We start from the raw sequence: 72089 nt of genomic DNA on the forward strand, positions 1-72089 counted from the left end.
GAACCATAAAGGGTGTAAATACGCAGAGGGACCTGGGTGTGCAAGTGCACAGATCCTTGAAGGTGACGTCACAGGTGGAGAAAGTAGTGAAGAAGGCATATGGCATGCTTGCCTTTATAGGACGGGGCATAGAGTATAAAAGTTGGGGTCTGATGTTGCAGTTATATAGAATGTTGGTTCGGCCGCATTTGGAATACTGCGCCGAGTTCTGGTCGCCACACTGCCAGAAGGACGTGGAGGCTTTAGAGAAAGTGCAGAGGAGGTTTTTACCAGGATGCTGCCTGGTATGGAAGGGCTTAGTTATGAGGAGAGATTGGGTAAACTGGGGTTGTTCTCACTGGAAAGACGGAGGATGAGGGGTGACCTAATAGAGGTGTATACAATTATGAAAGGCATAGATAGGGTGAACGGTGGGAAGCTTTTTCCCAGGTCGGTGGTGACGTTCATGAGGGGTCATGGGTTCAAGGTGAGCGGGGGGAGGTTTAACACGGATATCAGAAAGACGTATTTTACACAGAGGGTGGTGGGGGCCTGGAATGCGCTGCCGGGCAAGGTGGTGGAGGCGGACACACTGGAACGTTTAAGACTTATCTAGATAGCCACATGAACGGAGTGGGAATGGAGGGATACAAAAGAATGGTCTCGTTTGGACCAGGGAGCGGCGCGGGCTTGTAGGGCTGAAGGGCCTGTTTCTGTGCTGTATTGTTCTTTGTTCTTTGTTCTTAAATGCTGCCCAGCCAGTGACGCCCAAGCCCCAAAATGAATAAAAACATAATGTTGGCTCTGTCAGCGACGCTGAAAAAAATGCATCGGAAATTCAAAATGAAGAGATCCATCAACTCGTTTACAATCCTCGAGATTGCAAATACGGAATGAATTCAAAACTAATTTTTACAGTTCCCGGAGCTGAGTGTCAGAACAAATCGCTTGTACACGCACAGTTCCATGACAGAATGAGAAAGATCCCAACCCTCACACAGCAGCAGATAATGGAAAACACAGTCTGAATATGACACAGATATAAAGGTAAAGTCAGCATAGTCCCAAATGACCATCCACTGATCCCCACCTCAACAGGGAGGGTCTACTGGTGATGACTTAGTCTCAGGATTACCATACCTCAGCCGAGAGGCAAGGCTGAGAATATCTAAAGTGCTATCTAATAGCTAATCAGCATTTTCTTTGCAGTAAATTGTTATCAGATCCTTGCTTTTGGTTATAAAGCCACGGATACTGTCCGCTTTATTAACGGCACTTCCAACCTGTCCTGCCACCTTCAATGATTTATACAAATGCCCACCCATTTCCCGCGGTTCCTGCGCCTTGTTTTGTAATTATACCCTTTCTTTTATATTGTCTCTTTGTGTTTTTCCCACCAAAAGGAATCACTTCATTCTTCATCTGCCACATGTCCTCCCATTTGACCAACCTGTCTGTGCCCTATGGGAGTTCTACTGAAATTTCTGTAGCTCTTTTCAAAACCACAGGACGTCCCAAAATATTTTAATGACAATGAAGTATTTTTGAAACTATACAATTGCTCAATTTTTGAACTGTTTGTTCAACGACGTCAGAAATTCCCACATGAGAATGGGGAATAAATGCTGCAGCTGCGGCTCTGTGGCGCAAAGAATGACATGTTGGACTTCTCATCATTGTCTGGTGAGATATTCAAAGGTTGTGGGTCAGAATCTCATCGGAGTCGGCTTTTTAGATAAAGTTTGTAGAAATAAGGAACTGGTGTATCAATGTTCTCAGAGAAGTGAAACTGCCGCCTCGAACTTCATAGAATCCCCACAGTGCAGAAGAAGGACATTCGGCCCATCGAGCTGCACCGACAACAATCCGACGCAGGCCGCATCCCCGGAACCCCACATATTTACCGTGCTACAGTCGCACCTCACAATTTAGGGCAATTTAGCATGGCCAATCCAGCTAATCCAGCACGAATTTTAAAGACTGACCTGCCGATTCCGGAAAGACAAAATCTGCCACTCGGGCCGCAAATGAAGCTGGAGTCTACTTTGAGGCTTCAGAAACCACATGTTCTCGTGGTGCCAATCTCCCGCCCAAAGCTAGGGTCCTGATTTGAATCGATTGCCAGATCGAGTTTCTCATTGGATTCGGAATCTGGAATATGGATTTGAGTTGGAATATCCACCCATCAAGATTGTCCAGCTCTGTGTCCAAACTTCATCTTGGTTCCGTGAATCTCAAAACACCAAAGAATCATCAGTTCACACTCAATAAAGAGAAAATGCACCACCGACGAGGATGGGATTCGAACCCACGCGTGCAAAGCACAATGGATTAGCAGTCCATCGCCTTAACCACTCGGCCACCTCGTCATGCAATGGCTACTTTTCTAATCACCTCCTGTGATTTTAACACATGGAACAAAGAACACATTTCTCCTGTAGGATAATTTTGTGTTTCTACCTTCTTGTTAATTTTGGTTCGCTGTTACTCTTTCATTCGATGTAAATCCCGAGCAAGAAAAGAGGGAGTCAATTCCCTGTTTGAGTTTTGAATTCACCGAACATAACCCAGATGTAAAAGAGCAGTAAAAGCTGTGAGCTTGTGGCGCAACGGTAGCGCGTCTGACTCCAGGTCAGAAGGCTGCGTGTTCAAATCACGTCAGGCTCATGGGGAGTGACAGATCTCGAAACTATGGAAGGAGTTACATTTTATGAATGCTTCCGGTTCGCATGCTCAGTACTTTTATATTTGAACAATGTGTCAGGGATGTGATTCGTGCATTGCTTGTAAAGTTAAAGCAAGGTTCACAGTCCCAAGTGTTTCTCGGGGTCATCAAAGGGGATAGATAACTGGTGGTGATTTAACCGAAGGAGTCGCACATCAGGCGAGGAGCAAGGCTGAGAAGCCGGGGCCTCCATGAACAATCTCAATCGATACAAGAATTGATCCCGAGCTTGTAGCTGAAAAAGCTGTCCAGCCAACTGAGGCAAAGAGTAAGGATAACGAGACTGGTAACTTCAGTTATCACAATCTGTTTTCGACCAGGTGGTTGAGAAAATTGGGCAGCAGCCGAATGTTTCATTTGACGTGAGTGAGTGAGAATATGACAGCAAGAGAATGGTTTCAATCCAGCGACCTCTGGGTTATAGGCCCAGCAGGCTTCCGCTATGCTACTCTGCTCCGGAATGTTTTCCGGTTCCTGCCAATTCCTGGTGCGCGGGAGAGAGGAAGCTGTTCATTGCATTTTTATTTCAAACAAGACCCCCGTGTTGGGAAGCTCACCCTGGCTGGACAATGACATGTAACTCTTCTCTCTTTTGTGGAACGGGATCTGCCGTTGACAGATCTTCACTGTGGTTGTGTCAAATTCTTCCCTGTTGTGTAAATATGTGTTCCCGGTTGTGTATATATGATCCGTCTTGAGCAGAAGTTTTCTCTGTTCTGTAAAGGTGTTTCCTGTTGTGTGACATGTTTTCAGTTGTTCTATATGTTGTCTGTGGAAAACAATCGACGGAAATTACAAGGCCACCATTGCAGAGACTTGCTTTCAATTCCAGACTTCGATTGGCTGAATGGCCTCTCCTGTTGCTGTTTTCTATCCATGTTTCTATGTATTAAATCAATGAATTTAAATTTCACCAGCTGCCGCGTTGGGATTTACTCCGTGTCCCCAAAGATTAGTGCGGGTTTCTGGATTACCAGCCCAGCGACATAACCTTTCATCCCTGTAAACAAAAACAGTTCATTTAGATAATGATTAAACCTCTTCCGAGGAGATGAGAATTCCCTCCACAGAATTTAATGAAACCGATCGAAACAAAGCATTTTATTCTCGTTGAGAACATCAATAATTTATCCAGAACAAACAGATATTGTGGAATTGTTCGGAGGTAAAATTATTAGCATGAGTGGGAATTTTATTGACAAAATAACAAGGAAATGTATTGTGAGAAACAGACCTGCAATGTTTGAATAAAAAAGTGGACTTCATATGACGCGAAAAAACTCGGTTCCCAGGAAGTTCCACCAGATTTCGCTTTAAAGCGGCCGCGGCAAGACTCGAACATGGAAACTTCTGATATCATCGTAAGAAATACCAAAGTCAGGCCATGCGGTCAGCTCACGTACGCCTCAGCTGACGTGATCATCATGTGAATAAATAATAGAAATCCTCCAGTGCAGAAGGAGACCATTCGGCCCATCGAGTCTGCACCGACCACAATCCCACCCACGCCCTACCCCCACATATTTACCCGCTAATTCCTCGAACCTACGCATCCCAGGACTCTAAGGGACAATTTTTAACCTGGCCAATCAACCTAACCCGCACATCTTTGGACTGTGGGAGGAAACCGGAGCACACCCACGCAGACACGAGAAGAATGTGCAAATTCCACGCAAACAGTGACTTGAGCCGGGAATCGAACCCGGGACCCTGGCGCTGTGAAGCAGCAGTGCTAACCACTGTGCTACCGTGCCGCCAATATCATGGCAATATTATTTTTCATTCCATTGTAAGGTGATCCACAGATTCCCAGATCCCCGAAAATACAAGGGAAAGCTCCAGCAACGTACGTAATACTTTTCGACGTCGAAAAAGCCTTTTACCCTGTGAGTCGTGAAGAATCGTGGAGCGTCAGGAATGGAGCATGAGTGTATGATTATAAGAGCAGCAAGGCAATGTTGGAGCGGCACAAAACATTGGTGAGGCCACAGTTTAAGTACTGATTGCAGTTCTGGTCTAATCACGATAGGAAGGATAGGATTGTACTGGAGAGGGGACTAATGCAATTCACCCGGATGTTAACTGGAAGGGAGATTTCATAGGCTCGGGTTGTTTTCTTGAGAGCAGAGAAGGCTGAGGGGAGACTTGATTGAGGTGTATAAGATTATGAAGGTTCTGGAGATTTTGGATAGGAAGCAGATGTTCTTCTCAGTTTCAGGATTGATAACAAGGGGCAGCATTTTAAGGTGAGGGGCAGGAAGTTTAGAAGGGATTTGAGGGAAACATTTTTTTTCATCCAATGCTTGGTGAGAGTCTTGGATTGCAATCCCTGGGAAGGTAGTAGAGGCGGGAAAATGTCACTAAGTTTACAAAGCATGTGGATGAACACTTGAAATGTCATAACGTTCAGGACCATGGGCCCAGTGCTGGAGGGTAGGATTGGTGCAGGTTTCATGTAGGATTGTCGGTGCAGATTTGATGAGCTGAGGCGCCTCTTCTGTACTGCATGACTCTCTCGCCATTATCCTCAGACTTGTCTGCTCACTGACATGTGTTACCATCCTCTGCCTACTCCACAATCACATGCAGTCAGTGACGCTCACCAAGTGAAACAACACAAACCCCGTTCAGTGAAGTCTGCAACCAAACAAGATTGTGACATTGCCCCAATTCTCTTTTCCATTTTCCTCACTGCAATACTGCACCTGTCACCCAGCAACTTACTCTGGAGATTACCAAAGGAAGGACAGGACATTGTTCAACCTGCACCCTCTTCATTTGAAAGACACAGTTTCTCTTCAGTCATTGAGTTCTAGGCTGCAGGGAAAGCTTGAGTGGTTGTTAACTCAGAAACATAGCCTCAGCTCACTGAGCGTTCCTTCTGAGAAGCAGATAGGACTTGGTCGGTAACATTCAGAAAACTAAAGATCATTTCCAACATCCCTGATTCAGAAACACACACAGAAACAGCTCCACAAAGAACTAACTGAAGGATTGCAGATTAATAGGAAAAATCAAACCCCTCCCAGCTTCACACAGAACACTGACTGACCATCGGAACACACAGGTCCTTTCAAACATTGTCTGAGCATTGAGTTACAGGTATCTCCTCCTGCCTGTCTGCATTCGCTGATGGAACTTGTTTTTTCAAATAATTGCTGAAATTGCCAACTCGTCTTTCTCATAGGATTAGAAAGATGGGTATATTGAATGGTGCTCTACTATTCACTCCTCAAGCATATCAAACGCTGTGTCCAAACTTCACCTCCTGTGACTGTGTGGCCAAATTCCTCTCCAGCTCGATTTTCAAGTCTCTGTCTCTGTTAGTCATTAGTACTGTGTGAGAGTGTCAGAGACATTCTGATCTTGAGTGAGTGAGCGAGTCTTGAGTGAGGATACATTTTCAGTGGAGCTATAGGTGAATGTTAGATTTATTCCCTTTCTGCCATTTTCTGGTACATTGTGTCTGAGATATATTTCATCAAAATGTTTCATTTCCTCCAGTCTGGTCAATGAAGAATCTCGCTCTGAACCACTCGTCTTCGCACAGCCGCCCATTCCATGTGTCCAGTTGGAAAGCTTTCTGAAGGAACATGCTGTCTGACAGAGCGCCGACGATAATCCTCCACTGTCTGATCTAAAGCTACAACAGGAGCTGCTCCTTTCATCTGTGATAAACGTGTTGGTCTTTACGTTCAGTGGTGTAGATTCACATCATCCTTCTTTCGAGCTGTCTGTCACAAAGATTCTGGAAAATCTATTGAGCAGGTACCCGCTGATGTAAATGTCCAGTTTGCAATCTGCCCGAGGAGTGAGCAGACAACATTTTGGAACGATTTGAATTTTCTGCTGAATGGTTGTTCTGAGATTGTCATGAATTTATTTCTGTGAAGTTGCTCTGATGGGAAAGTGGGGAGTGATTGGAGTTGCCTTTAACAGAATGAAGCTCGGGCCGGCAGTTCACTTTTCAGAGAACATTGAAAAACCTGTTCCTACTTTTTCAAACTTTGTGTAAAGGAAGACCTGCTGGGATTCGAACACACAGCCTTTGAATCTCTTATCAGACAACAATTCGAAGTTCAACATGCCAGCCGTTGCACCTTAGAGCCACACCTCCAGCATTTATTTCACATCCCATTTCCCATATGGGAATTTCTGACATTGTTGAACAAACAGTTCAAAAGTTCAGCAATTGGACAGTGACGACATTTCAAAATACCTTACTGTCAGTAAAATGGTTTGTGAGGTCCTCTGGTTGTGAAAAGAGCTACAGAAATTCCAGTAGAACTCGTGGAAGATTGTATGTCAGAGTGTGTGGGGAAGTTGGTGGAATGGGAGAACATGTGGCATTTGAAGAATGAAGTGATTCATTTTGGTGGGAACAACAGGAAAACAAAGATGAAAATGGAATTCAAAACAGGTTGTGTGGAGAGTGTATATGCATTACCAAGTGTGTCACGGTGGTCGACTGGTCTAAGGCGCTGTAATCAGGTCGCAGTTTTCTCTGGAGGCGTGCGTTCAAATCCCTTTCCTGAGATTATCTGTTTTTACCCTTGACGAGACACCATCCAACCTACGAACTCTTTCACTTGGATGCCCAAGGGCAGCAGATGGAGTAAAACAACGGCCATCTGCAAGTTCTACTTCAAGCCCACCCTGACCAGGAAATATCTCCCGTTTCTGTGGCTGGCTCGCAGTCCTGGAATTCCTTCCCGAACAGCAAACTGTATGTCCATACATTACATGGATTGCACTGGCTCAAGAGTAAGCCGACCACCAAATTATTGGTTATATTCCAAATTAATTGCCTTTACATCAAACGATTGTATCTTTCAGTCTTTCCGCGGTGTTTTATTTGCAATGTGTGGAAACAAGTTGGATGTGATGTTGAAGTGTTTCACATCAGTTCATTCATAACAACCCCAGAGCTGCTGTGATGGAAATGGAATTTACTGACAGAAACTACATTTCCAACATTTCACATCTGGCTGCGGAGTCAGGACCTGTGTGAAAGCCAACCTTCTTTCAGATTTTTGAAGGGTGTTAACAGCTGTTTTGGTAAAGCATTTCCTGATAAGGTGGCTGAGTGGTTAAGACAATGGACTACTGGTCCATTGTGCTCTGCACGAGTCTCCTTGAATCTCATCCTTGTCAGTAAGACGTTCCCTATTGAGGGCGAACCAATGATTTGCTTTGGAATTCACGAATGAAATTTCGAGTCGGATTTGGATGGTGAGGAGTTCAGCACTATTCCATGTTTTCGTATTCCTAACCGCAGGAGAAATTCGAGCTGATGATCGATTCAAATCAGGACACCAGCTTTGGGCAGGAGTTTGCCACCATGAAAACATATGGTTTCAGAAGCTTCAAAGCAGACGCCAGCTTCATTTGCGGCCCTCGTGACAGATTCTATTTTTCCAGAATCGGCAGATCAGCCAATAAATGAAGAAAAAATGATTTCATAAAACCAGAAGACTTGGGAACAGATGACTGTTCAGCCCGCCGAATCTGCTCCACCTTCGTGAGATCATGATAGATCCGATATGATCAAAATATCTGTCTACCTCAGCTTTAAGCATGCTTACTGACCCAGCCTCTACAGCTTCCTGTGGTAAAAATTCAACAGGTTCGCAAATGTCTGAGAGAAGAAATTGCTAAATGCCTATTTTTTAACTGGGCAGCGCCTTTATGTGAGATTATGCCATCTGGTCCTCGACTCTTCCATATGGAGAAACAAACTCTCTGCATCGACCCTGTCAAACACCCTCGGAATCCTATGGCCTATCCCTCTCTTGTCCCTCCTACAGCCCCAATACACAGTCTGACAGTTTGCCTCCCCTATATCCTCACTCTGTTGGAATGCATAGCAATCTTTCCTTGTTCTCTCTCTGCAACTAATAACTACTGAACTCTATCCTCCCCACCTGAAGTCTACAGGCTCACACTGAAGCTTGGTGTCACTCAGTTCCTAATTTATAATTTATATCCCGTTCTCTGCTCTTTATTCCCTGTCTGTTTCCGTTGAACTCGGTGAGTTTTGACCATTTGATTTGATTTGATTTATTATTGTCTCATGTATTGAGATACAGTGAAAAGTATTGTTTCTTGCACGCTACACAGATAAAGTATACAATTCATAGAGTACATAGGGGAGAAGGAAAGGGGAGGGTGCAGAATATACTGTTACAGTCATAGCTAGGGTACAGGGAAAGATCAAGCTAATAAACGGTCTGTCCACTCAAAAGCCCGATGACAGCAGGGAAAACGCTATTCTTGAGCCCAGGGAGAGGTCTGTCATGATCTGCCGCAATGGAACAGCAGGCTCGAAGGATCAGAAGTAGGCAAATTCAACTCTAAATCCCATGTTGCTGTGAAGTCAGCTGGTAAGTTTAGTTAGTACCTTTTTCCGAAATGAAAAACGTGGAAGATTGTATGTCGGTGTGTGTGGTGATGCTGTCCGCTTTGCTGAGGAACTGTGGATGGAATTAATGGATGGGAGGCTATTTTACGTGATGCACTGGCCTACGTTCGCAACCCTTCGTTGTTTTTTGTGATCTTCGTCAGAGCAGAAGCCATAGCAAGCTGAGATGCATCGAGAAAGGGTGTTTTCTATGGTGCATAGGTAAAAACTGGTGAGAGTCGCAGCGGACATGCGAAATTTCCGAAGAATTCTGATAAAGTAGAGGTGTTGGTGGGCTTTCTGAGCAATAGCATCAGCATGTAGTGAGCAGGACAGGTTGTTGCTGACCTGAACACCTAGAAATTTGAAGCACTCGACCATTTCCACTTCATCACAGTTGATGTAGACGGAGGCATGTCCTCCACTCTGCTTGCTGAAGTGGATGACTATCTCCTCCGTTTGACTATCCATTTCACAGATTAGATTTCACTCTAAATACCGTTAACCCATTCACTCTGTGCTCACTGACAAACGCTGACTCGTGGTTAAGCAATGCCTGCATTTTAAAATTCTTACCCGTGTTTCCAAGTCCCTCAATTGCCTCAGTTCTTTCAACCTTTTTCTCATTTCCAGCCCAACACCCCACTGAGATATCTGAACTCCTCCAGTTTTGGCCTTCTGAGCATCCCTGATTCGATTCACTCCATCAGTGATGGCCGTGCTTCCAGTTTTTTGGGACTCAGCTCCAGAATTCCTTCTCTAAACCTCACTGCCTCGATCATGCTTTCCTCCTCTTCCATTTCTATCGCGTTTCCTCCATTTATTTCCTCTCTTCTTTCCCCCAAGTTCGACTTCGCTCACGCTCTGACTTTCACCAATCCTGTTGTTGCTTTTACAGCCAAAAGAGAATTATGGTTGTCCAATGGTAATTCTCATAACGGTTCCGCTTTAAGAATTATTTACCCGTCTCCAGCTATCTGATTTCTCAGAGGCTTCGGCCACAGATCGCAACATGCAGATCCCGGTATGACGCATGACGCTGGTTTGGGAGAGACGCTGCTGGAGTCGAACAACAGCGCCGCAATCCGATTGGTTTGTGTGTTACAGCGGCGTTCTTCAATTGGCTCAAATCGATGTCAATCGTACTGTGGGCGGGTGTTGAGCGGAGCAGGTCGCTCTGCTCCCGGCCGTTATGAAGCGTCATTTCCATTGTTCGCGCACATTTCAGACAGACTGAGCTCACCGATTGGATGATCAGGATCAATCAGCGCAAAAGCGTTTACAAGAATGTCTCAATTTCTGATTGGTTTCGTTCGCTGTCGGTGACAGGTCGGCTTCTGTGATTGGACAGAGGACGGGATTACTCTGGGCCCATCAGGCACCTGGCGACAATGTCTGGATCCTGAGTCAGCAGTGGAACTCCAGATGCGCGAAGGGTTTTGGCAGCGGAGATCCCGTTCCGCCTGGCTGCAAAACCGCAGCTGAGTGTTTCCAATGGCAGCTTCCTGTGTAAACATGTCACGCTGCAGTTGCCCAGTCTAAGCAGTGGCGGCGCTGCAAACCTCGTAGAGTCAGACCAATCAGCACAGAGACTGGGATCTTCCTGTGCTATGTGTGTGGGTCTCAGTGCCACACCGGGTTAGAGCATTTCACATTGCAGAGGCCAAGGAGACAAACTGGGATATTCCTGTCCTGTGCTTTGGGGGTGAAACTTGGTTTCTCTGAATGGATCTCTCTCACTGTTTGGTTCTAATTACAGCCTCTCTCTCTCTTACAGTCAGTCTGGGTGTTTCAGACTGGGCAGAATGGCCTGATCTCACCCGAGATGATGATGATTCTGAACTCCACCCTTCTCTACACTCGCTCACTGAGGCACAGCCGTTCCTTCTTCATTCGTTTCCTCAGGTTGTCAGGTACATTAACATCTTCATCTGCTGTGAACAGTGACCTGACAGTGGAAATATATTGGAGCATGATGGTGCAGCCAACCATGTCAAAGGTGTGGACAGGTGGAGAGGGATGACGAGGGTTGCCCAGCTGGGTAAGACTGCACTCGCCTCGTCCTATTCTTATCTTTCTCGTCAGAAGCACAATATCACCAGCAATGGTTTATCTTTTCCCTCCTGTGTTGTTACCTTCCGAATCCCCCAAGGATCTATCCTTGGCTCCCTCTTTTTTCTACACCTTACCCCTCAGTGACACTTTCTGAAGAACAGTGCTCGTTTTCACATGTATGCCGACAACACCCAGTTCATGCTCACCATTACCACTCAGAACCAATCCCTCTTAATAAATTATTAGACTGTTTATCCGACATCCTGTACTAGATAAGCGGAGAATTCCCCATTAAATATCTGGAAGACCAAAGCTCCCACCACAAATTCCATTCCCAGTCAATGATTCCATCTCTCTCCCTGGTCCCTGGCACATCATCACACTCGGAATTTAGATTCTGACCACATATCTGTTTCAGCACAAACATCACCTATTTCCAGCTGTGTAACTTCACACGTTGTTGATAATGCCTGAACTCACCTGTACATGAAACCCTCATCCATGCTTTTGTTACCTCTGGACTTGCTGATTCAAATACACTCCTCCTGCCCAGCAGATTTCCTTCCCTAAAGGGCATTAGTAAACCACATGGGGTTTTATGACAAATCGAGAATTAATTCCAGATTTGTCTTGAATTAAAATTTCACCAACTGCCCTTTTGAACCCAAGTCCCCATTACCCAGGATCTCTGGATTACTTGTCCACGATGCCACTGCCTCTCCCAAACAATGTCAGGAATGGGATTTGAACCCTCGCCTTTTCCATTGCCCTCATGAAAATATCGAGCAATTTCATTAAATATGATTCACCTTTCGTAATTACGTAGGGCTTTTCCTGATGTTGAACTGATTGGATTGATTCTTACAACCTTTTCTGAAGTGGTGTGTTTTCCATTTGCAGTTCTTCAGTCCTCCGGCACCATTCATATAACGAGCTGGGTGAGAAAAAAATTACCCATTCCCTCTGCAATTTCCACCCTTATTTCCCTCAGTATCCATGGATCCTTCTCTTCCAGTAACAAGAACACAGCAATTAAGAACAGACACTGACCTCATGGCACATTGACTCTGTTCCACCATTCAATTCGAGCAAGAGTTATTTTGTTTATTTTTTACCAGACAGTGAAAAACACAGTGACAGTATTAAAAACAAGAACAGCAACAACAACATCAGACAATACATAGATAGAAAACACTCTATGTTTCTGACAAGTGTTCTAAAAGTCACGACACTTTTCAGCATTCACAAAAAATCAGGAAAAGCATATCAACAATTCTATGCGGGGAAAAAAACTGTGACTATTAACTGTGAATCAATTTTCTGTAGTTTAGACTGACGCCCACACAAAATACTTTATCTATGGATAATTAACTTTTCAAGCTTGTGTAGTAAGGCCATGTATCATAGAATCACAGAATACGACAGTGTAGAAGAGGCCCTGGCCTGCACACCTAATACCGCTTGCCAGGACTCGGCCCATAGCATTGAATGTTATGGTGTGCCAAATACTCATCCAAGTATCTTCTAAAGGATATGAGGCACCCGTCCTCTACCACTTTCCCAGGCAGCACATTCCTGACCGTCACCTCCTCTGAGTAAAATCGTTTTTCCTCAAATCCCCCCTAAACGTCGCACCACCCACTTTTAACTTTTGTCCCCTCGTAGCTGACCCTTCAACTAAGGGGGCTAGCTGCTTCTTATTCACCCTGTCCATGCCCCTCATAATCTTGATCACATCAATCAAGTCGCTCTCAGTCTTCTAGGCTCCAACGAAAACAAGCCAAGTCTATCCAAGATGTCTTCATGAATTAAATGTTCCGCCCCAGGCAGCATCCTGGTAAATCTCCTGTGCACATCCTGCAGTGCGTTCACGTCCTTCCTATAATGTGGCGACCAGAACTGCACACAGTATTCTAGCTGTGGCCTCACCAAAGCTCTATACAACTCCATCCTGACCCCTCTGTATTTCAATCTATACCCCGATTGATAAAGGCGAGTGTGCCATATGCCTTTTCCACCATCCTCTTAACCTGCCTTTCCGCCTGCAGAGATCTATGGACAAACACGCGAAGGTCCCTTTGTTCTTCAGAACTTCCCAGTGTCAGACCTTTCATGTCAAATTAAAATATATCAATTTATAAACTTGAACTGAACCATGAATCAGCCTTCTCTAAAGATTGCAATCCAATAACTCTTAAATCCCTCATAAAGTAGTCCTGCATGCCTTCCATTTTTCTGGTAACACATCTTCGCACTCTCTCCATTAGCTGTATTTTTCTTTGAAAGTGTGGATTCCAAACTGTGGGTGCAGACTCCGGATGTGGGCGTACCAACTGCTTGTAGAGTTTCAGATCTTCGCTTTCACCTCCATTTTATTCCTTGATTCTCTGAGAAACCAAAGTTTGTCTATTTCAGCCTTAACTGTCAGACAATCCTTACCATGCAGATGGAGGCCATTTGGCCCATCGAGTCTGCACCGATTCTCTGACACAGCATCTCACCCAGAACCTATCCTGGTAACCCCACATATTTATCCTGCTAATACCGCTAACCAATATAGTTGGGACACCAAGGGGCAATTTAGCATGGTCAATCCACCGAAATGCAAACAAGGGGAGGACGTGGAAACACCACACAATCACCGAAGGTGGAATTGAACCTGGGTCCCTGACACTTTGGTACAGTGTGTGTGTGGGATTTACTACTCGCTGATATCGTGAGAGTGTGGGATTTACTCACTCTCTGTTAGTGTGTGAAGGTGACGATCATTCTGTATCTAACAGTCTCGGGCACTATGTGGCTGATGGAGTCATTCTGCCTCTGGTTGTGTTGGAGACTCATTGTGTGTTTGCAAGTTAGTGGGGGCTGAGAGTGAGTGCGGGATTCATTCTCTCCCTGGAATGGTATGCCAGTTTGGGATTAATGTTTTAACTGTCATTCTCGGCCACTCCATGAGGGGGCTGGGTTTATTCTTTACCTTTCAATCTCTGCAACTCTCTGTGGGAACCATCCTCTAATTGTCAGTCTCTGGCAGTGCAAATCAGTGTGTATTCTTTGGCTATCAGAGAACAAATAAAATTACAGCATCGGAACAGGCCCTTCGGCCCTCCAAGCCTGCACCGACCATGCTGCCTATCTGAACTAAAACCCCCTTTCAGTCTGGGGCACCGAGTGTGCTCTCTGCTCAATTTGATATTGGAATTCAACATGTATCCGTCAGCTAATCGCAATGAATGGGAATGTGGGAATCATTCTCAAAATCTGAGCATCTTTGACACCAATTCTCTATCTGTTTATCTTCAGCGCTGTTTGTGAGAGTAGGATTAATTCTGTCAGTCGGTGGTGCTGTGTGTGGGATTGGGATGAATTGTTCGGACCTTGTATATAAATATACGTAGCCTCAAGCATGTGTAAGTGAATCACATTGAAAAGGATGTGAAACTTTAGTTATTGAGATAAACTGGGGAAGTTTGGACCACTTTCCTTGGAGCAGACGAGATTGAGAGGAGATTTGATAACAGTATTCAGAATCACGAGGAGTCTGGACAGGGTAGACAGAGAAAAACTGTTCCCATTGCTGGAAGGATTGAGAAGCAGAGAGAACAGATTTAAGGGAATTGGGAAAAGAAGGAATGGATACATGATGGGAAACGTTTTGATTCAGCGAGTGATTATGATCTGAGATGTGGGTCCAAACAGTTTGCGAGAGGTTGCTTCAAATCGAGGCATTCAAGAAAGAATCGGATCATTGCCTGAAATGGAAGAATGTGCAGAGATGTGGGGAGAGTGGCACTAGGTGTGTTACTCGCTTGGACAGCCAGGACTTGACAGGCCAAAAATCCTCTTTCAGTGGTGTAAGAAGTGTGTCTCTGTGTGCTTGACTATGTTGAATACACATACCAGATTCTGGTGCTCTATGTGAATGTGGAATTCATTCTGTGTCTGCCAGGATCTGATGCTGGGTATGAGTATGGCATTATTTTATTATAGTTCAGTGATCCTCCCTGGGAATGTGGAAAACCTGTATGAAAATGTGGGTCTGTAACTCTCATTCTTTAATATGGAGTGTGTAGTGTGTGGGCACATTCATCAGTATATGTGGATTTGTGATGATTTCTGACTTTGTGAGTGGTTCCATATCTGTGTTTCAGATTGATTAGTGTCATTGAGGATGAGTTCAGTTGCTGTCAATGAGTTCAGTAACAGTCTGTATCTGTCAGTGTCTGGTAATGGACATGTGCTCGAGAATGGTTCTTGATCTGTCAGTTCTGCTACTCGAACAGTGTGGTATACATTACAGAACCTCAGGCTCTGGGACTGTTTAACAATCTGAGTTCATTCCATATTGAAATTTCAGGACAGAAACAAACCACTAATGTGGGTTTTAATGAAATGATTGAGAATTTGGCCTAGTATTAAATCACTTTCTATTTGAACACAATTGGGAAGGACCATGTATCTTTTCATCTCACAATCGTTGCAAAGTGAAAGAAAGTGTTATTCAATTTTTATTAATCAAATTGATGCTTTCATGATTCACTCTGGTTGCAAGAACTTTATACTTGAATGTTGAGCTTAGTTTTCACTGTTAGAATATAATATCTGCCATACACTGTATGAGGCATTAGGTTGGGTATGTAATCTGTATCTCTGGCTGTACTCATCAAATTTATATGTATTCTTATTTTAATAATCACATTTGTGTCTCGGGTTATACTATTATTCAGTCTTATTTGGTATTTAATTTAATTGCAGCTAATGCTGCAACATTGCAGGACTGACACACTGACAACCTGATCGTGGGTGAAGATTTGGACGGAGATTTATGTATCTACCTGTCAGTGGTCCTGAGTTGGAGTGACATGGAAACAATGTCTGTCTCTCCACCTCTGACTGATTGTGGTATCTCAGGAAACACATTCAGTCCATGGTGGCTATCCGTGCAACAATCCAGTCAGTCCCATTCCCCTGCACTATCCCCATAGCCCTGTACGCTTACTTCCCTCAAATGTCAATCGCAATTCCTCTTTGAAAATTTTCAACGTCTCTGCTTCTACACTCAGAGGCACCAACTTCCAGGTTGTTACTCACTGCATGAAAAGTATTTCCACACGTGCCTTCTCTGTGTCTTCCCAAAACCGTCAACTTGTGCCCCCTCGTCCTTGTACTATCAGAGAATGGGAACAGCTTTTCTTTGTCGACCTGATCCACACATGCCACAATCCTGTCCACCTCTATCAGATCTCCCCGTCAATCTGCTGTGCTCCAAAAAGGTCAACCCCAGCTTCTCCAACCCAACCTTGTGGTTAAAAGCCCTCATTGCTGAAACCATTCTGGCAAATCTCCTCTGCACCCGCTGAATGATCCTCACACGTTTCCTCAAGGATGCTGAGCAGAACTGGACTCAATACTCCAGCTGTGGTCCAATCAGAGCTTTCTAAAGGCTCAGCGAAACGTGCATGATTCTGTACTCAATGCCTCTGTCCTCATGGGGAGGGTCACTTGTGTGGATGAGGAGGGTTTGAATTAAACTGGCAGGGGGATGGGCAACAGTATTTCGAATTAGAAAGGAGGAATATCCAGAGAAGGAAATAGGACCATATAAGATCGGAGTGGATGAAGATGGAATCTAAGAGGAATACAAGGACAGGTTTAGAAAGCATGCGTGTAATCACACAGAGGGTGGTGAATACGGTTGGTGAGTTAGAAGCACAAAACTCCACACAGGAATACATGAGAATGGCAATGATGAAAATGCGGTTCAGAAATGGAGAACACCGGGCAATTACTATTCAATACAATGTGAACAGGAGTGATAGAGAAGGAAAAAAGAGAGGTGTGGTGAGAAAGAGATAGAGGAGCAAATCTGTATGCAGATCATGGATGACAGATACAGAATTAATTACATTCTCTCACAGACTGACGTGGAGTTGCCGGCGTTGGACTGGGTAGGCACATTAAGTAGTCTCACAACACCAGGTTAAAGTCCGACAGGTTTATTTGGTAGCACGGGCTATCTGATGAAGGCGCTCCGAATGCTCATGCTACCGAATAAACCTGTTGGACTTTAACCTGGTTTTGTGAGACTACTTACTGTGCTCACAGACTGACAGGAAGGTTGACCACATGAACCAAGTGTCAGTGGGTGGTCACTTGGGTAACAGTGATCATTGTATCACAAGCTTGTCATTAGCACGAAACAATCTGAAGAAACAATCTGAATTGGAAGAGAACTAACTTCAATGGGAGGAGCTGGGATGAGCCAGAGTCAAATGGAGCCAAAATCTGGCAGGAAAAACTATAACAGAACAATGGGTGATCTTTCAGGAGGACATGTTTCAGGCAAAGATTCGGTACATTTGAATTTGGGTGAAAGGGAGGGGAACCAAAGTCAGGGCTCCTTGTATGATGAGGGATGTAGAAAATATCATTAACAATGGGCTAAAAGTGGTCACGAAAAAGCGTTGGCCAGCAGGATTAAGGAAAATCCCAAAGTTGTTTATACATACGTAAAGAGCAAGAGGGTAGTCAGGGAGAGGGTTGGCCCACTCAAGGACAAGGGAGGGAATCTCTGCGTGGAAGTAGAGGAAATGGGTGAGGTATTAAATGAATACTTTGCGTCAGTTTTCACCAAAGAGAAGGACTAGGTTGATGATGAGTCTGGGAAAGGACGTGCAGACAGTATCAGTCATGTTGAGATCAAAAAGGAGGAAGTATTGGTATTGTTGAGAAAAATTAAGGTAGACAAAGTGGGCCTGATGGGATATACTCCAGAATATTGAGAGAGGCAAGGAAGGGAATTATTGGAGCCTTGAGAGAAATCTTTGTATCCGCACTGGCGACAGGGGAGGTCCCAGATCATTGGAGAATCGCCAATGTTGTTCCTTTGTTTAAGAAGGGTAGCCAGTATAATCCAGGTAATTACAGGCCGGTGAGCCTTACATCAGTGCTAGTGAAATTATTGGAGAGGATTCTTCGAGATTGGACATATTCCCACATGGAAATGAATGGACGTATTCGTGAGAGGCAACATGGTTTTGTAAAAGGGAGGCCGTGTCTCACGAACTTCATCGAGTTTCTGAATGGAGAGCTGTGACAAGTGGGCGATCCCCGGGGATCAGTGCTGGGACCTTTGCTGCTGCAATATTATATAAATGAGTTGGAGGAAAATGTAACTGGTATGATTAGTAAGTTTGTGGACGACACAGAGGTTGGTGGATTTGTGGATATTGATGAGGACCATCAGAGGATACAGCAGGACATAGATCAGTTGGAGACTTGGACAGAGAGATGGCAGATGGAGTTTCATCCGGACAAATGTGAGGTGATGCATTTTGGAATGTCTAATACAGATAGGAAATACACAGTAAATGGTAGAACCCTTAAGAGTATTGATAGGCAAAGGTATCTGGGTGCACAGGTACACAGGTCACTGAAAGTGGCAGTGCAGGTGGAGAAGGTAGTCAAGAAGGCATACGGCATGCTCACCTTCATCGGCCAGGGCATTGAGTTTAAAAATTGGCAAGTCATGTTGCAGCTTTATAGAACCTTAGTTAGGCCTCACTTGGAATACAGTGTTCAATTCTGGTGTCCACACTACCAGAAGGATGTAGAGGCTTTGGAGAGGGTACAGAAAAGATTTAGCAGGATGTCGCCTGGTATGGAGGGTATTAGCTATGAGGAGAGATTGGAGAAACTTGATTTGTTCTCACTGGAACGACGGAGTTTGAGGAGCGACCTGCTACAAGTCGACAAGATTATGAGAGGCATCGACAGAGTGAATAGTCAGAAGCTTTTTCCAAGGGTGGAAGAATCAATTACAAGGGGGCACATGTTTAAGGTGTGACGGGCAAGGTTTAAAGGCGATGTATGAGGCAGATTTTGTACACACAGGGTGGTGGGTGCCAGGAACTTGTTGCCACGGGAGGTAGTGCAAGTGGATTTTTCAGTGACTTCAGTGACTTCAGTGACTTCAGTGACTTTTCAGGGGCGTCTTGACAAATACATGAATAGGATGGGAATAGAGGGATATGGTCCCCGGGATGGTAGGGGGGATGAGTTAAGTCGGGCAGCATGGTCGGTGCAGGCTTGGAGGGCCGAAGGGCCGGTTCCTGTGCAGTAATTTTCTTTGTTCTTTGTTCACCAAGAGAAAATCCACGCAAATACGGGAGAACGTGGAGACTCCACACAGACAGTGACACAAACCCGGGTCCCCAGTGCTATGGGGCAGCAGCAACTTCCTATTCACTCTGTCCATAGTCTAAAAATCGCATACACCTCAATCAGGTCTCCACTCAGCCTTCACAGATTGAAATAAAACAACCTGGCACAATCCAGTATCTCTTCATCGCTCAAATTCTCCATCCCAGGAAACGATCTGGTAAATAGCCACTGCACCCACTCCAGAGCAATCAAATCCTTACTGTCGTGATTTGTGGTGATGTGGCGTCACCAAAATTTGGTCCAGCTCGATCTGAACCTTCCTGCTCTTACAGTCATTCAGTAATACTCCATCCCTCACGCTGCATGAATCTTCACAACTCACAGACTCAAAGGTTTTTCCAAGATTGAAAAACACAATGTGCGGCAGCTGGAGGTTTCTTTTGTATTTTCGAGGATCTGGGAATCAGTGGATCAACCAAAAATAGAACTGAAAAAATATAAAATCACAGTATTTATTGACAGTATGCTAATATCAGGGCAGTTGTCAGGTGTTGACTACGTGGTATGATGGATAAAGTATCTGGCTTCCATTTTGCCAATGATTTAGTGGTAACGAAAAATTGCAGGTTCGTGTCCTGCCGCAGTCACTTTATGTAGCATCTGTGTTGTTTGCTGGGAACTGAGTTCTCGCTCATCATCTGAAATCCACTTTTTCTTCCAAACGTTGCAAGGCTCTTTCTCAGAATTTATTTCCTTTTAATTTTACCCATTAAATTTTCAGTAATGTCGGTATTTTTAGCTCCCAACAATTCCACAATGTCTGTTTGATCTGGATACATTATTGATGTTCAAAAGTCGAACAAAATTTGAATCAATCGGTTGATTGAAATTATGTAGAGGAAATCCTAATCTCCTCAGGAAGAGGATTAATAATGAGCTGAATTGACTGTTTTTGTTTACACGGATGAAAGGTTATGTCACTGGGCTGGTAATCCAGAGGCCGTATTGACCTTTGGGGATACGGAGTAAATCTCACCACTGCAGTTGGCGAAATTTAAATTCGCTGATTTAATACATAGAAACATGGATAGCAAACAGAAACAGAAGTAGTCTATTCGGCCTAAATAAGTCTGTAATTGAAAGCTAGCTTCAACAGCAGCGGCCTTGAAATTCCCGTCCATTGCTTTCCCACAGAAAACATCTTCGCAGAACAACTGAAAACATTTCACGCAACAGGTAACACATTTATAGAACAGAGAAAACTTCTGCACAAGGCGGATGATGTTTACACAACCGGGAACACATTTACACAGCAGGTAAGAATTTGAAACAACCACAGTTAGGATTTGTCAGCGGCAGAGTCCCAGTTCCACAACAGAGAGAGCCGTTTCGCAGCAGAGAGCACAGTTACACAACAGGAAATACATTTCAAAACAGGGCCTACCTTTGTGTAACAGGAAACAGCTTTTCATAAATAATCAGCTGACCAGCTCAGTATCTTGCTTGTTTGCTCCGCATCTTTTCTGTCTGCATTGTGTGTGTGTCCTGATGGTCTCTGACTGCTTTTCTGTGTGTCTTTCTCTGTCTGCTACATTCGGGTTGATGTTACGTATTATTGTCCAACGAGGGTGAGCTTCCCAACACGTGGGTCTTTTTTTTAAATAAAAAGAGACAGTGAATCGTTTTTTTGGCTCCCGCGCAACGGTAATAGGCAGGAGAGCTTCGACGTATGGAGCAGAGTGGCGCGGCGAAAGCGTGCTGGGCCCACAACCCAAAGGTCGATGGATCGGCCGCTGCCCACTGGCATATCCTGAATTTCTCAGCATTAAATTTGCCTCATTAACTTGATCTCCATTACAGTGGGTGGAGCAGTGCATTTGTCCAAGCTGGCTAGACAGTTCATTGAGCCAACAACTCGGGATCATTTCCTGTATTGGTTGAGATTATTCACGAAGGCCCCGCCTTCTTAGCCTTGCTACTCGCCTGAGGTGTTTATCCTCCGGATAAATCACCAGCAGTCAGCTCTCGTCTTAGACGATCCAAAGAAATATCTGGGAATGTGGATCTTGCTGTAATTTTACAAGCCATGGACACATCACGTCCCTGACACCTTGTCTGGATGTAAAACTGTGCAAACAAAAATATAAACTGAGCATGTGAACAGGAAGCATCCCTAAAATATCATTTCTATCAAAATTTAGAAATTCATAATTTTGGGAACATTTGCAAACGATCAACTTTACCAAGACACGAAATCTAAAGACCAACTGCAGAAACGTTCCGTGAACCTGACGCGATTGGAACACGCAACTTTCCAACCTGGAGTCAGAACGCTACCGTTGCGCCACGAGAACTGTCTCCCTTTTTAGCCTTCTGTGGATTTACATCGAATGGAAGAGTAACAGTGAAGCAAGATTAACGAGAGAGCAGAAACACAACATAATCCTGCTGAGAAATATGTTTTTGTTCCGGGCGTGAATAACACAAGAGTTGCTTTGGTGCTACCTTTAGCATGACGCGGTGGCCGAGTGGTGAAGACGATATAACTGCTCCTCTACTATGCTCTATACAACTGGGTTTGAATCCCATCTTCGTTGGTGATGATTTTGCTCTGCCTCCGCATTGAGGGTGAACTGATTATTCGTTCAGTTAATGTGTCGAGGTTCACGGAAACAAGATGAAGTTTGGACCAACAGGCTTGAGGGGTGAATAGACCAGCAACATTCCATATTCCCATATTTCTAATCCAATGAAAAACTCAAGCTGACAATCGATTCAAATCAGGATACCAGCTTGAGGCAGGAGTTTGCCTCCATGAAAACATGTGGTTTCAGAAGCTCAAAAGAAGATGCCAGTTTCATTTGCATGAGTGGTGGCAGATTTTGTCTTTCCCGAATCGGCTGTAGTAGCACCATTGATCATGCGAAAATGCCCATTTGTGTCAGGAGGATAAGCACGGTAAAAATGCTAATTCGGGTTCGATTCCCGCTTAAGAAAGTTATTTTTCCTTCCCAAAACAACTGATGAGATCACATCGGTCTCTGGCGGAGAATTCTTTTTTATCACTTATTTATTTCACGAATAGCAGTGATTACTAGAACCACGGAATCTCTGCAGCGCAAAATCAAACCATTCGTCCCATCGAGTAAGGACGGAACTTTCATCATTTCACCATCTTGCTCTGCACTACCACTGACCGAGGCCAATAACATCGACGCTGATACGTGGGACACTTCGCAGTTTTGCCTGACATCCCATATACTCTTGGTAACTTTGAAAACATTTGAAATATTGTACAATAGAGTGCTTGTCGTGAAATAAATAAGTGATGAAAAAAATTCTCCGCCAGACCCCGATGTTGTTGTTCTGGGAATGAAAAGTTGTTTCCGAGACTGGGAATCAAACCAGAGCTGTGGCGGTAAAAGCGTCGAATCATAGAAACCCTACAGTGCAGAAGAAGGCCATTCGGCCCATCGAGTCTGCACCGACCACAATCCCACCCAGGCCCTACCCCCACATATTTTACCCGCTAATGTCCGCATCTCAGGGGCAATTTTTAACCTGGCCAATCAACCTAACCCGCACATCTTTGGACTGTGGGAGGAAACCGGAGCACCCGGAGGAAACCCACGCAGACACGAGGAGAATGTGCAAACTCCACACAGACAGTGACCCGAGCCGGGAATCGAACCTGGGACCCTGGAGCTGTGAAGCACCAGTGCTAACCACTGTGCTACCGTCCCAACCACGAAACCATCAGGGCGTACATGACAACAGAGGCATCACCAGGAAGGAGTGCTACCTTCTAGTCGGTGAACACTTCAGCTGTCAAGGGCATTCAGCCTCTGATCTTCGGGTCAGCTATCTGCAAGGTGGCCTTCAAGACACACGACAACGCAGAATCGCCGAGCAGAAACTGACAGGCAAGTTCTGCATGCATGAGGAAGGCCTCAACCAGGATCTTGGGTTCAGTTCACATGACACATAACCCCCAACATACTTTCTGGGTTTGCAAAATCCTACTAATTGTCCTGACTTACGACAATTCACACCTCTTTAACTTATGTTTATCCCTCCCTCCAGTCGCACTGTCTGTACCTTTAAAGACTTGATTCTTTGTAAAGACTCGTATTCGAACTATTGTTCACATTCCAAATTGAAATTACCTTGCAATTGTGTTTTTGCCTGTCGATGCCCGGTTTGTGAACCAACCTCCACTCACCTGATGAAGGAGCAGCGCACCAAGCGCTCGTGATTCCAAATAAACTTGTTGAACTTTAACCTGGTGTTGTGAGACTTCTTACTGTGTCCACCCCACCCAAACATTGGCATCGCCACATCAAAGGTGAGCCAAAATGCTGAGGAATCGAACGAGCGTTGATGTCAGGTTAGGGTTGATCTCAGGTGAGGGTTTTGTTTTCAATCTTGGAGAACAACACAGGAACAATTTGACAAAATAAAATTGCAAGATGCTCCCCGTCGGGGAATTGAACCCCGGTCTCCCGCGTGACAGGCGGGGATACTAACCACTATACTAACGAGGAAGCGATGCTTGATGCATTGTACACTTGCCACTTACACTTTCAGAGCGGCAACTGAGTTCTGACGAGATCAGTTCTTTTCCCCAATACGGAGTACCATTTAATGCAGCAAACAGCGGGTTTAACCAACAAATAAAGACTTTTGGATTGGCAGGAAAGACAATGAGATGGATGTATGAAAAAGAACAAGAACCAGGTGGAGACAGAAAGGCGCATTTACCGTTCATTTCAAACTGAATGTTCTTTTTAATTTTGGAGGAAAAACGGCGTGTCTTGAAATCTGAACATGCTGGACAATCTCAGCTGGTCTCTCTCCACAGATGATGTCCGACCTGCTGAGATGTTCCAGCATTTTCATTTGTTGTTTCAGATTCCAACATCGGCAGTATTTTGCTTTTATCTTGTCTGGAACTGCGTTTTTATTTCCAAACCGCTGGAAGTTCCAAAGTGCTTTACAGCTGAGATGCTTTTCTTCAATTATATTGTCTTTTGCATTGCCCGAGGGATAGGTGCAGATTGAGCAAAGACAGACAATATCATTCCCACTCTCACATAATCATGGAAAAATTATTTCTGTGGCTATTATCTTCTCATCAGTTGTTTGATTTCGATTCATTTGATAAAAGCTGCCTCAGTTAAAATCTTATTGGTGCATATCTCGTGAGCCACTGGAAAATGAACCAAGTTTACAAACCGTTTCTGAATTCATGAAGTTGAAGGTTAATTATTCTGCATCTCAGATGATAATTTTAAGAAGCTCAATTGAGGCTCTGCTGTCCATGGTTCGGCCACGGATTCGATAATCAAACAGATTTCCAAGCAGTGTCTGCAACATCGAACCACGTAATCCCTGCAGCGCAAAAGCAAGCCACTCGCCAGAGTCTGATGCGATCTGATCAGTTGTTTCATTTGATTTGATTTGATTTGATTTGATTTATTTTTGTCACATGCATTAGCCATACAGTGAAAAATATTGATTCTTGCGCGCTCGACAAACAAAACATACCGTTAATAGAGAAGAAAACGAGAGAGTGCAGAATGTAGTGTTCCAGTCATAGATAGGATGTAGAGAAAGGCCAACTTAATGCAAGGTAAGTCCATTCAAAAGGCTGACAGCAGCAGGGAATAAGCTGTTCGTGAGTCGGTTGGTACGTGACATCTGGCGTTGGTACCGTTTTCTCGACGGAAGAGGGTGGAAGAGAGTACGTCCGGGTTGCGTGGGGTCCTTAATTATGCTGGCTGTTTTGCCGAGGCAGCGGGAAGTGTAGTCAGAGTCAATTGATGAGAGGCTGGTTTGCGTGATGGATTGGGCAACATTCACAACCTTTTGTTGTTCCTTGCAGTGGAGCACAGATCACGATCCACACCAAACTGTGATAGAACAAGAAAGAAAGCTTTTTTCGTGAATCTGTAAACGTTGCTAAGAGTCATAGCTGACATGCCAAATTTCCTTTGGGAATGAAATTCCTTTGTTTTGGGAATGGAAAGTAGCTTGCCTGACTCGGAATGGAACACAGGCCACGGTGGTGAAAGCGCCGAATCCTAACCACCAAACCACCGGAAAGTGTTTGCGGCCTCAACGACATCACCAGTTTGCAGTATTGCCTTCCAACAGGGGAACTCTTCCGCAGTCAAGGCCATTCAGCCTCCGATCTTCAGGTCTCTTCAAGACAAACGACAACGCAGAATCGCCGAACAGAAACAGACAGGCAAGTTCCACATGCATGAGGAAGTGCTCAACCGGGATCTTGGGTTCAAGTTACCCGACACATAACTTCCACCATACTCTCTGAGTTTGCAAAATCATTCTAACTGTCCTGACTTGACAGAAGACACACTTCTTTAATCTGTGATTATCCCTCTCTCCACCCTTGCTGTCTGTAGCTTTAACGGCTAGATTACCTGAAAAGACTCGCATTCGAACCATTGTTTTCATTTCAATCTGTAATTCTCGTACTATTGTATTTGCGTCTATTTGTCAACCTCCTTCAACTCATCTGAAGAAGGAGCAGCGCTCCGAAAGCTGGTGATTCCATCTTTAACCTGGTGTTGTGAGACTTCTCACTGTGCCCACCTCAGTCCAACGCCGGCACTTCCACATCAACACTAGTGCGAGCAGATCATCTTTTGAGGACATAGAAAATTGATCAGAATTGTTGGTTGATGTGTTCCATTTTCCATCCTCACTGCTCAGAGCCCTCACCACGCAATCCAGGTGTCACATTAATTTCTATATTTCTTATCTGAAGGCGTTATAATGCTGATAAAGTTTTCTGTCATATTGGGCAGACGTTGTGAAACACCTGTATTCAGTCAAGAAACATTACTTGGATTTCAGTCTTCTATCATTTTAATTCTAAATCTTGCTTTATACTGATTTTTCCATCTCAGCCTCCTGCAATGTTCCAATGATGCTCAATGTAAACTCCAGAAATGGAAACTCATCCTTCAATGAAGCACGTTGCTGCCTTTCAGACTCAGCATCGAGTCAAACAATTTCAGACATTAAACTCAGATCCATTCTGTTCCAATTTTCTTTGCAGGTTTCTATTTTATTCTCTTGTCTACTCTTGTTTTTCTTTCGGGCTGTTCATCATTCTGCCATCCTCACCACATTTTAGACACATATCTGGTTTCTTCCCCTTCCCCTTGAGATTGATGTAGGTAAAAAATACCTCAGGCTAGCCGTACATCAAAATGCAGTGTTTATTTTCACAATTGTGGCAGAAGCCAGGTTCCTAACAGCGGAGCCCCAGCCTTTCTCCTCGAACACAAGTAAGAACAGAGTTTTATACAGACCGGTTCCCGCTCTTTATTACATTGCAACTTTCCAAGATGTATGTGACTGTTCATTGTTCATTGTGAGATCCTTGCTGCACCGACAGTTTCTTCCCTTGCGTAGTTTGTGCAATCTCCAAGGCCGCGACTGTTTCTGCTCTATCCTGTTCGTCATTCATAGCCTTGAAAAACATCACAGGTTTTGCACAAACAAGTTAAATGATATGTATACAAGGGTATCAGGGTCTGTATAACACTCTATATCTATATAGTGAGGATGAATATCATGAATATATGTGAATCTATGATTATACGGTCACAGAAGGCATACATGTCAACTCCATCATGTTAAAGAAAGTAACAAAAAATTGAATCCATCTGAGCTTATTCGAGCTGGGTTAGCCGCGTTCCTGAATACGATTAGCTGGAGACAGCAGGAATATTTGTTCCTCTTATCTGGTCTGGATGCACGAAAATAATGAATTTTAACAAAAACAATGAATTCTCCAGTACCCCTCACGAATCTCTTAAGTATTACAGAGGTGAGTCTAAATGCTGAAGTGTTCCAAGATTCATTCACCCATTCCCGTCTTCAAGACGTACACCAACAACTCTTCTGTCATTTAATCATTGCTGCACTTCACCTCGTATGGAGACGACAAGCGAACCGTTCAAACTCAATTCAGTGATGAGTGACGAATGAGAATGTATGAACGTTCTGGCAGTAAATGAATATCTCCGCCTTTTTCCTGTAACCCTGCACATTTTTCATTTTTTTAATAGCAGTCGAATTCATTTTGAAATGCTTCAATTGAACCTTCCTCCAGTCTCCAGCAGTCCATTCCACACATTAAGCACTCGCTGCGTGAAAAAACGTTTTCCCCGTGTTTCTTTTCCTTCCTTTGATAATGATGTTAAATCTCTTCTGTTTCATTCTTCATCATTCCACGAGCAGGAACAGCCCTGTCTTAGATTTTAGAAACGGTTTGGAATCTGGCTTTATTTTCCAGTGGCTGGCAGAGATATGCACGAATATGATGTGAACTGACGCAGCATTTATCAAAAGAATCTATCTCCAACAATTACTGAGATGGTCGTTACTGCATTAAAAAAAATCTTTCCATAACTGTGTGTGATTGGCAATGATAATTTCAATGAATCTGCAACTATACCATGGTCAATACAGAAGAAAATCATTTTTAAAATCTGAGCTGTTCGCACTTTGGGACTTGCAGCGGCTGCGGGGGCGGGGGGTGGGGGCGGGCGTCGGTGGCTGCGGGGGCGGGGGGGGGGGGGTGCGGGGACGGGGCGCGGGGGCTAGTGACAAAAACGAATTCATCGCCAGGAGATAAGAGCAACATACTGCAGATGCTGGAATCAGAAAGAATAAACAAAAATACTGGAAGATATCAGCGGCTCTGACGTGATATGTTGAGAGAGAGCAGCTGAACTTGTCCAGCATGTTCAGATTTGTAGACATGCCATCTTTGATCCAAAAGGAAAACGAACATGCAGGCGGACGTTTCGAACTTCACCTTCTTGATGTTTTCATGCGTCCTTCTCAAACTATTTACTGCTAATGTACAGACCACATAGTTTCGTTTACACGTTAGTATAGTGGGTAGTATCTCCGCCTGTCACGCGGGAGACCGCGGTTCAATTCCCCGACGGGGAGTTTATCTCAATTTCGGTACGTCACGTGGTCCCTTTGAGATCGCCAATGATTTAATGTCACAGAAATGACTCTCCATTCAAAATGCTTTCCAAAATGCGATTCTTTACATGCCTTGGACATTTCTCGTCGCTGCAGATCAATCTTCCTTCAAGTCAACAACTTTTTACTCACCTCTGATGTGGGCATGCCGGCGTTGGATTGGCGGGGTTACTGTAAGAAGTCTCACGAAAACAGCTTAAAATCCAACAGGGTTTATTTGGAATCACGAGATGTCGGATTGCTGCCCCTCCACCAGGTGAACGGAGGGATGTTCACATCACGGCATCGTCAGGCCAAGTGACAATCGGAAAACAATTACCATTTGGATTGTGAACAATGGTTAGAATGTGAGTCTTTACAGTTTATCCAGTGTTGAAAGGTACAGACAATGCGAGTGAGGAGAGGGATGACAGGATACTGATGTGTGAATTGAGTGATGCGAGTGCAGTTATTAAGATATTGTAAATGCGGGCAGCATGGCGAGGGTTTGGAGTCGTGCGACCGAAAGCCAAGTATGTGGAACTTTCCTGTCAGTTTCTGCTCGGAAATTCTGCGTTGTTATGCGTCATGAAGGTCGCCTTGGAGAACGCTGACCCGAAGATGGGAGGCTGAATGACCGACACTGCTGATGTCTTCCCCGAATAGAAAGTGACACTGCTGCCTGATCATTCCGAGCGCGTTTCGCGTGCTACTTGATGGTCTAGTGGTTAGGATTCAGCGCTCTCACCGCCGCGGCCCGGGTTCGATTCCCGGTCAGGGAATGTTATGTTCATTCCCAGAGCAACTGATCACTCCACATCGGGCTTTGAAAGAGATCTTATTTTTGTAACGCCTGTTTTGCAATAATTCAAATGTTTGTTGAACTACCAACTGTATTTGGGATGTCAAGTCATGCTGATAAGTGGCCCACCTGTCAGCGTCTCCATTATTTACCCGAGCAAAGTTTTGGGATAGAAGAAGGTGGCGAAATGGTGAATCGGCTGCCCTGACGCGAGAGGATAAATTGGCTACCTTTTCCGCTGCAGGCATGATGTGGTTCGACCTTTTAGAAATGTGCGTTATTTTTCGAATCCGTCGCAACACCGTGGAGTTTTAATTGAGCTCCTTAAAATGATCATCGGAAACACAGAATATGTAAACAACGACTTCAAGATTTTAGAACCGGTTTGGCATCTGGCTTCATTTTCCAGTGGCTGGCAGCGATATGCACGAATACGATGTGAACTGAGGCAGCATTTATCAATAGAATCTATATCAAACAATTAATAAGTTGATCAACAAAATCTTGACATAATTGTGTCTGATTGTCAATGGTAATTGCAATGAATCTGCAACTAAACCACGGTCAGTACAGAAGAAAATAATTTTAAAAATCTGAGCTGTTCGCACTTTGGGACTTCCAGCGGGTTGGGGGAGGTGCGGGGCGAGGCGGGGCGGGGCGGGGCGGGGGGGGGGGCGGCGTGGGGGAGCGGCCAGTGGGCGTGGGGAAGGGGGGTGGGGGGGCCGAAGGGGGACAAAAACGAATTTCTCGCCATGAGATAAAAGCAAAATACTGCAGATGCTGGAATCAGAAAGAACAAACAAAAATACTGGAACATATCAGCAGCTCTGACGTGATCTGTTGAGAGAGAGCAGCTGAATTTGTCCCGCATGTTCAGATTTGGAGACATGCCATCTTTGATCGAAAAGGCAAAAGAACATTCACGCGCAACTTTCGATCTCAACCTTCTTGAAGTTTTCATGCGTCCCTCTGAATCTCTTTACTGCTAATCCACAAGACGAAGTCAACTGCATTCAATGGCACTCCGTCATCGGCTAAAATAACACATCTCGGTACAGTTCTGTCGTTCCTCGGCAACAAATGTACAATGCGTACCTGAGCTCAACGCGCCCACAAGCGTGGAGCGTTGTTTCCTCGTTAGTATAGTGGGTAGTATCTCCGCCTATCACGCGGGAGACCGGGGTTCAATTCCCCGGCGGCGAGGTTATCTCAATTTCGGTACCTCAGGTTGTCCGTTTGAGATCGCCAATGTTTTAATGTCACAAAAATGACTGTCCAGTCAAAATGCTTTCCAAAATGCGATTCCTTCCATGCGTTGGACATTTCTCGTCGCTGCAGATCAACCTTCTTTCAAGTCAACAACTTTTTACTCACCTCCGATGTGGGCATGCCGGCGTTGGATTGGCGGGGTTACTGTAAGAAGTCTCACGAAAACAGCTTAAAATCCAACAGGGTTGATTTGGAATCACGAGATGTCGGATTGCTGCCCCTCCACCAGGTGAACGGAGGGATGTTCACATCACGGCATCGTCAGGCCAAGAAACAATCGGAAAACAATTACCATTTGGATTGTGAACAATGGTTAGAATGTGAGTCTTTACAGTTTATCCAGTGTTGAAAGGTACAGACAATGCGAGTGAGGAGAGGGATGACAGCATACTGATGTGTGAATTGAGTGATGCGAGTGCAGTTATTAAGATATTGTAAATGCGGGCAGCATGGCGAGGGTTTGGAGTCGTGCGACCTAAAGCCAAGTATGTGGAACTTTCCTGTCAGTTTCTGCTCGGAAATTCTGCGTTGTCATGTGTCATGAAGGTCGCCTTGGAGAACGCTGACCCGAAGATGGGAGGCTGAATGACCGACACTGCTGATGTCTTCCCCGAATAGAAAGTGACACTGCTGCCTGATCATTCCGAACGAGTCTCGTGTGCTCCCTGATGGTCTAGTGGTTAGGATTCAGCGCTCTCACCGCCGCGGCCCGGGTTCGATTCCCGGTCCGGGAATGTTATGTTCATTCCCAGAGCAACTGATCACTCCACATCGGGCTTTGAAGGAGATCTTAATTTTTGTAACGTCTGTTTTGCAATAATTCAAATGTTTGTTGAACTACCAAATGTATTTGGGATGTCAAATCATGCTGAAAAGTGACCCACCTGTCAGCGTCTCCATTATTTACCCGAGCAAAGTTTTGGGATAGAAGAATGGTGGCTAAATGGTGAATCGGCTGCCCTGACAAATTGAAATCATAGAACCCCTACAGTGCAGAAGGAGACCATTCGGCCCATTGAGTCTGCACCGACCACAATCCCACCCAGGCCCACATATTTACCCGCTAATCCCTCGAACCTATGCATCTCAGTGGTAATTTAAACCTGGCCAAATCAACCGAACCCGCACATCTTTGGACTGTGGGAGGAAACAGGAGTACCCGGAAGAAACCCACGCAAACACGAGCAGAATGTGCAAACTCCACACAGACAATAACCCAAGTCGGGAATCGAACTTAGGACCCTGGAGCTATGAAGCAGTAGTGCTAACCACTGTGCTACCGTGCCGCCACCTTCGGCTACCTTTTCCGCTGCAGGCATGATGTGGTTCGATCTTTTAGAAATGTGCGTTATTTTTCGAATCCTTCGGAACACCGTGGAGTTTTACTTGAGCTCCTTAAAATTATCATCGGAAACACAGAATATGTAAACAACGACTTCAAGATTTTAGAACCGGTTTGGCACCTGGCTTCATTTTCCAGTGGCTGGCAGCGATATGCACGAATACGATGTGAACTGAGGCAGCATTTATCAAAAGAATCGATATCAAACAATTAATAAGTTGATCAACAAAATCTTGACATAATTGTGTCTGATTGTCAATGGTAATTGCAATGAATCTGCAACTAAACCACGGTCAGTACAGAAGAAAATCATTTCAAAAATCTGAGCTGTTCGCACTTTGGGACTTCCAGCGGATTGGGGGAGTTGCGGGGCGAGGCGGGGCGGGGGGGGGAGGGGGGCGGGTGGGGGAGCGGCCAGTGGGCGTGGGGAAGGGGGGTGGGGGGGCCGAAGGGGGACAAAAACGAATTTCTCGCCATGAGATAAAAGCAAAATACTGCAGATGCTGGAATCAGAAAGAACAAACAAAAATACTGGAACATATCAGCAGCTCTGACGTGATCTGTTGAGAGAGAGCAGCTGAATTTGTCCCGCAAATTCAGATTTGGAGACATGCCATCTTTGATCGAAAAGGCAAAAGAACATGCACGCGCAACTTTCGATCTCAACCTTCTTGACGTTTTCATGCGTCCCTCTGAATCTCTTTACTGCTAATCCACAAGACGAAGTCAACTGGGTAAACCTGCAGTTCGCTCCATTCAATGGCACTCAGCAATCGGCTAAAATAACACATCTCGGCACAGTTCTGTCGTTCTTCGGCAACAAATGTACAATGCGTACCTGAGCTCAATGCGCCCGCCGGCGCGGAGCATTGTTCCCTCGTTAGTATAGTGGTTCGTATCTCCGCCTGTCACGCGGGAGACCGGTGTTCACTTCCCCGACGGGGAGTTTATCTCAATTTCGGTACCTGACGTTGTACGTTTGAGATCGCCAGCATTTTAATGTCAACAAAATGACTCTCAAGTCAAAATGCTTTCCAAAATGCGATTCTTTCCATGCCTTGGACATTTCTCGTCGCTGCAGATCAACCTTCTTTCAATTCAACAACTTTTTACTCACCTCTGATGTGGGCATGCCGGCGTTGGATTGGCGGGGTTACTGTAAGAAGTCTCAGAAAAACAGCTTAAAATCCAACAGGGTTTATTTGGAATCACGAGATGTCGGATTGCTGCCCCTCCACCAGGTGAACGGAGGGATGTTCACATCACGGCATCGTCAGGCCAAGAAACAATCGGAAAACAATTACCATTTGGATTGTGAACAATGGTTAGAATGTGAGTCTTTACAGTTTATCCAGTGTTGAAAGGTACAGACAATGCGAGTGAGGAGAGGGATAATGACAAGATAATAATGTGTGAATTGACTAATGCGAGTGCAGTTATTAAGATATTGTAAATGCGGGCAGCCTGGCGAGGGTTTGGAGTCGTGCGACCTGAAGCCAACATCCCGGTTGAGGCCGTCCTCGTGTATGTCGAACTTTCCTGTCAGTTTCTGCTCGGAAATTCTGCGTTGTTATGCGTCATGAAGGTCGCCTTGGAGAACGATGACCCGAAGATGGGAGGCTGAATGACCGACACTGCTGAAGTGTTCCCCGAATAGAAAGTGACACTGCTGCCTGATCATTCCGAGGCTGGCACGTGTGCTCCCTGGTGGTCTCGTGGTTAGGATTCGGCGCTTTCACCGCCGTGGCCCGATTTCGATTCCCGCTGATTGGATGTTATGTTCATTCCCGGAACAACTGATCACATGACATCGGGCTTTGAAAGAGAACTTAGGTCATCTTATTTTTATCACGTCTGTTTTACAATAATTCAAATGTTTGTCGAACTACCAACTGCATTTGGGATGTCAAGTCATGCTGAAAAGTGACCCACCTGTCAGCGTCTCCATTATTTACCTGAGCTCAATTGTGGGATAGAAAAAGATGACGAAATGGTGAATCGGCTGCCCTGACGCGAGAGGGTAAATTGGCTACCTTTTCCGCTGCAGGCCTCATGTTGTTCGATCTTTTAGAAATGTGTGTTATTTTTCGAATCCGTCGCAACACCGTGGAGTTTTAATTGAGCTCCTTAAAATTATCATCGAAGACACAGAATATGTAAACAACGACTTCAAGATTTTAGAACCGATTTGGAATCTGGCTTCATTTTCCAGTGGCTGGCAGAGATATGCACGAATATGATGTGAACTGAGGCAGCAATGATCAAAAGAATCTATATCAAACAATTAGTGAGATGGTCAACAAAATCTTTCCATAATTGTGTGTGATTGGCAATGATAATTGCAATGAATCTACAACTATACCGCGGTCAATACAGAAGAAAATCATTTTAAAAATCTGAGCTGTTCGCACTTTGGGACATCCAGCGTTTTTGGGGGGCGGGGGCGGGGGCGGGGCGATGGGGGGGGGGGGGGTGGGGTGGCGGGCGGCAGTGGGACAAAAACGAATTTCTCGCCATGAGATAAAAGCAAAATACTGCAGATGTTGGAATCAGAAAGAACAAACTCAAATACTGGAACAGATCAGCAGCTCTGACGTGATCTGTTGAGAGAGAGCAGCTGAATTTGTCCCGCATGTTCAGATTTGGAGACATGCCATCTTTGATCGAAAAGGCAAAAGAACATTCACGCGCAACTTTCGATCTCAACCTTCTTGAAGTTTTCATGCGTCCCTCTGAATCCCTTTACTGCTAATCCACAAGACGAAGTCAACTGCAGTTCGCTCCATTCAACGGCACTCCGTAATCGGCTAAAATAACACATCGCGGCACAGTTCTGTCGTTCTTCGGCAACAAATGTACAATGCGTACCTGAGCTCAATGCGCAGGCGGTCGTTTTGTGCAGAAATCTGGGAGAACTCCCGGCAAACCGAGATTGCCTTCTTCAACTGAAAGCTCTGCATTTTCTTGCACACACTGCAGGGCGCTTTCTCAGAATGTATTTCCTTGTTGTTTTGTTCATTAAATTTTCTCATCTCATTATTTTATTCTCCTCCCAAGAAATCATTTTCTCTTTGTGTGATCTTAATAAATTATTGATGTTCCCAAATGGAGCAACAGACTTTGCAGCAAATGGTTTGATCAAATTCTGTGGAGGAAAATCTAATCTCATCAGGAAGAGGTTTGATAATGAGCTGAATGAACTGTTTCTGTGTTCAGGGATGAAAGGCGATTGGGCTGGTAATCCAGAGGCTCTCACTAATCTTTGGGGACACGGAGTAAATCCCACCACGGCAGCTGATGAAATCTAAATTCACTATTTAATCAATCTGGAATTGAAAGCTTGTCTCAGTAATGGGGGCCTTGAAACTACGGTCGATTGTTGTAAAATATAATCTGGTTCACCGATTCACTACAGATAAATAATTCTGGCCTCCTTAACTGGTCTGGCCTACATGTGACTCGAGAGTAAGAGGGTGAATCTTACTCGATCTCTGAAATGGTCAAAGAAGGCATTCTCAGTTGAAGGGCAATTCGGGAAGGGCAACAAATGCTGGTCCTGCAGGCGACACCAACAGCCCATAAAAAGAAGAATCATTGAGTGGAAAGAGAATGGCCTGGTAACGGACTGAGAAACTGGATCCTTCTTCTCCTCTCATAACAAGGCTGAGGAATGGCCTGATGCTGGGATTTAAATTCGTGAAAGATTTTGAAAAAAATCATTTCAATCAAATGGGACCAGAGAAGGGCAGATAAGAATGTATCTCACTCACACATGCCATTGATGGTTGGTAGATTTAGTGCAATGATGTACATCCGACCAGTGTATCAGCGTATCCTAAGAGTGTGAGGGAAATTCCATCAGTAATGCTTCCCCGGCATCCTCCAGATTGAAGCGAGGTAGCATTCATGCCGATGACTGGGAGGAGCTTGAAAATGGGCAAAACATATTCCCAATTTGCAGCATACTTTTATGAGGCAAAATGGCGGGAGAGAAGAAAGCTCTGTGGGCCGAGAATGGGCCTGATCACTCACATGAAGACCCATAGAAGAAACTCACGGCCCTGAATGGATGTCATCCTCGAATCGAGGGACAGACAACGATAACAACTGCTTGTTACAAAATAACTATCATAAAAAAACACGTCCAACATTACTGTTGTTAAACTTCCCCACCCCCAATAGAATTTGAACAATTCTTGTTTGTTTGTCCCTGTCTGGTCTGTGAATGTGCTGACATCTACCGGCTGCAACCCAGAACTTCAAAAGAGGGAAGACATTCACATCCAGTGAGGGTGTTGCAGGAATAGGTCAATATGAAGAATTAATGCTGGGGTGTGATAGGATAGGCCTCGTAATTTAATCATTAAATCCACTATAGAAATTACTCTTAAATTATCATTGAGTTGGCAGCATTTGCAATTTGCAATCGGCGAAAGCGTTGGCAGTTGGCTTGTTGGCCTTGGGGTATGATTCTCGCTTGGGGGAGTATTAGCATGTTAGAGATCCCGGGTTCACAATCACGGACAAGCCGAACCACCGTTTATTAAATCGGGAGCAGGTTTGAGCTCACGAGAATTCCCAGCAGTGAAGATATCACTGCAGAACACAAGAAGAAACGATTACACGATTTAAATTTCGGTTGTCCAAACAAAGATACGGAAGGATACGAGACAGGAAATTTGCCAACAAACTGGAAATAATTTTGGGCGGCACGGTGGCACAATGGTTAGCAGTCCTACCTCACAGCGAGGGTCCCAGGTTCAATTCCGGCCTCGTTTCACTGTGTGCAGTTTGCACGTTCTCCCCACATCTGCGTGGGTTTACTCCCATAACCCAAAGATATGCGGGCGAGATTGATTGGCCATGTTAAGTTGACCCTCGTGTAAGGGGGATCATCAAGGTAAATGAGGGTGTTAGCACCGGGGCGTGGGTGGGAATGTGGTCGGTCCAGACTCGATGCGCCAAATGGCCTTCTTTTGCACGGGATGGATTCTATGATTGGAGACGATTAGCACAGCTGTATTTAATGAAAAACTGGGTACGTGTTTGAGAGTGAATGGATTTCAGAGACAAAAAGATGAAATAGTTTGGATGGAGGATCGTGTTGAGCACTTTATCAATTAGAAAGATATGGTCCCAATTTCATTGAGGTCTATTATTTATTGAAGTATTCCAGATCTACAAAGTGGCTCAGAGACTGGGAGACAAACAATAAATCCGCAATCACAGTGTGAACAAAATACAGAGTGATACAGAGTGCATCATTCACTCATATACACCCACAGAGACTGACAGATGGACAATGAATTCCACTCGAAATTCCTGCATCACACACCAAGGGACACAGAATGGTTTTCACATCCATACACACAGAATAGTTACAGCACAGGAAAAAATAATCGGACACTTTGTGTCTGGGAGTTGTCATCTCCATAGAAGCTCAGCTATCGCAGCCCACAGCTGAAAGCACGGCAGCAAAATTTGCCGAAGACACAATATATGTCGTAAAGTAACTTGTGGAGAGGAGAGGACGTAAGGAGCTTGGAGATAGTTCTAGACAGGTTTTGTGCATGTGTAGAAACGTGGCAACTGGAATATAATGTGAAGTTATTCACTTTGGCGGGAAGAGAACAAAATCAGATTATTAGTCAATTGTAGAAGGGCTGCAAACTTCCCCAGATGCAAAGGGATCTCGCTTTTCGAGTGTACGAGTAACAAATATTTAGTGAGCGGGTACAGCAAGTAATAAAAAAGGTCAATGGAATGTTTGCTTTGTTTCAAGCATTTGACCATGTCAGAAAATCATGTTATGCTTCAGTTGTTTAGGTCATTAATGAAGTATCTCGAATATTATCTGAAGTTTTGGGATCCACATCGAATAAAGGATGTAAGTGCGTTGCAAACGGTCCAGAAGAGATTACCAGGTTGATAACTTGAATCGTTCGACAATGCAGAGCAGATTTACCAGATTGCGAAGAGGAAAGAATTTCCTCTGTTTGGGCATCTTTGCACCGGAGATACTCCGAGTAGGAGGTACCTTGTTCAAAGCATATCAGACCTTGAATGGTCTTCACAATTGCACGTGGAAACATAGAAACATAGAAACATAGAAACATAGAAACCCTACAGTGCAGAAGGAGGCCATTCGGCCCATCGAGTCTGCACCGACCACAATCCCACCCAGGCCCTACCCCCACATATTTTACCCACTAATCCCTCTAACCTACACATCCCAGGACTCTAAGGGGCAATTTTTAACCTGGCCAATCAACCTATCCCGCACATCTTTGGACTGTGGGAGGAAACCGGAGCACCCGGAGGAAACCCACGCAGACACAAGGAGAATGTGCAAACTCCACACAGACAGTGACCCGAGCCGGGAATCGAACTCAGAAATGATGTATCTTCTTGTGAGTGAATGCAGAACAACGGGCACTGAAAGAAAACTGAGCTTCCTCTTTTCGGACGGCGAATTCTGTTCTCTCGGAGCATTGCGCGACTTTGGAACGCTGCCTCAGAAGGCGGTGGACGCGACGATATTGAATATTTTTTAGCGTGAGGTAGGTAATTCCTATTTGGCAACAGAATCAAAGGTTGTCGGGGACAGATGGAAATGTGGAAATCGAAACATAAACAGATCAGCCATGATCTTAGTGAATGGCGGGGCAATCTTGTGGGGCCGAATGGCCTTCTTCTCCCCTTATTTCCTCTGTTCTGTTCGTGTGTCCGTCGCCTGATTGTAAATTTCCCCTGAACAGGACTGCTGAAAAGCACCAATACTCACGGTTCACGCAGAGCACCGGAATTAAACTAAAACACGGAAAAATGAAAATCAGACCGTGGGATTCCCAGTTCTGTCAGACTGTATGGTTGCTTTTCGACTTCTGCAGCGATATTTTCTCTGCAATGAGTTCTCGGGAACTCACCATTGTTTCAGCTTTCGCTCATTGGCGCCGTTTTCATTGCAAATAATTACGTTTAAAAACATTTGTGGGGCTCGTCCGGGATTTGAACCCGGGATCTCTCGCATTTCAATACTACTCCCAAAGCGAGAATCATAGCCGTAGACCAACGAGCCTCCCACTGCAGCCCACCCACTGCAGCCCACCCACTGCAGCCCACCCACTGCAGCCCACCCACTGCAGCCCACCCACTGCAGCCCACCCACTGAAAACAACTTTTCGATGGATCCCAAAGTTTAGCAACTATCTTTTCACAACGCAATTGTTTATCGACGATCTTTTCTCAACGCATCAGCGATGTTAATGAGCAGTGGTTCATTTCACTGTGTGTTCTGTTGAAGGTCAGAAGCAGTGATATCTGTTTTCACCAATCGCCAAGTCGGCCTGTGGTTGTGACTCACCAGTCCCCTGGGGAATGTCATTCTGCCAGTCAGTGAGTTCAGTTGGCATTTTAGTAGAAATTCGAAGTCATCCTGGCTTCATCAGTGGCCTCATGGTTAAAGTATGAGTGATGCGAATCATGATGTGATCAAATGAGTTTCTGTTTCAGTCTTTCCGCGGTGAGTTTTCATGCTGAGGAGAAACATGTGGGACATGGTCTGGGAATGTTTCACCCGACTCCATTCCCAACATTCCCTGACCTGATGGAATGGAAATTTCTTCTGTTTGCAGCAGCTACATTTCCAGCATGTTCCATCTAGCTGATCATCCAGGAGCGATGGTGAGGGAGACCTTCTTCCCCAACTCTTCATGGATAGAAAATCAAATGGATGAAGACGGTTTACAAGTTTCTGTGTAGTTGTTGAGATGGTCGAGTGGTTTTGGCGATGGTCTGTTAATCGATTGCATTCTGCACGGGTGGGTGCAAAACCCACTCTCATCATCAATCTATGGAACGTTTCATACATTGCTTCTCTGCATTTGAACACAGGTAGCTGTGTTATTCCACATTTTGTTTCTTGGCGGCACCTCACGACAATGTCTGCACTGATGTGATTGGAGTCCCTTTAGCTGAGAGAAAATACAATCCCAACATTGAACTTTTCGTTCAATACTCAAGGTGTAAGACAAAGAGAATCACATTTCCCTGTGAATCTGCTCTGTTGTCCTCAATTTTCTATTACTCTATCATGGTCTGCAAAGACAGCTGGTCTGCTTTAAGCGGAACATATTTTGATCGGCTCAGCTCCTTGCATGTCACCGGTTCGTTGATCTCGTGGTGTGATTCTCGCTTTGGGGGCTTCATAGAAACATCGAAGAAAGGAGCAGGAGGAAGCCATTTGGCCCTTCGAACCTGCTCTGCCATTCATTACGATCATGGCTAAACCTCCAAATCAATAGCCTCATCACGCTTTTTCCCATAACCTCTGATCCCATTCGCCCCAAGTGCTATATCTAGCCGCCTCTTGAATGCATTCAATATTTTGGCATCAACTACTTCCTGTGGTAATGAATTCCACAGGCGCACTACTCTTTGGGTGAAGGAATATCTCCTCACCTCTGTCCTCAATGGTCTGCCCTGAATCCTCAGACTGTGACCCCAGTTTCTGGACTCCCCAACCATCGGGGAAATTCGACCTGCATCTATCCTGCCGAGTCCTGTTCGAATTTTATAAGCCTCGATGAGATCCCACCTGATTCGTCTGATCTCCGGCGAAAGCAATCCTAACCTAGTCAGTCTCCCCTCATACATCTGTCCCGCCATCCTTGGAATCAACATGGTAAGCTGTGCCCCAGGGCTCTGTTCTGGGACCCTTGATGTTTGTCATTTTCATAAATGACCTGGATGAGGAAGTGGAGGGATGGATTGGAAAGTTTGCCGACGGCACGAAAGTTGGTGATGTTGTGGATGGTTTGGAGGGATGTCAGAAGCTGCAGCGTGACATAGATAGGATGCAAGACTGGGCAGAGAAGTGGCCGATGGACTTCAACCCGGATAAATGTGTAGTGGTCCATTTTGGCTGGTCAAATGGGATGAAGGAGTATAATATTAAGGGTAAGATTCTTAGCAGTGTAGAGGATCAGAAGGACCTTGGGGTCCGGGTCTATAGGTCTCTTAAATCGGCCTCGCAGGTAGAGGAGGTGGTTAAGAAGGCGTATGGTGTGCTGGCCTTCATCAATCGAGGGATTGAGTTTAGCAGTCGAGAAATAATGATGCAGCTTTATGAGACACTCGTCAGACCCCACTTAGAGTACCGTGCTCAGTTCTGGTTGCCTCATTACAGGAGGTATGTGGAAATTATTGAAAGGGTGCAGAGAAGATTTACAAGGATGTTGCCTGGATTGGTTGGCATGCCTTATGAGGACAGGTTGAGGGAGCTCGGTCTTTTCCCCTTGGAGAGACGAAGGATGAGAGGTGACCTGATAGAGGTGGACAAGATGTTGAGATGTATAGATCAGGGGCATTCTCGGAGGCTTTTTCCCAGGGCTGAAATGGCTGCTACGAGAGGACACAGGTTTAAGGTGCTGGGGAGTAGGTACAGAAGAGATCATGGATCATAGAACACTACAGTGCAGAAAGAGGCCATTCGGCCCATCGAGTCTGCTCCAACCACAGTCCCACCTCGGCCCTGCCCCCATATCCCTACATATTTTACCCGCTGATCCCTCTAACCAACGCATCTCAGGATACTAAGGGGTACTTTTAGCATGGCCAATCAACCTAACCCGCACATCTTTGGACTGTGGGAGGAAACCGGAGCACCCGGAGGAAACCCACGCAGACACGAGGAGAATGTGCAAACTCCACACAGACAGTGTCCCGAGCCAGGAATCGAACCCAGGTCCCTGGAGCTGTGAAACAGCAGTGCTAAACACTTTCCTGCCGTGCTGCCCCGTCAGGATAACTGTCAGGGGTCCCGCACCGTCAGGGGTAAGTTTTTGACTCAGAGGGTGATGGGTGAGTGGAATCGGCTGCCGTCAGTAGTGGTGGAGGCAAACTTGATAGGGTCTATTAAGAGACTTCTGGATCAGTACATGGAACGTAATAGCATTGAGGGTTATAGGTAAGCCTATATATAAGCCTCAGTAGGTACGGACATGACCGGTGCAAATTGTGGGCCGAAGGGCCTGTTTGTGCTGTATTTTATCTATGTTCTATACTTTCCCCTGTCCCATGTGCTTTAATCTTGCACGATAATCTCTCGTGCAGGACTTTGTCAAACGCTTACTGAAAGTCCAAATATACCACATCAACTGGTTCCCCTTTGTCATCTCTACTAGTTACGTCTTCAAAGAATGTCAGAAGATTTGTCAAGCATGATTTCCCATTCATACCTTCATGCTGACTCTGTCTGATCCTGCCGCTGCTTTCTAAATGCTCTGCAATAAAGCCCTTGATAAAGGATTCGAACATTTTTCCCACATTTCGATGTTAAGCTTCCTGTTCCATAATTCCCTGTTTTCTCTCTACCACCCTTTTTGAATATTGGAATGGAATTCGCTTCCCTGCAATCAGCAGGGACTGTTCCAGAATCTATAGAATCCTGGAAGATGACCACCAATGCATCCATTATTTCGAGAGCCAGTTCTGTAAGTACTCTGGGATGTAGATTATGAGGCCCTGGGGATTTATCCGCTTTTAATCCCTTCAATTTTCCCAGCACCATTTATCTACTGATATTAATCTCCCTCAGTTCTTCCCTCTCACTAAATCTGGCATTCTCCAACATTCCTGGCATTTGATTTATGTCTTCTTTTGTGAAGTCAGAACCAAAGTATGCATTCAGTTGCTCGGCCATTTCTTTTCCCCCAATTATACATTCCCCATTTCTGTCTGCAGAGGATCTACATTTGTCTTCACCAACCTCTTTCTCCTCATGCATCTATAGAAACTCTAATCGTCAGTCTTTATGTTTCCTGCAAGCTTACATTCGTACTGTATTTTCCCCTTCTTAATCAATCCCTTGGTCCTTCTTTGCTGAATTCTAAACTGCTCCCAATCCTCAGACCTACTATTTTTCTTGGCCAATCGGTATGCTTCTTCTTTGGATTGGATACTGTCTCTAATTTCCTTTGTAGGACATGGATTGGCCCTCTTCGCCATTTTGCTTTTGTGCCGGACATGAACAATCAGTTGCTGCAGTTCCCCCATGTGTTCCTTGAATGTTTGTCATTGTCTTCCTTTCAATTAACTCTCCCCAATCTATCAAGACCAACTCAAGCCTCATATCCTCATAGTGTCCTTTATTATGATTCAACACCATAGTCTCCGAACCAACAACTTCACTCTCCGTCTTGATAAAAAATGCTATCATGTTATGGTCACTCACCCCCAAGGGTCTTGTCCAGCTAGATTGGCAATGATTCCCCTCTCATGACACAGTACTCAGTCTGAGATGACTTGATCTCTCGTTGGTTCCTGGACATATTTTTCAAGAAAACCATCCAGTATGCGCTCCAGGAATTCTTCATCTTTTCCACTGCGGCTCATTTGATTTGTGCAATCCATGTGCAGATTAGAATCACCCATGATCACCGATATCCCCTTATCACATGCATCTCTAATTTCGTGTTAAATGTCATTCCCATCATCACCACTGCAGTTTGGGAGTGTATATATGACACTCACTCATGCTTTTTGCCCCTTGGTATTTCTCAACTCTATGCATACATACTCCACGTTGCCAGAGCTAATATCCTTTCACACTATTGTGTTAATTTCCTCTTTAACCGGCAGTGACACTCCACCACTTTTTTCCTTTATGTCTGTCCTTCCTAAACGTTGAATCCGCCGGGACATTCAATTCCCACCTGCAGCCGTATGGTAGCACAGTCGTTCGCACTGCTGCCTCACAACGTCAGGGACCCGGGTTTGATTCCCGTGCTTAGGTCACTCTCTGTGTGGATTTCGCACGTTCTCCCCGTGTCTGCTTACATTTACTGCCACAGTCTGAAGGACGTGTTGGTTCGGTGCATTGACCCGAAAAGGCGCCGGAGTATGGCGACTGGTGGAATTTCACAGTAGCTTCATTACAGTGATAATTTAAGTCCTTCTTATGACTAATAAATTAACATCAACTTTAAGCCGTTTCTCCACAAAGAATGAGTGTGCGAGAGGTCCCGGATTCAAATCCGGGACGAGCACTCACCTGTTGCCAGTTTTGGTCCCAACTGTCGATTGTTTATTTGAAAACAAACGTTACGTTTCAGACACGGGGTTTCCCTATTTCGAGATTAGGTTTTGGAACCTGCAACGCATTGCAGCAACTTTCTCAAAACTGCACACGTGGAGAAAATGTGGAAAAGTTTTAAAGAATGTTTTCGCGCGTAACCGGACTGCAAACCTATCTCAATAAACCAATCGGGTTGCGGGGGGGGGCGGGGGGGGGGGGGGGTGCGGGGGCGGGGGGAAGTGGGGGGGGGGGGAGCGGGGGGTGGAGTTTGGTTTTGAATTGATTATATTCTAATTGAGGGGTTTTACTGAGCAGGATATGAATCTTTTTGATGTTGTTCGGCATTCCAGTCCCGAAATAATTCACACAATTAGGTTTCAGAGAGGTTTTCTGCACTGAATTAGACACTGCGACTGGGGTGATCGGCATTCAAAGATACAGAAGGACATGGCAGTTTTGATGTTTCTGGCCTCTACCATCTTCCCAGGCAATACAATCCAGGCTCCCACCGTCCTCTGGATGAAAAAAAAATTGTTCCCTCAAATCTGCTTTATATTTTTTGACCCTCACCTTAATATTCTGTCCCCTTGTTGTCGAGCCTGCAAGTAAGACAAACAATTGGTTCCTATCCAACCTGTCGATACGCCTCATAATCTTATACACCTCAGTCAGGTCTTCCCGCAGCCGTCTCTGCTCTCAAGAAAACAACCCGAGCCCATCCAATGTCTCTTTGTAGCTCATATTTTCCAAACAGGAAACATCCTGGTGAATACACTCTGCACGCTCTCCAGTGGAATCACGTCCTTATTATAGCGATGTGACCAGAAATGCACACAGTCCTCCAGCTGTGACCTCACCAAAGTATTGTCCAGCTCCAACTGAATCTTCCTGCTCTGAGAATCATACATTAATACTCCATCCCTTACGCTCCCTGTATCTTAACAACTCACAGATCAAACGGCTTTTTCCACATCGAAAAACATTATCCACGGGAGCTGGAGCTTATCCTTGTATTTTCGAGGATCTAGGAATAACTGGGCGATCTAAGAATAGGTCTAAAAAACATATATAATCACAATATTGACTGACATTGTGCTAACATCAGGTTAGCAGTCGATGCGTTGACCACGTGCCCTGATGGATCAGGCGTCTCACTTCGATTTTTCTCGTGATGGTTTGCAGCTTCGAGTCCAGTCGCGGTCGCTTGTGTCAGGAATCTGGTGGAACTCCCATGGAACAGAGTTCTTTCCCGTCAGCTGAAACACACCTTTTCCTCCAAGCATTGCTGGGCTCGTTCTCAGAATGTATTTCCTTGTTATTTTGTAAATCTAGTTCTCAGAGATGTCGGTATTCTCCTCCTCCTCACCCAACCCCCGCCCCCCCCCCCTCCACGCCCCCCCCCCCCGCCCCCCACCCCCGCCAACAATTCCGCAATATCTGTTTGGTCGGGATACATTATTGGTGTTCCTATGTAGAGCATTTTTTTAATTCAATTGGTTGATTGAAATTCTGTGGAGGGAATTATAATCTCCTTCGGAAGAGGTGTAACAATTAGCTGAATGAACTGTTTCTGTTTTCAGGGATGAAAGGTTATGTCACTGGGCTGGTAATCCAGAGGACCGCACAAATCTCCGGGGACACGAAGTAAATCCCACCACGGCAGCTGATGAATTTAAATTCACTGATTTAATACATAGAAACATGGATATAAAATAGAAACAGGAGTATCCCATTCGGCCGAAATAAGTCTGCAATTTTAAGCTAGTTTCAAAAACGGTGCCATTGAAATTCCCGTCGAATGTTTTCCCATAGAAACCATCTTCACAGAACAATAGAGACCATTTGACACAACAGAAAACATCGTTACAGAGCTGAGAAAACTTCCACTCAAGACGGATCATATTTACATAACGGGGAACACATTAACACAACAGGGAAAAATTTGACACAATCGCAGTGAAGACCTCTTAACGGCAGAGTCCCAGTTGCACAACAGAGAGAACGTTACACCGCAGAGAGCACAGTTACACAGCAGAAAATACATTTCAAAACAGGGCCTGTATTTGGGTAATAGAAAACATATTTTCACAAATAATCAGTTTTTTCCATTTCAGTATCTTGATGGTTTGCTCGGCACCTTTTCTGTCTGTCATTGTGTGTGTGTCCTGATAGTCTCTTACTGCTTTTCTGTGTGTCTTTCTCTGTCTGTTAGAGTCGGCGTGATGTTACCTGTTATTGTCCAGCCAGGGTGAGTTTCCCAACACGGAGGTCTTGCTTGAAATAAAAAGAGACAGTGAATCGTTTCCTGGCTTCTCCACAACAGTGATAGGGAGGAAAAGCTGACCCCCCCCCCCCCCCCCCCACCCCGGCACTGAGTGGCGCAGCGGAAGCGTGCTAGGTCCTTCGCGAAGCGGTCGATGGATCGAATCCATCCTCTTGCTGTCATATTCTCTCTCACATCAAATGGAAACGTTCGGCTGCTGCCCAATGGGATATCTGTATTTTCCAGACAGTTCATTTGCTTCATCATCTTGATTTCCATTACCGTGAACGCATTTGTGCAAGTTTAGCTCAGTTGACTGGACAGCTTATGAAACCAAACTCTCGTGATCAATTCCTGTATTTTCTAAGGACGTTCATGAAGGCCCCACCTTCTCAGCCTTGCTCCTCGCCTGAGGTGCGAATCCTCCAGTAAAATCACCACCAGTCAGCCCCGAGACTCCCCGAGAAACATCTGGGATTGTGAATCTTACTTGAAATTTACAAGCAATGGACGAATCACATCCCTGACACATCGTTCAGATATAAAACTGTGCTTAAAAAAAAACACTGGGCATACGAACCGGAACCATCCCTGATATATCTTTTCCGTCTCAGTTTCGAAACTTGTCATTTCAGGAACAATCGGAAACAACCAACTTGCACCAGATACAAAATCCAAAGCCCGACACAGAAAAGCTCCGTGAGTCTCATATGATTTGAACACGCAACCTTTTGATCTTGGAGTCAGACGCGCTATCGTTCCACCAAAACCTCACGATGCTTACTGTCTTTTACATCTGGGTTATGTTCAGTGAATTCAAAATCAAACAGGGACCAGAGAGGGGAACTGTCTTTCTCTTTAATTTCTGTGGATTTACATCGAATGGAAGAGTAACAGCGATAGACAGAGATCAACGAGAGTGCAGAAACACAGCATTATCCTTTTGGAGAAATTTGTTCGTTTTTACGGGTGTTAAAATCACAAACAATGGCGGTTGGTGCATGTGACGAGGTGGCCGAGTGGTGAAAACGATGGACTGCGAACCCATTGTCTTCTGCACAATCCCAACCTCATCGGTGGTATATTTGCTTTGCCTCCTTATTGAGGGTGAACTGTTGGTTCGTTTAGTGTTTTGAAGTTCACGGGACCAAGATGAAGTATGGACACAGAGGCTTGAGAGATGAGTCGTCCAGCACAATTCCATATCCCCATAATTCTAATCCTATGAGAAACTCGATCTGACAATCGATTGAAATCAGGGTAACAGCGTTGAGCAGGATTTTGTCACCATGAACATATGTGGTTTCAGAAGCTCCAAAGCAGACACCAGCTTCATTTGTGGCAATAGTGGCAGTTTGTCTTTCCAGAATCGTCAGCCATGAGAATTAGTGCTGTATTAGCTGGATTGGCCAGGCTGAATTGGCACTTGGTGTCAGGGGGATTAGCACGCTAAATATGTGAGGTTACAGGGATACGGACTGGGTCGGATTGTTGTCGGCGCAGCCTCGATGGGACGAATGCTCTCCTTCCACACTGTGGGGATTCGATGAAGTTCGAGGCGGCAGTTTCACTTCTCCGAGATCACTGACACAGCAGTTCCTTATTTCCTCAAAGTTTACCCGAAAACTTGACTCCGATGAGGTTCAGACCCACAACCTTTGAGCATCTCGCAAGACAATGACTAGCAGTCCAACATGTCAATCTTAGCGCCACAGAGACAGAGCGGCAGCATCCATTCCCCATTCGCAGATGGGAATTTCTGACGTCGTCGAACAGATAGTTCAAAAGTTCAGCAATTGTACAGTGACTGCATTTCAAAAATACTTTATCGGCATTAAAATAGTTTGGAACGTCCTGTGGTTGTGATAAGTGCAGCAGAAATTCCAGTCGAACTCTGACAGGGCACGGACAGGTCGGTGGAATGGGAGGTCATGTGGGAGATGAAGAAGGAATTGATTCATTTTGGAGGGAAGAACACAAAGAGAGAACATAAAATACAAGGTATCATTCCAAAGGTGTGTGCAGGAACAGCGGGACATAGTGGACATGTATTTAAATCATTGACGGTAATAAGAACCTTGAATTAAAAAAAAATATCCTCGACTTTACAACCAAAAGCAAGAAGTTAATACAAATTTACTGCGAAGAAAATGCAGATGTGCGATTAGATAGCACATTAGATATTCTCAGCCTGAGGTGTGGCAATCCTGAGGTTAAATGAATACCAGTAAGCTCTGCCTGTTGACATGGGGAACAGCCGATTGTCGAATGGGATTACGGTGACTTTACCTTTCTGTCCGTATCATGTTCAGACTGTGTTTTGCATTATCTGCTGCTGTCTGAGAATTGGGATATTTCTGATTCCATCATTGGAACTGTGCGTGTAGAAGGGATTTGTTCTGGCAGTCAGCTCCCGGAACTGTAAATTAGTTTGGAATTCATTCTTCATTTGCAATCTCTGGGACTATAAACGAGTTGATGGATCTCCTCATTCTGAATCTCCGATGTATTTTTTTCAGCGTCGCTGACTGGATCAGCAATTTTTTTCTCATTATTTCATGGGACGTGAAATGCGGCTAACCAGCATTTATTGACCAACTCTAGTTGCCCGCGAGCAATTGAGAGTCAACCAAATTGCTATGGCTCTGGAGTCAGATGTCGACCAGACCGGGGAAAAACGGCAGATTTCGGTCCCTGGCGGGCCAGTTAGATTCAGACGAGAATCGACAAAGGTTTCATGGTCACCAGGAGATTCTTAATTTCAGATTTTATTTCTAATTGAATTCGAATTCCATGAGTTGCTGTGGTGGGATTCGAGTCAGGGTCTCCTGAACACTAGCTGAGTTTCAGATTTCGGCGATAATATCACAAGTCCAAGGCCTCGAAATTTCTTCTGAAATACGAGGGCAGCCACATTGCTGTTGGTCGGGAGTTACACGTAACTGAGGCCAGGTAAGAATTTCTTCCCCGAAGAACATTAGTGATACAACCATTTTTTTTTTACGAAAATCGATTCAAGGTAATTAATTCCAGATATTTTTATTGATTTCGAATTTCGCCATCTGCCGTGGCAGGATATCTGTGAGTGTTGGATTGGGTGATGGCCTGAGTACTTGTTGTGCAGGGGCAAATCCACTGGGGTGCTCTCAACCACCCTAGCGTTACCCTTCCTGGCCATCACCCAATTGATTTTTAAGGAGATCCTTTTCAGTTCTCAGCAAAAATATATTCCAGCAAAAAACAAGGATTGTAAGAAAAGGGAGAACCAGCCGTGGATAACGAAGGAAATAAAGGAGAGTATTAAAATAAAAACAGCTGCGTACAGAGTGGCCAAAAATAGTGGAGAAACAAGTGATTGGGAAAAATTTAAGAAACAACAAAGAGAGACTAAGAAAGCGATAAAGAAAGGAAGGATAGACTATGAAGCTAGGCTAGCAATTAATATAAAAAATGATAGTAAAAGTTTGTATAAATATATAAAAAGGAATAGAGTGGCTAGAGTGAATGTTGGACCGTTGGAGGACGAGAGGGGGGAGTTAATAGTGGGAAATGAGGATATGGCTGAGTCTTTAAATAAGTTTTTTGTGTCGGTCTTCACGGTGGAGGACACAAATAGTTTGCCAAATATTAACGATAGAGGGTTGGCAGCAGGAGAAATACTTAATACAATTAATGTTACCAGAGAGGCAGTGCTGGGTAGACTAATGGGACTGAAGGTGGACAAGTCCCCGGGTCCGGATGGAATGCATCCCAGGGTATTGAAAGAAATGTCAGAGGTAATAGTGGATGCGTTAGTGATTATTTATCAAAACTCGTTGCATTCTCGGGTAGTGCCAGTTGATTGGAAAACGGCTAATGTTACGCCGCTTTTTAAAAAGGAAGGAGACAAAAGGCGGGTAACTATAGGCCGGTCAGCTTAACGTCTGTAGTAGGGAAAATGCTGGAATCCATTATGAAAGAGGAGATGGCAGGGCATCTGGATAGAAATGGTTCGATCAATCAGACGCAGCATGGATTCATGAGGGGAAAGTCGTGCTTGACGAACATGTTGGATTTTTATGAAGATGTGACTAGGGCGGTTGATGGAGGAGAACCGGTGGATGCGGTGTTTTTGGATTTCCAAAAGGCGTTTGATAAGGTGCCCCATAAAAGGCTACTGAAGAAGATTAGGGCACACGGAGTTGGGGGTAGTGTGTTAAAGTGGATTGGGGACTGGCTATCCGACAGGAAGCAAAGAGTCGGAATAAATGGGTGTTTTTCCGGTTGGAGGAAGGTAACTAGTGGCGTGCCGCAGGGATCGGTACTCGGGCCGCAACTGTTTACCATTTATATAGATGATCTGGAGGAGGGGACGGAGTGTAGGGTAACGAAGTTTGCAGACGACACAAAGATAAGTGGAAAAGTGAATCGTGTGGAGGACGGAGAAGATCTGCAGAGAGATTTGGACAGGCTGAGTGAGTGGGCGAGGATATGGCAAATGGAGTATAACGTTGAGAAATGCGAGGTTATACACTTTGGAGGAAATAATAACAAATGGGATTACTATCTCAATGGAAACAAATTAAAACATGCTACCGTGCAAAGGGACCTGGGGGTCCTTGTGCATGAGACGCAAAAGCCCAGTCTGCAGGTACAACAGGTGATCAAGAAGGCAAATGGGATGTTGGCCTATGTTGCGAAGGGGATAGAATATAAAAGCAGGGATGTCTTGATGCACCTGTACAGGGCATTGGTGAGGCCGCAGCTGGAATACTGTGTGCAGTATTGGTCCCCTTATATGAGGAAGGATATATTGGCATTGGAGGGAGTGCAGAGAAGGTTCACCAGGTTGATACCGGAGATGAGGGGTTTGGATTATGAGGAGAGGCTGAGGAGATTGGGTTTGTACTCGTTGGAGTTTAGAAGGATGAGGGGGGATCTTATGGAGACTTATAAGATAATGCGGGGGCTGGATAGGGTGGAGGCGGAGAGATTCTTTCCACTTAGTAAGGAAGTTAAAACTAGAGGACACAGCCTCAAAATAAAGGGGGGTCGGTTTAAGACAGAGTTGAGGAGGAACTTCTTCTCCCAGAGGGTGGTGAATCTCTGGAATTCTCTGCCCACTGAGGTGGTGGAGGCTACCTCGCTGAATATGTTTAAAGCGCGGATGGATGGATTCCTGATCGGTAAGGGAATTAAGGGTTATGGGGATCAGGCGGGTAAGTGGTACTGATCCACGTCAGATCAGCCATGATCTTATTGAATGGCGGGGCAGGCTCGAGGGGCTAGATGGCCTACTCCTGCTCCTATTTCTTATGTTCTTATGTTCTTATGTTGGTCTGTGAGAGGTTGCATGTGTATGTGTGTGTGTACTTGTGTGTGTGTCGGGGGATGTGGGGGGGGGGGTGACAGGGATTCACTAATTTTTAGGCTGTGAGTGTGAAATAACCCCTTGTATTCATACACTGACACAATGATCCCCTTGCCCTTGTGAATTCCTAAGAAATAATTATACGACTGCGACCCTGGTGGGCGGATGGAGGGTGGGCTGAGGATTGAAGGCAATGCCACAGGGTGCTGAGAGTAAAAACATGTGTGTAGGAAAGTGAAGAGTGAACTTGTCTGCGAGAAGATCGAAGAAAAGCTGTGTCTGGTGCTGTGCCCGAGAGACAAGTTTGTGCTGTCAGTAAATGAGATCCTGTCATGAAAGCACAAAATCAGAAAGAGGAAATGCTGGAAATAGTCAGCAGCTCCGAAAGCAGCTGTGGAGAGATATTCCTGTCGCGTCAATGTAGCTCTCCAATTGGACACTTCACGTTGCTCAGATCTGACACTCTCAACATCTCAGTGTAAGGAACAGGTAGGGTGGGAATGGGCATTTGTTGATTTGAGCAAACAGAACAATACAGCAATGAGAAGCTCTTCACCCACTGGCTATCTGGGGAAGGATGGGACTCAGATACAGGCATCTGGGTGGGGTCGAAAAATGCAAAAAGACGTCGAAATTCAAACGTCATGAAGATCTAGCCGCTGGATTCAGGTCGCAGTTTCCTCTGGAGGTGTGGGTTCAAATCCCACTCCTGACACCGATTCTTTTTGGTGCACCAGGTGCCATTCAAACCCATGAAATCTCTCACCGAGAAGCACAAGGGCAACAGATGCAGAGAAACAACGACCACATGCAGCTCCACTCCGAGACACACGCGATCCTGACCTGAAAATATATCGCCGTTTCTGTGGCTGGTTTACAATCCTGGAACTCCCTCCCTAACACAAATGTGTGTGGACATAAACTGCAGTGATTCAAGAATGAATTCACCGCCAAATTCTCAAACATAATTAATTTTGGACAATAAATGCTTCCTGTGTCAGTGACAGGTAAATCCCTTGTAATATAAATGCTAAAAAAAAAATATCACCTCGTCTCACAGTCGGAACGCATCTGATTTCAGAGCAGAAACAGCATGTTTGAATCACATCCTGAACACGGCTACTTCTATACCAGATGTGTGTTTGAATACAGTAAGTGGAACCAGCTCACTATAAATCGCTCAGTGTTTAGCTGACCATTTTCACTGAGTGATGTGTGTGTTCCCTCCGATGTGTTTGTTTAATGTCGGGAAAGGCAGATTTGAAAGGTTTACAGGGAACTCGGTGCAGTCTCGATGGGCCACTGCAGAGATTCAACTATTTGTCTTTCATGAATATATCCGAGATCCGTATAGATTGGTAAATTGACCCAAATGTCAGGGAGATTGGCAGGGTAAATATGTGGGGTTATGGGGATAGAGCCTGGATGGGACTGTATACGGTGCAGACTCGATGGGCGCAATGCCCTCCTTCTGCACTGGAGGAATTCTATGATTCCCTGACCTGCCCCTCCCACCTTCCCACTCCCTCCCGACAGCATTGTGCATGTGCCTACTGACTGCAGTAGCTGAGGCAAACAACGCAGCACCACCTTTCCCAGGGCAATTATGGATGGGCAATAAATTCTGCCCGAGCCAGTGATGCCCAAATTCCATGAATGAACACAACAAAAATACGGAACAAAGAGGTTTCTTCTTATCTCCGTCTGAAATGGGAGATGTTTATTTCTTATGCGCTGTTCTCCTAGTCACATTGCCGGTGTAATTCTGAGCACAATCGAGATTGTTTGGTAAGTGCAGCCTCATTGCAGAATTACATTGTGGAGGAATGCGCTGCCTGGTGGTGTAAATGGTGCGTTTTGTCCTCATGGTTCACTGCATCCACTTAAGTATGGGCTGCCCAGGACACAGTCACTGTGGGAAACATTTAAAAAGTTTCTGCCTCTGGTACAATTGTGTATCTGAATTTGACTGGGGGTAATTCCGAGGGTGTCAATTATATAGATTTATCGGTCAGGTGCAATTTTAAGTGCCTTGCTGCTGTTTGTGGTACTCAAAGTTCATTCTGTACCTGCCAGTGGAATTAATTCTCTGTGTAAGTCTATGATGCTGTTTGAAATTATAGGTTTAATTTGATACTTTTCAGTCATGTCTCACTATCTTATCTTCCATTAGTATGCTTTTCACTCTGTGTGTCTTGGGCTCTTTCTAAATCTCTCAGTGACACCACTGATATGTCAGATTTATTACCTATGACTCAGATTCAGCTCCTGTGAGTGAGTGCAGCAAACAGTCTGTATCTTTCAGCTCCTGACACTGAACTTGTTTTTGAGAATTATTCTCTCATCTGTCAGTCTCTATGTCTGCTCTATTGTGGGATTGACATTGTGATTATCTGATAGTGCGTGAGAATCTGGACTGGGATTTAAGAATCCCCCTGTCCATGGTACTGATTTGGGGGGTGACATGGTCACAACATCTGTCTCTCCTGCTCTGTTTGATTGAGGAATTGAAAATTGTCGTCTCTGTAACTATTTCTGCTGTCTGAGACTGTGGAACTGATGAGCCGTCTGTGTCTCTGAGCTCTGTCAGTTACAAGGCACGGACTGTGTGTGAGAAGGAGCAGCCGATAATCTTCCCTGCAACTTCTGGAGGAAGCATCACATTCATTCTGATTCCTACAAATATTTGTCTGTTGAAACAAAATAAATTGTGTAACTCAAATACAGATTCCGTCAGCGTAATCTCTATTAATAATCATTGAGAGCGGTTTGTGAGGTTGCAGGAAAAGTCACACTCGGATTGGTGACTCTCATCTCAATCCCACGTTGAACCGATCGGAGAGTCAGAGAGAAGGAATTGGAAGTTTGATTGGTTGAAATCCTTTAAAAAATATGTCACTCTCACCTCCCACCGCTGGTGTCGCTGTCTCTCCCTCTCTCGCTCTGTCACTCTCTCTTCCCATCGCTGGTGTCGCTGCAGCTTTCCCCCTCGCTCTCTCACTCTCTCCTCCCACCGATGGTGTCGCTGCCTCACCCTATCGCTCCGTCACTCTCTCTTCCCACCGCTGATGTCGCTGTCTCCACTCCCTCTCGTTGTCTCTGAGAGTATGTGTGTTTCTGAGTTTGTGCAGAATCACCACAGTGCAGAAGGAGGCCATTCAGCCAATTCAATCGACACGCAGAATCCCAACCAGACGCTATCCCCATAAGCCCATCTACTTACCACGCTAACCACCCTAACCTGCACACCTATGGACAGTTCTGGACAATTTAGCATGGCCAATCCACCTAACTTGCACAGATTTTGAGTGTGGGAGGAAGCTGAAGCACCTGGAGGGCACCCACTTAGATACGGGGAGAAAGTGCAAACTCCACACAGACAGTGACCCAAGGTTGGAATTGAGCCACGGCCTCTGGTGCTGTGACGCAGCAGTGTTAACCATTGTGCCACTGTATGTGTGTGAGAGCATGTGTGTGTGAGAGAGTATGTGTGTGCATTAGCTGTTCTCCAGTTCTTTGGCAGCTCCCCGGTGGTCAGACAGGAATTAATACTTTGGGTCAAAGACCTTGCAATCTCCTCCCTTGCCTCCCAAAGCATGACGAGAGAGGAGGCATAGAGAGAAATAGGGGCATAGAGAGAGGGGAGGTGACAAGCAGAGAGAGGCCGGCAGAGAGAGAGGGAAGCAAAGAGGTGGGCAGAGAGAGAGGGTGGGCAGCGAGAGAGAGGGGACAGAGAGAGAATCATAGAACCATAGAAACCCTACAGTGCAGAAAGAGGCCAACTGGCCCATCGGATCTGCACCGACAACTCCAAAACCTTGTCCCTTCCTTTGTCAATTGGCTGAAGAACATCACAGTCACTGTCTCTCTTCCGGCCTCTCCTCTCTAACTCTCTGCCCCTTTCTGCCTCTCTGCCCCCGCTGTCTTGGCACGGTCCGGTAGCACAGTGGGTAGCACGGTTAGGGCGGCACGGTAGCACAGTGGTTAGCACTGCTGCTTCATAGCTCCTGGGGCCTGGGTTCGAATCCCAGCTTAGGTGACTGTCCGTGTGGTGTTTGTACATTCTCCTCGTGACAGCGTGGGTTGCCTCTGGGTGCTCCGGTTTCCTCCCACAGTCGAAAGATGTGCGGGTTAGGTTGATTGACCATGCTAAAATTGTCCCTTAGTTCCTGAGATGAGTAGGTTAGGGGTATTAGCGGGTAAATGTGTCGGGATATGGGGGTAGGGCCTGGGTGGGATTGTGGTCGGTGCAGATCCGATGGGCCAGTTGGCCTCTTTCTGCACTGTAGGGTTTCTATGGTTCTATGATTCTCTCTCTGTCCCCTCTCTCTCGCTGCCCACCCTCTCTCTCTGCCCACCTCTTTGCTTCCCTCTCTCTCTGCCGGCCTCTCTCTGCTTGTCACCTCCCCTCTCTCTATGCCCCTATTTCTCTCTATGCCTCCTCTCTCGTCATGCCCCCCTCCCGCTCGGCATGACCCCCTCTCTCTCTGCACCCCCCTCTCTCTCTGTCCCCCTGTCTCCCTCAGACAGTAAATAGCAGGACCATGTTGTTAATGCTGGGTGAGTTTATTGAGGGATGTGTTGTGTCTTAGTTGGGGACAGGGACAGTTCGGAGGGTGAGGCCGGCTGCTGGACCCTCACTTGGCCTAGAAGCCGAAGGTGCCGTGAGGTTTGGCACAACCGAGCTGTGTCCAGTTGGTGAGTGAGTAGAAGATACCCAGATTGTTGTCAATCCTGATGGGCTCCTCCAGCAGCAAGACCCCATTAACTCGGCCCGGGAGTCACTACAACTGGTGAGCCTCCTGCACAGCCTCTGTCAAACGCAACCACAAAGTGTGCAGTCGTCAACGAGAGAGAGAGAGAGAGAAAGTGAAAACCTGTGAGTCAGAGAGAGCGAGAGAGAGAGAGTCAGAGAGAGAGAGAGAGAGATTCACAGAGAGTCACAGAGGGAGAATCACACAGCAAGAGTGAGTCAGAATGTGGTGACTAGGGAAATTGCAGTGTAACTTCATTGCAGCGTCAATACAGGCCTTACTTGTGACAAATAAATAAACTTCTCTTCAACTTACCTTTACTTTACTTAAACTTTATCCGCTACTCGTCTGCCCAGCGGACAGCAATGGAAGCATTCACTCGGCATCTCCACATTGTTCTGAGCCTCAGGGTCTCTCAGACTAATTCCCTCAGCCTCTCATCACAGAACAATCTCCTTATTTCCCGGGGCAATCTTGTGAACCTTCTCTGTGCCGTCCCTAATGCAAGTGTATCATTTTTCAAATGTGGAGACAATAGCTGTACACAGTATTGGAGCGGTGGTCTCAATAAAATCATGTACAATTGCAGCAAGCCACCTTTCTTCATCTACTCCAATCCACTTGCAATAAAAACAAATGTGCCCTTTGCTTTTCTAATTGCTTGAATGAATAATATCGATTCTGCTCCGAATTCTCTTCAACTTTTTAAAATCCGTCACATTTCAACTTCTCCTTAGCTCTGAAGAAGAGTCATACAGACTCGATGCATTCACTCTGTTTCGCTCTCCATAGATACTGCCAGACCTGCTGATCAGAACTGAAAATGGTGCCCTGCATGGGCACTGGATAATTACTCATTTGAATCAATTACTGCAGTCATATTGATTCTTGTTAGCTCATAAACCCATTTAAAAGTCTCTTAACTGAATGCTGTTACTTTTATCAGTGGCCTAATGTCGACTGGTTTAAAAATCTTACCACCCCATCAGGGGTTCCACTTACAGATATTAATGTCATGAGACGTCTGGACAGAGGGGATAGGGACAAACTTCTCCCACTCATGGAATGATGAAGAATAAGAGAGAACAGATTGAGCATCATGGCCAAAGGAAGGAATAGGAACACGAGGAGTTCTTAATGTGTGGAATGCACTGCCGGAGATTGTGATGGATACAGATTCAATTGAAATGTTCTAAGGGGATTAGACTGTTATGTAAAAAGGAAAAATGTGCAGGGTTACAGGGAGAAGCTGGAAATCTTTATTTTCTGTCACAACTGCTCACATCATTTCTCATTCATCGATTATGAACTGTTCTCTCGTCGTTTCTAAACAAGGAGAAGTGCAGGAATAATTATATGAAAAGAGATTTGGTGGCCTAAGTCCAACGGCAGAGTTAAAAAAAATAACAAACATATGACGAAAAGGAGGTCAGGAAGACACAGAAATGAAAGCTGTATTGAGGGGAAATCCCCTCAGCAGGCTGCCTTTAGATGTTCAGTACAATAAAGATTTCCAGCTTCTCCCTGTAAACCTGCACATTTTTCCTTATGATTGAAAAACACATATGCTGATATTTTGAATGGATTATTATTGACTTCAAGGAAGTTAGCAGCCAGCAGTAAACCAGTCCAGCTGACACTTTGTCAAAGGGTCATCTGGACTCGACACATTAGTTCATTTCACCCCCTACAGATGCTGCCAGACCTGCAGAGATTTTCCAGCATTTTCTCTTTTGGTTTCAGATGACAGCATCCGCAGTAATTTGTTGTTATTTTAGAGTTGTACTATTGCACCTCATTTGGAGTTGTTGGTCTGAGAAACCTCACTAATGAAATGGATTAGATGCTTTGGAACTGTTTTCCTTTTACTTTTCATTGTCTCTCTGTAATCTTCCTACCAGAATGAATCACTTCACAATTCTCAGCTTTGAATTTCATCTGTAACTTGTCCCTGTCCTTTTTGAACTTTTACACCATCCTCCTCACAGGTCACAATGTTTCCACGTTTCAAGTTATCTACAAATTCTGAAATTGTGCCCCGTGCACCACTACCTCGGTCACTAACACATCCTGGTGCATGTTCACAGTATCTGCAGCTTTTGTGCATATCAAGGTGATCAACTGCAGTTTGAGGATGATAGCAGAAAAGAGGAACCAATGCAAATGTCCGCATATTCCACGTAAATGTTGCAGAATTGTAGTCAACTGGTTTGGTTACCATTGTTCATAGGAAATAGCAGAGAATGATTTCAATCCAGCTACTTCTGAGTCATGGGCCCAGCACACTTCCGCTGCACCACTCTGGTCCAGTAAATTCAGCCCCACCTGCTGCCTATCAATGTAGCCAATCAGATATTGTCTTCGACATTGTTGTTTAACACCAGCACCAGTGTCAGGAGACTCAGTCTGGCCACACATTTCCACTGCACAACACCAAGAATACAATGGACATAGAAATATACGCACAGAAGCAGCAAAATCTACTGTTTCTACGCGTGTAACGACAGAGAAATGTGCCGGGAAACCGGCAAGATACGGAAATGATCACTGATGTTATAAAGGAGTTTTCTCGTGTAAATGTGTTTCTAATTATATATTTCCTGCTGAGTAACGGTGCTCTCTGCTGTTCAAATATGTTCACTGTTGTTGTGCAATGTGTTTCACTGTTTATTAATATACTTCCTGCTGTGCTCTATAATATAGGGGTTTCCAGCATGGAAACAGGCTCATCGGCCCAATTTGTCCATGCCGCCCAGTGTTTTGCCACCGAGCTATTCCCAATTGCCCGTGTTTGCCCCATATCCCCCCAGACCATCTTACCCATGTAACTGTCTCAATTGTTGTGGTCAGTTGTTTTCTACTGTTGTGCAAAATGCTTCAGTTGTTGGAAATGTGTTTTCGGCTGTGTAAGTTTTCTGTTAATATGTCTGCTGCTCTGCAAACGTGTTCCCTGTTGTGTGAGAAGATTCTCCGTGAAGATGTTTCTGTCAGTAAATTGTTGCAAACTGTGTTAAGATGTTCCCGGTTCTTGTTTAAAACTCTGGTTGCACATAAAAAGAGGTTTACTGCAGTTCGAGGTTTTTCGGGGAAAAAAGAATCCGAGAAAAATGCTTGTCTCGATACTCGAAGTAAAGTCACAAAATGTTTCATGGTTGGTGCCAAGTTGTTTCATTTCCAGTGCTATTGGGAATAGTAGAGGATGGTTTACGATCCACCGACTTCTGGGTTATGGACCAAGCACGCATCCGCTGCGCCACTCTGCTACAGTACACATAATTTCTGCTGTCTATCAATTGCAGCCAGGCAGATTTTCGCCCCTGTATCGTTTAACACGAGCACCGCTGTCAGGAAGCTCAGCCACTGCATCACACTGAGAATACATACAGCAGACAGAAAAACACAATCAAGAGCTGTTAAATAGATTGTCTGGACATGTGTAACGACAGGCAAAGGTGCGAGGAAACCGGCAAGACACGGAATTGCAGAATCGATCACTGATATTGAAAGGAATTTTCTGTTGGAAGTGCAAGTTTGCAAATATATTTCCTTTTGTGTAACTGTGCTCTGCCTGTTGTTGAGAGATGTTTGCTGCTGTTCTGTAAAATGCTTCCCTGATGCTGTAAATGTCTTTCCGGCTGTGAAAATACGATCCATCTTGTGTATTTTTTATGAAATGTTCTGTTAATAAATGCCCTGCACTGTAAACGTGTTCCTTGTTGTGTCAAAACATTCTCCGTGAAAATGTTTTCTGTTCGGCAGAAAGTTAATTATCTGGTCTCATGATGCTTTTACCCTCTGTTAGTGAACGTGACTGGGGATTCATATTGTATCCAACACATGCATGTGAGTGAGATTTGTTCTGTATCTGTCCGTCTCCGGTTGTAGTTGCGAGTTTTTATTTGTTTTATTCATTTCGAGAGGTGGGCATCACTGACGAGGCCAGCATTCATTGCCAATCCCGAACTGACCTTAAGAAGTATGGTTTGCGGCTTTCCTTAACTGCTGCAGTCGCTGGGATGTCGGTCCAGCCACAGTGCTGTTAGCCTAACAGTTTTTCAGGATTTGCTACTGAGACAGTGAAGGAGCCGTGACGTATTTCCATGTCAGGTCGGTGAGTGGTTTGCGGGGAGCTTGCAGCGCTGGAGCTGCCATGTATCTGCTGCCGCTGTTCTTCGAGATTGTAGAGGTGGTGGGTTTGTGGGTGCAGTCTAATAAGAATGGATGAAAAAATATTGCTCCCATTGCCAGAGAAGAGCAGGATGGATTTTAATGCGCTGAGTGTTTAGGACCTGGAATGCACTGCCTGAGAGTGTGGTAGAGGCAGCATCAAATCAGAGGTCTCAAAGAGGAATGGGTTCAGCACCTGAAGTCAATGTATTTGCAGGGATATGAGAAAAGGACTGGGAAAGGGATGCGCTGAGTTGTTCTTGTACAGACCAGTACACAGACAAAGGGCAGAATGGTCTCCCTCTCTTTGTTGTATCCATTCTAAGATTCGAGATGCATGAGTGTTGGACTCATTCTGTATCGCTCTGTCTCTGGCGCGACGTATGTGTGTGATATTCATGATAAATCTATCTGAGAGACGTTGCAAATCTGTACACATTCTACCTGGAAGGTACATAATTGAAACCGGGCCTTTTGTTCTAATTAGCACATGATTCCACACGATCCTCTACTCAAAATCTTCAATGTAACATCATCTGCTTATCTCTGAAATTCATTCTCCATCGTCTCATTCCCTAGATTTACCTTCAGTACACCTGTGCTAGTCGACTCAGCTGCTCCAGGTAATAACAAATTGCAATTATACTGACTAGATGGGAAAGTACATTAATATTGAATTTTCTATTGGGATTTAATGCTGACATCCAATCATTAATTCTTGTTTGATCTGCCCCTGCAACAGCGACAGTGATGTGATTATTTTCCCGCACAACTGCAGTTCTGTATTGCGGCCAGTAGAGGTCAGCATACTCTGGCAGACTGAACTTTCGACATCAGAGACAGAAAAGATAAGAATTGTACACATTATATTGAACTGGGACGGAGGAATTTCGAAATACTAAATTTGTTTGCCATATCAATTCGAAATCTACAAGTACGCTGCTTTCCTCTGTGTTCATCATTTAAATACCGATAAATCAGCAAGGCTATGCTGTTGAAGTGAAGGTATTTGTACCGGTATGTATTTTCTTTTGAACCAATTGGCATTTTGAAGCATTGTTGTTTAGCAGAGTTAGAATTTCATTATGCAACAATTTAATTATTGGTACAAACCTATTAAAGCATATATTACACTAAGTTTTACCTATTTCTCATTGGGGATGGTATATAGAGAGAAACCTACTTTTCTTCATACATACCACTGACAAATACCTGGGTAAGAGTTTTAACAACACCAGGTTAAAGTCCAACAGGTTTATTTGGTCGTAAATGCGTTCGGGGCGCTGCTCCTTCGTCAGATGGAGTGGAAATCTGCTCTTTTCCACTGTGTTTACCCCAGTCCAACGCCGGCATCTCCACATCATGACTATATCTGGGTGTACAAGTTTCAAACTCAAAATTTGCCAGTGGTGCGAAACTTGAAAATATTATGAACTTTAGTGAGAAGGATATTGATAATCTTCAAGAAGATACAGACATGCTGGTGGAATGGACAGACACAATTTAATTAATGTAAGAAAGTGTGAAGTGTTATATTTTGGTCCGAAGATCGAGGAGAGGTGAGATAAAATAAAGTGTATGCCTTTAGTGTTCATCGTCCCTTGGCACCTTCACCATGCCAAGATGCCACCGTCTATTCACCCTTCACAGAACCCATTGAATATCCAGCCTGAAGTCTGCATTTCACCGTCCACTTGTGCAGTGATCATTAAACATTTAGCACTCCCACGTTCCGATGTCCCTTCCCTCTGCAACGACTCAGTGCTCCGTCTGATAACTCAGTCAACGTTGCACCTTCTCTTTGTGCACTGCCCATGGTCGGCTTATCCTGTCCAGTCCTCATTGTGTTTCACTCTGCTCAGTTACGCTGTCCAGATTGCATACTGTTCCAACTTTTCTATTCTGCATAAATAATAAATGAATAAATGATTAATAACTGTCTCATTTCAGTGTTGAGCGTTTGAGTTTAATGAAGCGCTGTGTGTGATTCCCGCCTCTATGCTTCTGTACAAATTTAGTCAAAGAACGTTATCTAATTATATCTTCAATCCTCCTTCTCATTGAAAAAGAACTGAGCGGGTGATGGATAATGTTTCAATAGTCGCGTTAAAAAGATAGAGAATGGATTTACAAATTTAAAATCTAAGGGTGACATCAATGCCTGAAGTAGTTTTCAGGCTGTGGCGACAAAAATAACAATGCACATTATCAATTTGAATTGTTCAAAATCATAGAATGGAGCATCCATTGTGGATGAATGGAAACTTTAAACTGTGTAGCTGTGCTGTGCTTCAAAATCTTGTTTTACAGAAATCTCCATTAATCATAAGTGTTGCCTCACCTGCTGAGCATTTTCAGCATTTTCTGTTTTTGCTTCGGATTTCCAACTTCCAGCTTTGCGTTGTGTTCTGTGTAGATGTTTTACTGCAATTGATCCGCTCTGTGACAGATGGAGCAGTATGTGTCGCCCAACTATGAAGCCTGCGAGATTACACTCCAAGCTGTTGAAGAGAATGAGGAGGAGAGGTAGGGAGGATCATTCCGTGATGGACAGATTTCCTGTATAAAAGAGATGAAGGTCTGTATTTCCACAGTTGTTTTAACAGACATAAGATGTCCCAACATGACTTGCAATCAGCGAAGTTCCTCCGAACTGTTACCGACGTTCTAAATACGAGATTTGTGAACTTATCAGGAGTTTCTACATTGTCAAGAATCCATATATGGACCTGTAAATTAATTTGTGGGCGCGTGGCTCTGTGGCGCAATGGATAGCGCGTTGGACTTCTAAATAAGGGCAAGTTAGTCATTCAAAGGTTGTGAGTTCGAGTCCCACCAGAGTCGGATTTTGGATCAGATTAGTAGCAAACGGTTTGCTTCTTCTTTGATGTGATTCAGATTCGGCACCGACATTTTCTGCTCTGTCACCTTTCCGTGCTGTTCCTGTTTACTCGGCTCCCAGGAAAACCACTGACTCGAGAAGAAAACGCAAACCCCAGTGGCTTTCTTCAAGTGTGACACAACATTCGCTGGTTGCGTTAGAAGGAGTAGCATAATTTTCAAATAGATATTTCGTTTCTTTTGGAAGATAAACAAGATAAAAAAACTCACACGCAGCAACAACTTATAAATAACTACAATGAATAAATAAATATCAGTGCCCTGCAGCGTGGTGGTGTTATCTTGATGTGTCTGCTGCGCTTGCCCTTCTCGACTGTAGTGGCCGTGGGTTTGGAAGGTGCTGGCAAAGGAGTCTTGCTGTGTTGCTGCAGTGCATCTTGTAGGTGGGGCACACTGCTGCCATTGTGTGTCGGTAGTTGGAGGGAGTGAACGTTTATGCATACGAAGCGAATGAAGTGGGATGCTTTGTGCTGGATAGTGCCAAACGTCTGGAGTGCTGTTCAAGTTTCATTCACCCAGGAAACCAGGTGATCCGGTTTCCTCCCAAAAGATGAGCAGGTTGGTGGATTGGCCATGCTAGATTGCCCCTTGGTCCCCAAGGTGTTTGTATAGGCAGATGAGTGTGGTGCATGCGTGGCGCCGCGGGGAAAGGTCCTGGGTGCGATTCTCTGTCGGAGAGTCGGTACAGACTCGATGAGCAGAATGGTCTCCTTCAGCACTGTCGGGATTGTATGATTCTAAGGTCATTTGACTGTGTTAGAAATTCTCTGTGTGGAAAAAAATGCAGTAAGAAGTTTAACAACACCAGGTTAAAGTCCAACAGGTTTATTTGGTAGCAAAGGCCACACAAAAAATGGAAAGCTGTGTTTGTAGAACTTACACCATTGGGTTTATTGCAAAGTAAATGTTTTTTTTATTGCAGCATGATGAAACTACTTGGATCTTGTAAATAAACAGTCGGGATATTCGTGGGGAGTCTCGAAATATGCTTTTGTTTCATCTTTGTAGATCATCCACTGTGAAGGGAAGATAATATTGCCGAGGAAGAAAACGGCATTGTGACTTGCACAATTGCAAATATCACGTGAAAGAAATCCAGGCTTAACTGGGATTTGAAGGCCAGACCACCTGTGTCCGAGAAACGCGCTTTAAACAACTAAACCACACAGGCTCTCTGTAAGGTCAAATGCTGGAAAAACGTTCTCGATCAAATGGTATTTGTGAAAAAAAGTGATACTAACAGTGCATATGCACACTGATTTGAAACCAGGATATGCCTGCTACGACGCAGGCGCTTTAACCAACTTTGCCACAGAGCCTGACATTGCTACCCGTGGTACAGCGGAATGCTGGAAATATGTTCCAGATCTGGTGGTATTTGTGAAAAAAGAGATACGACCAGTACTGGAAAGTATCCGGGAAAATAGAGATAGTTCACATTTCAGATGCGGACCTTACACGGGAACGGCCGTTTCTCTCTCCACAGATGCGATGTGATCTCGGACAGATTATTAAAAGAAAAATAATTGAATCCTACAGTGGCCCATCGAAACTGCACCGATTTCCCTGCAAACCTTTCAAATCCGCCTTTCCCCGACATTGAACAAGCACATCAGCGGGAATCGCACACATGACTCAGTGAAACTCTTCCGCTAAACATTGAGCGGTTTATCGTGAGCTGGTTCTATTTACTGTTTTCAGACACACATCTGGTCTAAAAGTAGCCGTGTTCGGGGTGTGATTCATGCACACAGTTTTCTGCTCTGAAGGCAGACCGGCCCCTTCTGTGGCGCGAGATGACTTTCATTAAATACTTCATTCATACGAGATATGTTTGTCGCCGACCTGGGAAGAATATATTCTCCAAATTAATCACCTTTGAGTAATTGGCGATGAATTCATTCTGGAGCCACTGCAGTTCATGTTGTGAGTGTGCGCACATACTGCTGTTCGGGAGGGATTTCTCGGATTGTGAACCATCGGAACGGCAATATGTTTCCAAGTCAGGATGATGTGCGTTTCGGAGTGGAACTTCGGGGTCGTCGTTGTTTCTCTGCATCTGCTGGCCTTGTGTTGCAAGGTGAGAGATTTCCCTGGGTTCGGATGGTGCCTCGCGAAGAAACAAATCGTGAACGCAGCGCCTTAGACCGCTCGGCCACCCAGACTATAGGCCAAAGTGTAAAATCTCTGCACAAATCGATTTGAATTCCATCTTTATTGTTATGACATTTAAAACTCTGTCTCCCCATTGACTGATTGAGGGTAAACTGATCACTTATTTTAAGGTTCACGGACCAAGGTGAAGGTAAGACTCAGAGTTCCAGAGGTTTAAGGGCTGAATAGTCCAGCACCATTCCATATTCTTCATCCAAATGAGAAACTCGAGCTGGCAATCGATTCAAATCAGGACACTAGCTTTGGGTAGAGGTTTGCCACCATGAAAACATGTGGTTCCAGAGGCTCCAAAACAGACGTCAGCTTCATTTGCGGCATTAGTGGCAGATTTTGTCTTTCCAGAATCGGTCGTTCCCCCATGAAAATTAGTGCCGGGCTAGGTGGAATGGTCATGTTAAATTGTCCATTAGTATCAAGCGTATTAGTGTGTTAAATACGTGGGGTTGCTAGGATAGGGCCTGCATGGGATTGTTGTTGGCACAGGCTCGATGGGTCGAATGGCCTTCTGTACTGTAGATTTTCTGTGAAGTTCGGGGCCGCAGTTTCACTTCTCTGAGAATATTGATGACTGTTCTCTGATTGCATTACAACTTCTAACCAGTTAATGCCTGTTTGAGAACTGGCCTTGAATAGGGCTGACATTGAAACGGTTCATATTGAATTAGTTACAGCAAATTGATTATTTAAAAGGTGTTAATACAATGCTTTTAGAGACTGTCATAGATTTGTTCAGTAATTTTATGAATCTATTTGGAGCGGGTGCAGTTGGTCAGGATATTGCTTGGCCAGCTCCGCGGCAACAGTAGCTCCATTCCTGTCCAGATGTCTTGACGCAAACAGTAAATCCAATTTATTATTCACTGCTGCCATCTCTGGCTGAACGCGAGTTGTGCAACAAGGTAGCGATTCATTCAGAACCCTTTTGGATTGGAGTGAAATCACATCAACATGGATCTTACCGACTAAAATGACTGCAAAACGCGATATTAATCAAATTCCATGTTCCAAAGATCTGCTTTCTGATTGGGCGATCCTGCTCACCCCGATCTATGGAAAATGTAAGACTCCCAGAAATGCAATGTCGGCTATTGGATTCCATAATCTCTGATTTTTATGCCACTTTGTTGCTTGTTTGTTCATTCCGTAAATACAGAGGGAGTGGCAGAGTCAGGTGAGCGATGGTGGTCCAGTGGTGACTGTGCGAGCATTTGACGAGTGCCAGTTCCTGACCATCACAGTGGTGACTTATTTAATTAGCAATCGCATTCAGAACAGAAGCGGGTCACTCCTAAAACTAAATTCACTGAATCTCCTTAGTATCAATGAGTTACGAACTGAGAATCCAGCTTCAATTTGCTTCAATGTTTCAGTGCAACAACAGGCCTCAATCCATGAGTTCTCAGTCTGAAACAACAGTAAAAAAGGTAAGTAAAACAGTCCGGAAATACGATGCAAGCCAAGTTCAGTTTCCAAACTGTGCTATGGACACGCCTGGTGTGTGATGAAATCAGCAACTCAGGTCGTTCTGTAATTATATCTAATGAAAATGACGGGCCCTGGAGTAGAGCAAGTGATGGTGATATAGTGGTGAGCATAGCTCCCTTCCAAACAGTTGACCCGTGTTCGATCCCCGGCTTTTGCATTGATCATTTATTTAGAACTTTATCCACTGTCTCTTGCGTTTCAAAGCATGTGGGCACAAACAGTTCAAACGCAATATTTGCCGCTCATGAAATAAAATTGATTTAAATGTTTCAATTTTATTTTTTTCGGACGTTAAATTCGGCTTCAATTTCTTTACACTGACAAAAAATATTGAAATAAACTAAAAGTCTCTCAACTAATAAATGAATTCTCAATCAAAGAAAAAGATACCAAAAAGAGGGAGACGAACAGATTTCAGCTCACACACTGCTCTGCATAATCTAGCTGCCTATTGAAGTTACTACAAATATTTCTGAGGTGGGTAAATCATTCTAACAGACAAACCTCTGTGGTGGCCGAGCAGTTAAGGTGTTGATCTCGAAACCCAGTACGGATTCCACGCGCAGGGCGGAAACGTGTTCGCAGCGGTTCTCTTTGAAATGTTTAATTCGCTTCTCCAGGGCAGCCCATGAGAATGAATCGTAATTTTCAGTGGTCTTTTTTCTATAAAGATCTGGATCTATGCTGTGGGCCGGGAGCAGGAAGTTGGTATTGCAATGGGCACCAGTGTGTTCTCACCTAGCATCTACAAGATGGGCCGAATGATTTCTGTGCTGTAAATTCCATGAGAAAAATCATGGCGTGAGAGGAAAGAAACATAGCAGCAAAAGAGCAAAACGTGGTCTCATGTCAGAGTAAGATTCTTATGTAATGGCACATAAAAGATAAGAAAAGCAAGTCACCAGAATACGTTGAATGAATGAGAATTTCAAAATGCTGCTTCGATTATATGACATCGTGTTCATTCAAACAAATTGCAACAAGCTGGGCGTCCGCTATTCCTGGTGAGAACAGTTTGGGAATGGAAGGAGCAGGTGAAACGTAGGGAGGAATAGTCATTGGAACGTTAGTGAAAGAGGTTTTTGAGAACAATAAGACATCAGTGGAAATTCCAAGTTAGAATTGATTTCAAAATTTCTGGATTAAGTGGCCACTTTGCCAAGGATTCTAAACACGAGCGATAAATTGGTGGAATATATTCAGAGATTAGAGAATTTTGCAAACAAATCGATGTTTCTTTTAAAAATCGTCCAATAATTGGGGCCAGCACTAATATTTGCGGACGTGGAGTGAATTCTACCATGGCAGCTGGTGAAATTTAAATTCACTGATTTGATCAATCTGGAATTGAAAAACTGGTCTCAGTAACGGCCGCCTTGAAACTACCGTCGATTGTTATAAAACTTCACCTGGTTCACCAGTGCACTTTAGATAAATAAGTCTGCCCGCCTTGCCTGGTGTGGCGTACATCTGTCTCCAGACCCAGAGCAATGTGGGTGACTCTTACTTGCCCTCTGAAATGGCCGAGTAAGCCACTCTTAGTTGAAGGGCAATTAGGGAAAGGCAACAAATGTTGGTCCTGCAGGTGACACCCATAGCCCATAAAAAGTAGTGTCATTGAGAACAAAGGAAAGACCTGGTAAAGTTTTGACTGCTTGCATCTTTCTTTTCTTATAATGACAAGGCTGAGGGGTGGCCTGATGCTGGGCTGTAAATTAGTGGAAGATTTTGAAAAAAATCATTTCGATAAAATGGACCAGAGAAGGGCAGAGAATAATGTATCTTACCCTCTCATACGTGTCGTTGATAGTTGGTATATACCTGGACTGCGTGAGGACGGATAATGGAACACATCACACCAACAATTCTGATCTATTTCCCTATTCGCTCAACAGATGATCTGCTCGCACTCGTGTTGATGTGGAAGTGCCGGCATTGAAAAGGTGGACACAATAAGAATTCTCACAACACCAGGTTAAAGCTGGAATCACGAGCTTTAGGAGAGCTGCTCTTTCATCAGATGAGTTGAGGGAGGTTGACAAACACGACATCGATAGACACAAACACAATAGTACGATAATTACAGATTGGAGTGTGAACAATGGTTAGAATGCGAGACTTTTCAGGGAATCAATTCGTTAAAGACATAGAGAGCAAGGGTGGAGAGAGGGATAATCACCGGTTAAAGAGGTGTGAATTCTCTCAGATCAGGAGAGTATGAAGGATTTTTCAAATTCAGAGTGTATGGTGAGGGTTGTGTGTCCTGTGGCTTGAACCCAAGATCCCAGTTGAGGCTTTCCTCATGCATGTGGAACTTGCCTGTCTGTTTCTGCTCGGCGATTCTGCTTTGTCGTGTGTCCTGAAGACAACCGAAGATCGGAAGCTGAGTGCCCTTGACTGCGGAAATGGTGCCCAATTGGAAGACAATACTGCAGCTTGGTGAGGCCGCACGCACTTTCCGATGGTCGAGTGATTCGGATTCGGCACTTTCACCGCCGTGGCCTGTGTTCGATTCCCAGTCAGGCAAGTTACTTTCCATTCCCAAAACAAAGGAACTTCTTCCCAAAAGAAATTTGGCATGTCAGCTATGACTCTCACCAACGTTTACAGATGCAACAAAGAAGCATTCTTTCTGATTCTATCACAGTTTGGTCCGGATCCTGCTCTGCCGAATGCCGCAAGGATCTACAACATGTTATAAATGTAGCCCAATCCATCACGCAAAACAGCCTCCCATCAATTGTCTCTGTTGACACTTATCGCTGCCTCGGCAAAACAGCCAACAGAATTAAGGACCCCACGCACCTCGGACATTCTTTCTTCCACCTTCTTCAGTCGGGAAAAAAGATACCTAAGCCAGAGGTCACGTACCAACCGACTCAAGAACAGCTTCTTCCCTGCTGCTGTCAGATTTCTGAATGGACTTGCCTTGCATTAAGTTGATCTTTCTCTCCACCCTACCTATGACTGTAACACGACATTCTGCACTCTCTCGTTTCCTTCCCTATGAACGGAATGTTTTGTCTGTAGAGCGCACAAGAAGCAATAATTTTCACTGTATGGCTGATACATGTGACAAAAATAAATCAAATCAAATCAATTCAAATGAAACAACTGATCAGATCACATCAGACTCTGGCGAAAAGCTTGCGTTTGCGCTGCAGGGATTACGTGGTTCTATATTGCAGACACTGCTTGGAAATCTGTTTTGTTTTCGAATCCGTGGCCGAACCATGGACAGTAGAGCTTTAATTGAGCTTCTTAAAATTATCATCGGAGACACAGAATAATTAATTACAACTTCATGAGTTCAGAATCGGGTTGGAAACTTGATTCATTTTCCAGTGGCTCACAGAGATATGCCCTGATAAGATTTTAACTGAGGCAGCTTTGAACAAATGAATCTATGTCAAACAACTGATGAGACGGTAAAAGCCACACAAATAATCTTTCCGCGATTATGTGAGATTGGGGATGATAATTTCCGTTTTTGCTCAATCCGCACCTACCTCGGGCAATACAGAAGACAATAGAATTAAAGAAAACATCTGAGCTGTAAAGCACTTTGGAAGTTCCAGCGGGTTGGAGAAAAAAACGTTTTTATAGACAAGATAAAAGCAAAATACTTCCGATGCTGGAATCTGAAACAACAAATGAAAATGCTCTAACATCTCAGCATGTCTGACAGCATCTGTGGAGAGAGACCAGCTGAGATTGTCCAGCATGTTCAGGTTTCAAGACACGCCGTCTTTCCTCCAGAATTAATAAGAACATGCAGTTTGAAATGAACGGCAAACGCACCTTTCTGTCTCCACCTGATTCTTGTTTTTTTCATGCATCCATCCTCTTTCCTGGTAATCCAAAAGTCGGTTGGTTAAAACCGCTGTTTGCTGCATTAAATGGTCCTCCGAATTGCGGAAAAGAACTGATCTCGTCAGAACTCAGTTGTCGCTCTAAAAGTGTAAGTGGCAAGTGTACAATGTGCAAACCATCATTTCCTCGTTAGTATAGAGTTTAGTATCCCCGCCTGTCACGCGGGAGACCGGGGTTCAATTCCCCGACGAGGAGTGTATCGCATTTTTGTATTGTCAAGTTGTTGTTGAACAACCTGTGTTGCTCTCTGGCTTTGAAAATATAAAATAAAGACTGTCAAGGAAAGAAGCACTCAAAAATGCAAATCCTTACATTTTTACGGACACGTTTCGTGACCTGAGATCACCGTTCGTTCAATTCATCGGCATTTTGGCTCACATTTGATGTGGCGATGCCAATGTTTGGGTGGGGTCCTTGAAGGTGGCAGATCATCTTGAGAGAGCAGTTAATGAAGCAAATATTTTCCTAAGTTGTCTGAATAGTCGATTGGATACATGAGTACGGAGGTCATGTTGAGCTTTTAAATACCCCAGATAGGCCTCATCTTGAGTACTGCAACCGCTTCTGGGCACCACATTTGACGAAGGTTGTGAAGGCATTGGAAAAGGTATTTGGACACAGCGTTTGATAGGCTTGAGGGGTGAATAGTCCAGCACCATTCAATATACCCACCTTTATAATCCCATGAGAAACTCGAGCTCGCAATTTCAGCAGTTGTTTGAAAAAAAGTTCCATCAACGAATGTAGACAGGCAGGAGGAGATACCTGTACCTCAATGATCAGACAACGTGGGAAATGACTTTTGTGTTCCGATGGTCAGTGTTCTGTGTGAAGCTCGGAGGGGTTTGACTTTTCCAATTAATTTGTAACCCTTCAGTTAGTTCTTTATGGAGCTGTTGCAAAGGGCGTTTCCGAGTCAGGAATGTTGGAAATGATCTTTAGTTTTCTGAATGTTACAAACCAAAGTCTCATCTGCTTCTCAGGAGGAATGCTCAGTGAGCTGGGGCAGGTCGAACAATTTCCTGTCCTTCCTTTGATTATCTCCAGGCTTGTGGGTAAGGTGCTTGTTGACAGGTGCAGTATTGCAGTGAGGAAAATGAAAAAGAGAATGGGACAAAGTCACAAACTTGTTTGGCTGCAGGTTTTACTGAATGGAGTTTGTGTTTTTCACTTGGTGAGGGTCACTGACTGCATGTGATTGTGGAGTAGGCAGAGGATGGTGACACATGTCAGTGAACAGCCAAGTCTGAGGATAATAGCGAGAGTCATGCAATACAGAAGAGGCGCCTCAACTCATC

General features: G+C 44.7%; 6 non-coding genes across 6 annotated transcripts; 4 read left to right on the forward strand and 2 right to left on the reverse strand.

Annotated features, from left to right (window-relative positions):
- Nucleotides 1-2266: 2266 nt before the first annotated feature.
- Nucleotides 2267-2348, reverse strand: trnas-gcu (transfer RNA serine (anticodon GCU)). Its single transcript has one exon. It is a non-coding gene; the product is annotated as a tRNA-Ser (tRNA).
- Nucleotides 2349-2574: 226 nt separating this feature from the next.
- trnaw-cca (transfer RNA tryptophan (anticodon CCA)) lies at nt 2575-2646 on the forward strand. The gene has a single exon. It is a non-coding gene; the product is annotated as a tRNA-Trp (tRNA).
- A 21148-nt stretch (nt 2647-23794) lies between these two features.
- On the reverse strand, nt 23795-23866 carry trnad-guc (transfer RNA aspartic acid (anticodon GUC)). Its single transcript has one exon. It is a non-coding gene; the product is annotated as a tRNA-Asp (tRNA).
- Nucleotides 23867-29044: 5178 nt separating this feature from the next.
- Nucleotides 29045-29116, forward strand: trnae-cuc (transfer RNA glutamic acid (anticodon CUC)). Its single transcript has one exon. It is a non-coding gene; the product is annotated as a tRNA-Glu (tRNA).
- Nucleotides 29117-31067: 1951 nt separating this feature from the next.
- On the forward strand, nt 31068-31139 carry trnae-cuc (transfer RNA glutamic acid (anticodon CUC)). Its single transcript has one exon. It is a non-coding gene; the product is annotated as a tRNA-Glu (tRNA).
- A 31971-nt stretch (nt 31140-63110) lies between these two features.
- trnar-ucu (transfer RNA arginine (anticodon UCU)) lies at nt 63111-63201 on the forward strand. The gene is given in 2 exon segments: nt 63111-63147; nt 63166-63201. It is a non-coding gene; the product is annotated as a tRNA-Arg (tRNA).
- The last annotated feature ends 8888 nt before the right edge of the window (nt 63202-72089 follow it).

This window comes from Mustelus asterias, unplaced genomic scaffold, assembly GCF_964213995.1.
Source record: "Mustelus asterias unplaced genomic scaffold, sMusAst1.hap1.1 HAP1_SCAFFOLD_35, whole genome shotgun sequence".
Classification (NCBI taxonomy): domain Eukaryota; kingdom Metazoa; phylum Chordata; class Chondrichthyes; order Carcharhiniformes; family Triakidae; genus Mustelus; species Mustelus asterias.